Source organism: Heterodontus francisci, chromosome 10 (genome assembly GCF_036365525.1).
Source record: "Heterodontus francisci isolate sHetFra1 chromosome 10, sHetFra1.hap1, whole genome shotgun sequence".
NCBI classification, from domain to species: domain Eukaryota; kingdom Metazoa; phylum Chordata; class Chondrichthyes; order Heterodontiformes; family Heterodontidae; genus Heterodontus; species Heterodontus francisci.
In genome coordinates, this window is record NC_090380.1 from 67,199,892 (window position 1) to 67,271,980 (window position 72,089).

Here is a 72,089-nt window from a genome sequence, read left to right on the forward strand (position 1 = left end):
TCCGGGGGACCGGGAGCTGTGATGTTTTCGAGGAGGAACAGATGGAAGCAGCTGAGGACAACCCAATCCTCTCTGCCTACAAGACCCCCCCGATGTCACCCGAGCGGCACAAACCTTGCATGAAAAATCAGGAGGGGTTTCTGAGCCCAACCAACGTGAAACTGCTTGCGCATACGATGGGTATGCAGGAACATCCCGAAGGGGAAGGACTGGGACTAGCGAGGACAAATGGTATGGGAAGCAACAACTAATTTTTAGTAAAAAATGGGTGTAAGAATTGCTTCCATTAATGTGCGTAGCATTAAATCGACTACGCGATGTGTTTCAACCTTGGATTACCTTGCCAAGGTCAAAGCTGACCTACTGTTTCTGCAGGAGTGTGGAATACCACACCTCAGCACCTACAGGCAGTGGTCGCGATGGTGGTCCCACGGGCCATCGATCTGGTCGGGGGGTAATGACTGCCGTTCCTCCGGCCTGGGTATTCTGCTGCGGGGAGGTAACTTCACCATCTCCGAAGTTAAGGAGGTGGTGGGCGGCCGCCTCCTCGTAGCTGACGTGATGTACAACAACGCTCCGCTCCGGTTGATCAACGTGTACGCCCCGGTACAACGCAGCGAGCGGCTGACCGTCTTCCAGCAGCTCCCACTGCTGCTGGCGACGTCCAGGCCGGTCATCCTAGTCGGTGACTTCAACTGCATCATCAATGCGGCTGGACGATCCGGCAGTGACGACAGCAAACTGGACGCTACGTCCAGATTCCTAGTAGAAACAGTTAAGGATGCCAAACTGCACGACGTCTTCAGCAAACCTGCAGACGGAGCGCAGCGCAGATACACATGGTCAAGATCGGACGGGTCTGCCCGTTCCAGGATTGACTTCCTGTTTGTGTCCCGTGCTGTCACGGTCGGATCCACCGACGTCAAGCCGGTGTTCTTCTCCGACCACTGCCTCTTATTGGCCGACTGTCACTTACAGGACGACCAGCGGGTTGGCAGAGGGACGTGGAAGCTCAATGTGACACTGCTGACCCCAGAGAACGTTGAGGAACTCAAAAGGGATTACAATGGTTGGAGGACCGTGAAACCCCTCTTTGAGTCTCCAGTTCACTGGTGGGAAGCGATTAAGGAGAACATCAAGAGGTTCTTCATCCACAAAGGTGTTCAGAAGGCGAGAGAGAGACAGAGGGAACTGTCCCGACTCCAGAAAATTATGCAAAATCTACTCCGGTTGCAGTCAATGGGGGTCGAGGTCAAGGAGGACCTCCAAGAGGTGAAGAGCCAGCAGGCCTCGCTCTTTGCCAAGGAGGCCTCCAAGATCATCTTCCGGTCCAGAGTCCGCTCCATCGAGCAGGATGAGACGTGCTCGCGTTACTTCTTCCAAAAGGTACACAGAGAGAGCTCTGTTATCAGCAGCCTGAAGGAAGAAGATGGCTCGGTAACGTCTTCGCAGTCCGACATACTAAGGATCAGCAAATCCTTTTATGCTGGGTTGTATGACGCGAAGCCCACAGACAGCAGAGCCTCCCAGTCCTTCCTGTCATCTATCACAGAGGTCTTAGATGACAGCAGGAGGGAGGGACTGGACAAGCCGCTAACTCTGGACGAGCTGACAAAGGCCGTCGAGTCTTTCGAGGCGAGTAAAACTCCCGGGAGCGACGGCTTACCGGTCGAGTTGTACTCGGCCCTGTGGGACTGGGTCGGCCCGGACCTGCTGGAAGTATACGAGAGTATGCTCCTGGCCGGCAGCATGTCAGAATCCATGAGAAAAGGCATCATCACCCTCATTTACAAGCAGAAGGGGGAGAGGGCAGAAATCAGAAATTGGCGGCCCATCTCACTGCTTAATGTTGATTACAAGATTCTGTCCAAAGTCATAGCCAGTCGAGTCAAGTTTGCTCTGGAGTTGGTGATTCACCCCGATCAGACCTGTACTGTACCCGGCAGGAAGATCTCTGATAGTCTCGCGCTACTCAGGGATACGATCGCCTACGTACGGGACAGGAGGGTGGACACCTGCCTCATCAGTCTGGACCAGGAGAAGGCTTTTGACAGGATATCGCACACCTACATGATGGACGTGCTTTCCAAAATGGGGTTTGGGGAGGGAATCTGCAATTGGATCCAACTGCTCTACACAAACATCAGTAGCGCAGTGTCAATCAACGGGTGGGAATCTGAAAGTTTCCCGATCAAATCTGGAGTCAGACAGGGCTGTCCTCTGTCCCCGGTCTTGTTTGTTTGCTGTATTGAACCCTTTGCTGAGTCTATTAGGAAGGATGCGAGCATAAGAGGGGTGACAATCCCAGGCAGCGGAGGCACTCAGGTCAAAACCTCCCTGTACATGGATGACGTCGCCGTCTTCTGCTCGGATCCGCTGTCCGTGCGCAGACTGATGAGCATCTGCGACCAGTTCGAACTGGCCTCGGGAGCCAAAGTTAACCACGGCAAGAGCGAGGCCATGTTCTTTGGGAACTGGGCTGACCGATCCTTTGTCCCCTTCACCGTCAGGTCAGATTACCTGAAGGTGCTGGGGATATGGTTCGGAAGGGCCGGGGCGTGCACCAAAACATGGGAGGAGCGAGTAGCCAAGGTACGACAAAAGTTGGGCATGTGGGGGCAGCGATCTCTCTCCATTGTGGGTAAGAACCTGGTCATCAGGTGCGAGGCGCTCACGTTGTTGCTCTACGTGGCGCAGGTCTGGCCCATACCCCACTCCTGCGCCGTGGCAGTCACCCGAGCCATTTTCCGCTTCGTCTGGGGATCTAAAATGGACCGGGTCCGGAGGGACACGATGTTCAAATCTCTGGACATGGGCGGGAAAAATGTACCCAACGTGGCCCTCATCCTGATGACCACCTTCGTGTGCGGCTGCATCAAGCTATGTGTCGATCCCCAGTACGCAAACTCCAAGTGTCACTACGTGCTGAGGTTCTATCTGTCCCCGGTGTTGCGAAGGATGGGCCTGGTCACATTGCCGCGGAACGCTCCATGCAGTTGGGCGGTGCCGTACCACCTATCCTTCGTGGAGCAGTTTCTGCGGAATAACACCTTTGACCACCGGTCCATCAGGCAGTGGTCTGCACGGAATGTCCTCAAGGCCCTACGGGAAAAGGAAACGGATCCTGTCGGATGGTTCCCCGAGCAGACCGTCAAAGTCATTTGGCGGAATGCCTCATCACCAGAACTTTCAAACAAGCACCAAGACGTAGCTTGGCTGGTGGTGAGAAGGGCCCTCCCCGTCAGATCCTTCATGCACACCCGAAGTCTCGCCCCCTCCGCACAGTGCCCCCGCGTTGGCTGTGGTGGGGAAGAGACGGTCGCCCACCTCCTCCTGGAATGTGCCTTTGCAAAGCAGGTGTGGAAAGAGATGCAGTGGTTTTTGTCAAGGTTCATCCCAAGCAGCTCTGTAACACAGGAGTCTGTGCTCTACGGGCTGTTCCCAGGGACGCACACCGAGACAAACATCAACTGCTGCTGGAGGACTATCAATTCGGTGAAAGACGCCCTTTGGTCTGCCCGAAACTTGCTGGTCTTCCAGCGCAAAGAGTTGTCCACCACCGAATGTTGCAGACTGGCACATTCCAAGGTCCAGGACTACGTGCTGAGGGACGCACTAAAGCTTGGGGCAGCCGCAGCAAAGGCTCAATGGGGAAAGACCACAGTGTAAGGTTCCCCCACCAAGCTGGACTGAGGGGCTGGATCCATGGGAAACCCCTCGAACTGTATCGTTAATATTCTCAATTGCTGTAAATGTAAAACTGTAATTGACATGACAATTGTGAAACGGAAAGGTTGGGAAGAAACTCATGACAGTCTTGAAGGAAACTGATCTCCCTTGCAATGTTTGTATTTTTTGGTGCTGTTTGGAAACTGTTTGGCAATGTAATTTTTACAGATTTTTATGAATAAAGTATATTTTGGAAAAAAAAAAGATGAAGAAGGGTAGGAGGACACTCATATGGAGTATAAACACCGACATGGACTTGTTGGGCCAAATGTTTGTGTCTGTGCTGTAAATACTGTGTGACTTTGTAAAATCCCAAAGTAGAGAATCGTTCCACATCAGTCGGAACCAAAGTACGACTTCAAGGATTACCGCCTTGGGTTTATAAGTCATAATGTTATCTAGGCATTTCAATGTTTTATTTGTTTTCTTCACTGTCTATGAAAACTGAACCAATGTCATTTACACCTGACCGCCAAAACTCTCATATCTCTCTCCCGTTCTGTTACCTCCAGCACATTGCTTTTAATATGAAATCCACTTCCTTACTTCTTCTCCCGAATCTAATTTTCAATGTCAAAGATTCCACACATAATATTTTGTGTCAGCAATCAGTATATAGCACTCCATTCCAGTAAAACATTGTTCAATTATGTAAAGTCCAAGGGATGCAGACTTGAAAGGATATGGCAGACAACTGGTTTTGCCATCCCCCACCAGAGCTAGCTGGACTACTTATAACACTATCAGGTCCTGCTGTCATCTGCTAAAACTACTCACTATTCCAGGATCATCTTGGAATGAAAAGATATCCCTTGGCTTCTTTTCTCTGTTGCAAACCGTCTTCTTAAACCCCTTTACCCTGACCCTCCTCCCTCACCTCCAACAATAAGTGTGAGGTGCTCATGGACCTCTTTGTCACCAAGATCTAGACCATTCGATCAGCTTCCTCTGCTGCATCCCTCCCTCCCACTAGCCCACCTGGCCAGACCTCCTATTAATGCTCCCCCCTGCCCTAGTCCTGAACGCACATCTTTCTCTAGTTTCTCTCCTACCTCCCCTCATGAATTCTCTGAGCTCATCTTGTCCATGAGACCCACCTCCTGTTCCCTCAATCCTATTCCCATTAAACTGCTGATCACCCAATCTCCTGTCCTGGTACCCATGTTAGCCGATATTGTAAACAGTTCTCTCTCTTCAGGTGTTGTCCCTCTGTCCTTTAAATCGGCCATCATTACCCCTCTCCTCAAAAAAAACCCTTGATCCCACCGTCCTTACAAACTACCACTCCATCTGCGATCTCCCTTTCCTCTCCAAAGTCCTTGAATATGTTGTCACCTCCCAAATCCGTACACATCTTTCCTGGAACTCCATGTTTGAATCCCTCCAATCAGGTTTCCGCCCCTGCCACAGTACCTAAACAGCTCTTAGCAAAGTCACAAATTACATCCTATGTGACAGTGACGAAGGTAAACTTTCCCTCCTTATCCTTTGCAACCTGTCTGCAGCCTTTGACATGGTTGACCACACCATCCTCATCCAACATCTCTCCACTGTTGGCCAGCTGGCGGGGACTGCTCTCACCTGCTTCCATTCTTGTCTAATTGCAGCCAGACAATCACTTGCAATGGCTTCTCTTCCTGCTCCCATACTGTTACCTCTGGTCCTCTGGTGTCCCCAAGAATTTATCCTTGGCCCCCTCCTCCCGCTCGTCTAGATGCTGCCCCTCGGCGGCACAGTGGTGCAGTGGTTAGCACCGCAGCCTCACAGCTCCAGGGACCCGGGTTCGATTCCGGGTACTGCCTGTGTGGAGTTTGCAAGTTCTCCCTGTGTCTGCGTGGGTTTTCTCCGGGTGCTCCGGTTTCCTCCCACAAGCCAAAAGACTTGCAGGTTGATAGGTAAATTGGCCATTATAAATTGTCACTAGTATAGGTAGGTGGTAGGGAAATATAGGGACAGGTGGGGATGTTTGGTAGGAATATGGGATTAGTGTAGGATTAGTATAAATGGGTGGTTGATGTTCGGCACAGACTCGGTGGGCCGAAGGGCCTGTTTCAGTGCTGTACCTCTAATCTAATCTAATCTAATCATCCGAAAGCATAGCATTAGTTTTCACATGTATGCTGATGACACACAGCTCTACCTCACCAGCAATTCTCTTGACTCCTTCATTGTTGCTAAATTATCAGACTGCTTATCTGATATTCAGTACTGGATGAGCAGAAATTTCCTCCGATTAAATATTGGGAAGACTGAAGCCATTGTTTTCAGTCCCCGCTCCAAATTCTGTTCGCTAGCTACTGACTCCATTCCGCTCCCTGGCAACAGTCTGAGATTAATCCAGTCTGTTTGCAACCTTGCTGTCAAATTTGACCCCGAGATGAACTTCCAACCTCATATTCATGCCATCACTAAGACCGCCTATTTCCTCCTCCGTAACATTGCCCAACTTCGCCTCTGTCTCAGCTGATTTGCTGCTGAAACCCTCTTTCATCAAACTTAAAGAAAAAGCATTTAATTGCAGAGATGGGTGGCAGTTCAGAAGATTGGACAGAATATAAAGAACAGCAAAGAATGACTAAAAGATTGATAAGGAGGGAAAAATTAGAGTACGAGAGAAAGCTAGCTAGAAATATAAAAACAGGTAGTAATAGTTTCTATAGATATTTCAAAAGAAAAAAGAGTTAACAAAGTGAGCGTTAGTCCTATAGAAAGTGAGTCTGGGGAATTAATAAGGGAAAATAAGGAGATGGCAGCTGAATTGAACTGGTATTTTGCATTGATCTTCATTACAGAGGATACAAGTAACATCCCAGAAATAGCTGTAAATCAGGAAATGGAAGGGGAGGAGAGTATTACAATGACCAAGGAAGTGGTACTGAGAAAGTTGGAGCTGTGGGCTGACAAGTCCCTGGGTCCTAATGAGCTTCATCCTAGGGTCTTAAAAGAAATGGCTAGTGAGATAGTTGATGCGTTGGTTTCAATTTTCCAAAATTCCCTAGATTCAGGGAAGGTTCCATTAGATTGGAAAATAGTGAATGTAATTCCTTTATTCAAAAAGGGAGGGAAACAGCAAGCAGGAAACTACAGGCCAATTTGTCTTAGAGAAAATGTGAGAAACTATTATTAAAAATGTTATAGGAGGGCACTTGGAAAATTTAAGGGATTCAGGCAGAGACAACATGGTTTTGTGAAAACGAAATCATGTTTAACCAATTTATTGGAGTTCTTTGAAGAAGTAACATGTGCTGTTGATAAAGTGGAACCAGTGGATGTATTGTACTTAGATTTCCAGAAGGCATTTGATAAGGTGCCACATCAATGGTTATTGCGGAAAATAAAAGCTCATGGTGTAGGGGGTAACATATTGGCATGGATAGAAGATTGGCTAGCTAACAGGAAAAAGAGAGTAGGCATAAATGGGTCATTTTCTGGTCGGCAAGATATAATGAGTGGTGTGCCACAGGGATAAGTGCTGGGCCTTCAACTTTTCACAATTCATATAAATGACTTGGATGAAGGGACCGAAGGTATGGTTGCTAAATTTGCTGATGACACAAAGATAGGTAGGAAGGTAAGTTGTGAAGAGGGCATAAGGAGGCTACAAAGGGATATAGATAGGTGAAGTGGGTGGGCAAAGATCTGGTAAATGGAGTATAATGTGGGAAAATGTGAAATTGTCCATTTTGGCAGGAAGAATAAAAAAACATATTATCTAAATGGTGAGAGATTGCAGAGCTCCGAGGTGCAGAGGGATTTGGGTATCCTAGTGCATGAATCGCAAAAGGTTAGTATGCAGGTTCAGCACGTAATTAGGAAAGCTAATAGAATGTTATTGTTTATTGCTAGGGGAATTGAATACAAAAGTAAGGAGGTAATACTTCAGTTATACAGGGCATTGGTGAGACCACATCTGGAGTACTGTGTACAGTATTGGTCTCCTTATCTAAGGAAGGATGTAACTGCGTTGGAAGCAGTTCAGAGAAGGTTTACTGGACTAATACCTGGAATGCGCTGATTGTCTTATGAGGAAAGGTTGGACAGGTTGGGCTTGTATCCGCAGAGGTTTAGGAGAGTAAGAGGTGACTTGATTGAAACATATAAGATCCTGAGGCGTCTTGACAGGGTGGATGAGGAAAGGATGTTTCCTCTTGTGGGAGACTCTAGAACCAGGGGTCACTATTTAAAAATAAAAGGGTCGCCCATTTATGATAGAGATAATGAGAATTTTTTTCTCTGAGGGTCGTGAGTCTTTGGAACTCTTCCTCAAAAGGCAGTGGAAGCAGAGTCTTTAAATATTTTTAAGGCAGAGATTGATTGATTATTGATCAGCAAATTGGTGAAAGGTTATCGGGGGTAGGTGGGAATGTGGAGTCGAGGTTATAATCAGATCAGCCGTGATCTTATTGAATGGCGGAGCAGGCTCCAAGGGCCGAGTGGCCTGCTCCTACTCCTAATTCGTCTGTTCATATGTTCATTCCCTTTGTTATCTTTAGACTTGACTATTCCAATGTACTCCTGGCTGGTCGCTCACATTCTAGTCTCTGCTCAACTTGAGGTCATCCAAAACTCCGTTGTTCATGTCTTAACTCACACCAAGTCCCGTTCCCCTATCACTTGTGCTCGCTGACCTACATTGGCTCCCGGTCAAGCAACATCTTAATTTTAAAATTCTCAGCCTTGTTTTCAAATTCCTTCCTTTCTTCACCCCTCCCTATCTCTGTAATCTCCTCCAGCCCCACAAACAAAGTTATCTGCGCTCATTTAATTCTGGCCTCGTGAGCGTCCCTGATTTTAATCATTCCACTATTGGTGGCCATGCCTTCAGCTGTCTTGGCCCTAAGCTCTGTAATTCTCTCCCTACACCTCTCCGCCTCACTTTCCTCCTTTAAGACACTTCTTAAAACCTACTATTTAATCAAGCTTTTGGTCATCTGACCTAATATCTCCTTATGTGGCTCAGTGTCATACCTTGTTTTATAATGCTCCTGTAAAGCACCTTGGGACATTTTATTACATTCAAGGCGCTATATAAATATAAGTTGTTGTTGTTGAGATTCCATTTATTACCAGTGCAATAGGTCACACGATTTGCAGCGGCATTTGGGACAACATGGGTAGAAATTAGTCCGGACTCGTGACTGAACCCACATGGTGCTGCAGAGGCAGCACACACCCTAAGCAAGAGACTTGAGGATTGATAGAAATTGGTCCTCAGGTGTCACCTGAATAATTGGGGCAAATTACACAGGAAACTTGCCCAAGGGTAAACATCAATTTCAGGCCACCTGCCATGCCTGCACTGATCCTCAAATAAACTCCGGGCCGGGGATGGTGGGAATGTTGTTGCGCGCTACGGTGGGTGGGTCCATCGGGACTTCTGTGGATTTGGGGGAGCATTCTTGCTTTTCCCGGCTTTACAGGAAGTAGTTACTTTTTTAAAAATCTAAGTACTTACATTTGGCTGCAGAATCTGATGCAGGCAGACGTCTGCCTCTCTCACAGATGATTAATTTCTCAAAGGATCCTTTAATAGGTATGAGGCTCCTAATTAACATATTTAAGGGGCTTAATGCCTGCTTTAGGCATCTGCCCAAGCTGCCCAAGCTAAATAGGTATACTTTGTACCCCTTTTTACACCCAGAAAACCGGGGCAATGCTACCAGTTTCTACTCCCTTAAGTCCAGGAGTATGTTAAAACTAAATAGAACTAAAAATGGGTGAAATTGACTTAATCACCAGGTTTCACAGACACATCTGCACAACTGTCTAAAGTGCCCTTCCACCCACCAGTATGGAGGTAGGTCATGCTGGTCTAACATGATATGTAACTGATGGTGACCATGGTTTGAACAGCCAGCTTGCTTGAAAAACAATTTTAGAAAGCAATGAAATATATCTTCAGGGTGAAGATTCAAGCTTATTGTGAGTTTTTTAAAACATTGTTAATAGGAGATTAATATAACACAGAAGTCCTCGAAGCGGCCAATATCCCCAGCTTATACACACTACTGAGTCAGCGGCGCTTGAGATGGCTTGGCCATGTGAGCCGCATGGAAGATGGCAGGATCCCCAAAGACACATTGTACAGCGAGCTCGCCACTGGTATCAGACCCACCGGCCGTCCATGTCTCCGTTATAAAGACGTCTGCAAACGCGACATGAAATCGTGTGACATTGATCACAAGTCGTGGGAGTCAGTTGCCAGCATTCGCCAGAGCTGGCGGGCAGCCATAAAGACAGGGCTAAATTGTGGCGAGTCGAAGAGACTTAGTAGTTGGCAGGAAAAAAGACAGAGGCGCAAGGGGAGAGCCAACTGTGCAACAGCCCCAACAAACAAATTTCTCTGCAGCACCTGTGGAAGAGCCTGTTACTCCAGAATTGGCCTTTATAGCCACTCCAGGCGCTGCTTCACAAACCACTGACCACCTCCAGGCGCGTATCCATTGTCTCTCGAGATAAGGAGGCCCAAAAGAAAAGACTGATGTACATCTGGGATTTATGCCTAATTCAAAAACAATAGAGTTTACAATGCATTTTTGAGGAATGACACAAAATAATTCTTAATGAACACATCATTCCTATTATATTGGTTTAATTAAAAAGCCCAGATCCTAATTCAGAAACATACTCATTCAAAATGTGTCCATTTTCAGAGTTTCATTAATTAACGTTTTTCTCTCTCCTAAGGATTAAAGTAATTGAATTGTAAAGACATTTCAAACGCTGCAGGTGGAATAATATCTTACAGGGAAGCCCTGTTGTGAATAAACTGCTCTCAAACAGCAGTTTTACAATTAGACCGAAATGTAAATTCAGCTCAGGAGAATTAAAGGAAGAACACAGCAGCATGCCACCCCCACCAGCACGGAACTTACCTCCAGGCTAAAATCCAGGCTATAGTGTTTATTCTTGTACTTGCTGAAGTTAAGAAAGTCACACGAGGATACACCAAATATCCAATAAGCCAGATTGGAATGATAAGGATTTGTTTTGCAAGTGAGCTGGCTAACCATAGTTACCTTCAGTTACACATCATGCTAAACCAGTATGACCTACTTCTATTAAGTAAAATAATACTTTACTTAAGAGAAACAGATTCTATTTCTAATTTTCTAAGTGTTGGAGGACGTTATGGTTTTGTATTTTTACACTAGATACTTTCCTTGGATGCAGCATTACAATCCACTCCTGTAAGTAAGCATGTGCTCATTATGGCCCTGAATGTATCTTTACTTGCCAAAAGTTTAGGCAAATGTAGCAACAAACCCACGGGTGAAGCAGAGAATCCATGTCACTGTATTCTGGCTGACTGGATATATGATGTGTCCTTATGAGACTTCCTTAATTCAGTAGATGGAAGAATAAACACTATAGCCTGGAAGCAAGGTCAGTGTGGGTTGCTATTGTGAGGTTGGGAAACCCAGAAGAACGAGTTTCCGACTGTTTTTAACTGCAGGGCTCCTTTTAATTATTTTCTGTTGGTTTCCAGCCCGCAATTAGTTTGATTGATAGGCTGGAGGTCTGTTGGGCTGGAAGTGAGAGAAATTATGGGTGGGATCTGATTGTTGGAGGAGGGCTCTGGATCATGGGGGAGGGGGGTCTAAATCACCAGTGTTGTGTCCTGATCATTGTGGGGGGGGTGGGCATCCTGTTGGAAGGCAGATGAAGACCTAGAGAGGCTCCAGTGGTGGTTGGGAGGGGAGACGACAGTGGTCTGGGGGTGTTAATGGTGGTCAGAGAGGTCCAATGGTTGAGGAGGGGGAGCAGACAAATTGTGGGGGGTTGTTTACTGGATAGCTTGTTGGGCCTTGCGGAAACACTCCTGCTCCTCCTGGCCCACAAGCAGTGCTGTAAAGGCAATCAGTTAATGGATTTAGCTTTTCTCATCTCTTGGCAGCTACCGAGTTTCCCCAGACCAGGGAATCACAGCTAAAATGCGTTAAAAATAATAAGACTGTTAAAATAAAGGCAGACGGCCTCATTATAATATTTAAATGACCAACCCACTTCCCATAAGCAGATTGGTCGCCCGCCCCTAACGCTGCCTTAGTTGAAACAAGAAATGGGCAGGTTTAAAGCATCTTGGGTTCCTGTTTCAGATTTGTTGCATTTTAACCTCTGGCACAATCGCTACCCACACATTTTTGGGAGTTAACATTCAGTCCCACGAAACTCTTCTACAATTCTTACATATACATTGCATTATAATTGAAGCATCTCTATGAGAATGTATCCATGGCAACTAAATTTTGACTTTATCAGATTGTCGCTGTAAGGAAAACACCATTAGAAGTCGAAGTACTGATTATAACTTGGACTCTAAGTGCCTATAAGCAAAATGCATTCGATGAATCTGTAACCACTTGCTTTGAGTATTTGAACTATCAATATTGGAAATATCCTACATGTGAGATTTTTAATCGCAATCTGCATACCTGAGGTGACCACTTCTGCTAAAAACGTGGGGCAGGATTTTCCCTCCAGGGTCATGAACCCGATGTAGGGACCATTTCCATGTACCGAGCCCACACCAGGTGGGGGATGTAGTCACCACGATTTTCCCCAAGGATGACTGCTAATTGGCTGGAAAGCAGGTTTTGCAGTTAATTGGCGACAGCAGGCACGGGATGGAGGTGGACTTGTAAAGTGCAAGCCCAACTTAAAGGCATGACAGCAGCCATTACTGTGGCAAATGTCTTGAATCAGCATGCAAACTCCAACTCACCAGGAGGGGAGGAAGAGGCCTGGTGTCCAGGGCAGGGCTGCCCCATGTTTTTCTGATGCAGCCCTTGAAATTCTGCTGGAGGCAAGAGAGAGGCAGAGAGTGGCAGGAGAAGGCCACCCAGCCTAACTAAGCAGGCCTAATTGAAGGTGGCAGAACATGTCAGTAGCCAAAGTGTTGCCTGGAGGACCTGAGTGCAGTGCTGCAAGAGGTTTAATGACCTTCTTCGCTCTGGCAGAGTGAGTGCAACGGGACACTCAAATGACAGGCCTCCAGGTCTGCAGTCACCAGCAGACACACCAGCTGAGCATCCTGAGGGTGCATGGTGCCACTGAACATGGGAGAAATGTGTGCACAGGGTAATCACTGACCTGATGGCAAGTCTCAGAGCACTGGCACTGTTGAGGACCTGGCAGCACTGATACATGCAGCTTGGTGAAGGGAAGCAAAGGTCTTTGAACGGGGACACTGAGATCACTGGGCAGATGTGCACCATACATTGATGGTAAGAATGGATCAATGCAAGGTTGTGCCTTCAATGGAAGTGTTCTCACAGGCAGATCAAGATGAGTTCCAGAGCATGCAGCCCTGCTAGGCGAGTCACGCTCAGGTGAAACGTGCCTGGTGTTGACACCATTCTGGTGAGATCTTTGTCTCCTGAGCCAGCCCTGGCCACCTCTCTGTTCTGCATCATCTTCCTCCTCCTCGTCCTCCTCCTCCAATGAACTGTGTCGATCTAGCACCCCACCCTCTTCAAGGTCCATTCCTTTCCAAAAAGCCATGTTATGGAGAGTGCAACGGATCATCACAATGCACAAGACCCTTGCAGGAGTATATTACAGGGCACCACCCAACCGGTCGAGGCACTGGAACCGCATCTTCACAAGCCCGATGGCCTGCCTGCTCAATGGTTGTTCTTGTGAGCCGATGGTTTCAGTTGTAGTACCTCTTTGCCTCTGTCTCAGGGTCACATAGAGGGGTGAGTAACCATATCTTCAAGGGATATCCCTTGTCCCCTAGAATTTATCCATGAAGTTTGAATGATAGCATCAAGAGCTGCAGCACCTGGACCGCCAGAGGATGAAGGCATCATGGCAGCTGTCAGGATACTGAGAGCACATGTCCATAAAGCTCTTGTTGTGGTCGCATACTAGCTGAACGTTGAGGGAGTGGAAATCCTTCCTGTTGATGTATCTCACTGGCCTCTTACTTGGCACCTTGATGGCCAAATGGGCACAATCGGGGATGCCCTGCACCTGCGGAAATCCAGCAATGGAGGCGAATCCACTACCCTTGTGTCTGTGAGGCCCCATCGGTTTGAAATTGTGTGTACTGCCCAGCTCTCACATATAGGACATCTGCGATATGCAACGATGTGCTGCCACTTGAGAGACGCCACCAAGGTCCGCTGCTGATCCTTGGAAGCAGCCAGAAGTGACGAGGTCCAAGGCCACAGTGATTTTAGTGGCTACTGGCAGGGCATGGCAAACAATACTGAGAGATTTTGGTCAATGAGGGCAGAAATCTGAGTCACCATCTGCCTAGATAGGCACAGTCTCCTGTGCCACTGATGCTCTGCTATGTTTTGGTAGCTTCTTCGGCGGTACACTCGATGCTGAGGGTATGGCCTCCATTGCCTTCCTGCCCTTCATTCCTCTCCTCTACCCTCCTCATGCCCGGGGCTCTGCATCTGCTGCCGAGGATGTTGCTCCTCATCATTACTCGACCCCATCTCTGAGCACCTTAATTCCATGTTCAGTTGTTGCCTTGCTTGCGGTCAGCTGCACAATGCTTAGTGAACCCCACCTCTGATGGCCCTGCAATCCCTGGAGGGTCATGACCCCCTCCATTGCCCGAGTAACACACTGATCACTTGCTCCACTAATGCTGCTCGCCCTAAGGCACCTGTGTGCCAATGGCTGAGTGTCCCTCTCAGTCACGCACACCTTCATGGGCTCACCTAATTGAATGGTGCGGCCATGACTGGCACCTTGCTGTGTTGTGGCCTCCTCCCATTTGGACTGTTCCTGATCTATTGTGTAACCCATGCCCTCCCCCCCTCACAAAAATTCCAAACTGGCTCTGGACAAGCTGACAACAAGGTCGTTAACAAGATCAATTGCTATTATTCAAATCGGGCAGGTTGCCAGGTCCCACCTTCCCCCCACTCCTGAGCAAAATCACCGACGGTCAGGATGGCAACAACAAACTAGCATGACAGCTGGCGGCACTAATTTTTGCACCTGCCTGTCTCCGTACTCGCCCCGTTAGGTGGGAGGGGGGTGAAAATTCAGTCCATGGAGTCCGAAATAGCATTTCTGGCACAGTGGCTCCAGGAACATGCCAGGTTAGGTGCTGCCTCTGGGGATCAGGTGCTGACCTTATGCTATAACACAAGTTCAGCTAATCTGAATATTTTTTCATCACTAAGCACACTATGCACTGAGAGGTCAAAGACAGGTTATCCAGGTCTTTAAAGCTGTCCTCATGCAGAAAATAATTTAGGGTCTCATAATTCTTCTTTTCCCCTTCGATTGAAATAAACTTACCATGAAGACTGTACTCATGTAACTAGATGTTTCCTTGAACAAAATACCTGGTAATTTGCTTGCACTGTATGATATGGCTTTTAATACTAGCAAACAACGTATGCCAGCCAAGAGCGACGTCTCAATTCATTCCATCTTCGCTGCCTTCGGAGAATACTTGGCATCAGGTGGCAGGACTATATCTCCAACACAGAAGTCCTTGAAGCGGCCAACATCCCCAGCTTATACACACTACTGAGTCAGCGGCGCTTGAGATGGCTTGGCCATGTGAGCCGCATGGAAGATGGCAGGATCCCCAAAGACACATTGTACAGCGAGCTCGCCACTGGTATCAGACCCACCGGCCGTCCATGTCTCCGTTATAAAGACGTCTGCAAACGCGACATGAAATCGTGTGACATTGATCACAAGTCGTGGGAGTCAGTTGCCAGCATTCGCCAGAGCTGGCGGGCAGCCATAAAGACAGGGCTAAATTGTGGCGAGTCGAAGAGACTTAGTAGTTGGCAGGAAAAAAGACAGAGGCGCAAGGGGAGAGCCAACTGTGAAACAGCCCCAACAAACAAATTTCTCTGCAGCACCTGTGGAAGAGCCTGTTACTCCAGAATTGGCCTTTATAGCCACTCCAGGCGCTGCTTCACAAACCACTGACCACCTCCAGGCGCGTATCCATTGTCTCTCGAGATAAGGAGGCCCAAAAGAAAAAGACTAGCAAACACCAAAGTTGTCTTTTTGGAAGTTGTGCAGTGGCCAAAGACCCAGAGATATTCTTGCTGAAGGTTATTTCCTTCAAATAAATTTGAATATATTACTATAAAAATGAAACAAGGAATGATTTATGTCAGACAAAGATGTCTTTCTTAAGAGGTAAGAGTTCTTTTTTTTAGTATTTTTGATATGCAATCTAGATAAAATATATTGTCTGGAACCAATGTGCTTGAATTCTTGCAGCACACAGTAGAAAAAGCAAATACTCATTTATTTTAACAATTAGGTGGCTTAGGAAGTAGATTTGAGCTAAATTTAGTTTTGTGATTATGAGCAGATGAACTCTGAGTACTTAAGACTACCTAATGCCATTACACGCTTAATGTTTTATGTGTGACTGGTGAACTGGAAATAGAAGTTAAGCATTTGGAATATTTCACAGTTCAGATTCAGTCCCTGATTGGTCATGAGTCTCTTAGATTGCTACAGACTTGAATGCAGCTTCTCCACACCATCAGACTACAGTGTCATGAACACGTGTTATGTTGAATGATGATTTTTTTTAATCCATCGGTTGGAAACCTGAATTAAACTTTAAAAAGAAAACAGGAGACAAAAAGACTGATAAAAGGATCACTGCTAACAGCTAAAATGGCCACCACAATTTGCATCTAAATAGCTTACACACCAATGTATTGAGTTGGAGACGTAAGTCTGGTAAAGTCTCCAACCAGAACAATGGCTTGAGCATTTTGAATGAGCTACCTACCTTGCCTTAATGAGACATTCAAGGCCACCTTGGAACATTAACACTGCTGGAGATGAACCACTTAAAGGACAAACACAGAACCGATGGGACCTGATAGAGATTGGAATTCTTAGACCTGACCTAATTAAAGTGCAAAAGAGAGAATACATGGGGCCGTCATGTTACAGACCCTCCATCAGTGTGAAAACCCAAGTGGGGTTTGTCTGTCTCTCTCTCTCCAAGTGACCTGGCAAGTTCGAACCCGGCCTGCTGGCTGCAAAACATCCAAGTTTATCACTGCTGCAGACAGAGAACCCAGGAAGAAAACCATCTGCATCACTGTCTTCAAGAATACTTTGAACCAGTTGACCACATCATTTATTGATCCGGACTCTAATCCAACCAATCTATTCTTCTCCACTATGTAATCTATTTGTGTGTGTGTGATTCTTGTGTGTGTTTGTGTACGTAAGTTGGAGCATAGTTTATTATTTTATTTAGATCGGGTTTTGATTTTAAGTACAATAAACTAACCTCTTTCTTGTTTAAACTCTTGAAAACCTGTCTGATTGGTTCTTTTATGATCATTGCACATAAAAGGGTTAAACACTCACTGAATTGGTAAACAAATCCATTGTTTAAAGGAAATAAACCTTTTTATTACAAGAGGGGAACCTTTTGACCCGTCCTCACCTGATCATAACAATAGGGAAACTGAAAGCATGCACACCACCTCTACACTGCCAGAGATAAGAAACCCCCAAAATGTTGAACCATTCTGAAAAAACATCATGAATGCTTCAACAGGTCAGACAAAGAAGTAGTCCACCTTGATGCATTATCAGGATTTTTGAAAAACATTGACTTGCTATTTGTAATCTAAATTGAGCCCTTTTTAAAAAAAAGAAATGTCCCAATTTTGGTGTGGTCTGGATTATTTTAAATATGAAGTGGCTTTGGTCCTCACACTTAATGAGAATAGCCAAGCTCTGCAATATGTTACTCAGAATCAACTAAAGCCTGAAATAGGTTCAGATTCTGTTTATTACTCAAGCAGAAAAAAACCAGAAAAAACCTCATTAGGGGAACAAGTCTTCCCAACATTTTCAATTATAGCAGTGATAAAGTGCCTTCAAACTATTAATCTAACCCACACTGAAACAAAGAGATAAATAGCTTTAATTAAGATGTTTAATGATAAGAAGAGTTGTAGAGCTGCTTGTTTATAGTTCTTGAACATTATAAGTGTGTGTGGTTTTTGTATCGAAAAATAATGTAAACATAGAATTGTCTCAATGTCAGTTGGGAGCACAAGTTGCAATACTGAGCAAATATTGAAAAAATATAAATGCCTTTCAATAAATCGATGCTTTGATTATAACCAGAATGTCTCAGTTACCAGAAATCAATTGGTCTTCATCTACCTCACAGGCAAAGATCCTAAGTGGTGCCTATGAAACTTGCACAATGTTCTTAGGGGAATCATCTTGTCTTTGGCCATTAAGGCTATTTAAATAGATAACACAGTGTAATCGTGTGCATTTACCTCCAATGCAATAATATAAGATTGAGTGTATTTTCAATGTCTTTTTCTTTTACTGGTACTAGCTCTTTAAATCATGCAATGGCATTAAATGTAATCATGGAAATTAAACAGCTTAAGAACTGATCAATTTGAATTTTATTAATGACATTGACTTACATCAAAGCAAAATGGCTAAGGAATCCCAGCTGAGCCATGTTTCAGCAAGTACATGTTTGAAGACAGATGAAATTTTAAAATCCTGCTTAAGCTCTGTTTTGTAACTCTCCCAAATGGACAAGACAATGCATCTCTGTGTGGCACTGCAGTCTGCTAGGTGTATCTGACAACCTCAGGAACATCTGCATTATTTGTCCCTATGTAAGAGGACATCAGAGAAATTCTTGCTTCTCCCACAAATGTTCAGACTCCTGTCTTACAGATCTGGGATACCAAAGTAGGATGGTTCACCTCTTCTGGCTTTGACAGGCTTGCAGATCAGTGGGCAAGAAACATGAGGCAGGACTTATCTCAGTGTTACTCTGTGGTCTGTTACCATGACATTTAGTGGCCATGGGGAGGCAGGGCCCAGAAACAGGTAAATAACTGGAATGGGCACAGATTATAGTGTTGCCACTCATCCAGATCTTCCTATCAGCACCCTCTAATTGCACCAGCAAACACACAGCCAAAGGCCTCCTGCAATCCAGCCAACCATGCTTCCTGCAACCACCCTCTCTCATCCCCCTTTCAATGCACCCAAGTGCCAGCAGCCAGATGGCACAATGGAGCCTCGACTCCAAAGTCCTGGCACCTGAACTCCCCCGCCTCGCTGCAAATGCTCTGGCCACACTGCCCCAGCCTTCCTGTGAAGGCACACTGCCTCTCCCCACGGCTGACAAATGCAGCAATGACCTCAGCTACAACCCCATTGCTGCCCTCATATACCTGCCAGGTCTCTGACACCTTGTGGCCCCAGTGAAGTTTCCAGAAAATTGGAACAGGTCTGTGAAATACCAGTCAATTTCCATTTTAATTATCTTAACTACCTTTTAATTTTCTTTTTTCCAAAATCGCGTTCGTTCCCACTTGACTTGCTGTCCACCGCTGGTAAAATCTTGACCTAGCATGATGACATCGGAACCAACCGCCCCATGCAATTTCCACCCTGGCCATCAAGGCCATCTGCAAAGGGGCCAGAAAATCCTGACCAACGTTTCAGGTTGATGACCTCTAATCAGAATTGGAAGACAGTGGTGCAGTGGTTAGCACCGCAGTCTCACAGCTCCAGGGACCCGGGTTCGTTTCTGGGTACTGCCTGTGTGGAGTTTGCAAGTTCTCCCTGTGACCGCGTGGGTTTTCGCCGGGTGCTCCGGTTTCCTCCCACAGCCAAAGACTTGCAGGTGATAGGTAAATTGGCCGTTGTAAATTGCCCCTAGTGTAGGTAGGTGGTAGGGAATATGGGATTACTGTAGGGTTAGTATAAATGGGTGGTTCTTGGTCGGCACAGACTTGGTGGGCTGAAGGGCCTGTTTCAGTGCTGTATCTCTAAATAAAAAAAAATTAACACCTTTTAAACAAGTAGAGAGCCAGAGAGAAAAGGGGAGGTAGGAAAGAACAGTGGAGAAGGTCTGAGGTTAAGGTAGAGAGCAGAACTGATGAATTAATAAAACGGATGATGGCGCAAGGCAAAAAGGGATGATGGTGAGACAAGTAAAGAAACAAAAGATATGGATCCAGAGAAGGTGTAAATGGTTACAGCCGCATAGGTGAGGAGAGGGAAGCAGGGGAAATCTGGAAAAGAAGAGGAGACTCCTATGATCTGTGAATGTGACTAAGAAAGGTAGCTACTAAAACAGTTGGCTGGGAAGCAAGCATTGACTAGCATAATATAGTACTGATAGTTGCAAATGAGTACATTCAAATAGTAGAATCCTTTCCTATTCATGCAGATAATGGCATTGTATTACAGGCAAGTTATGGGGATCATGCTCACTGGGGACTTCTGCTGCTGACCCTGGTGAAGTTTCCAGGGTCAGAAGCAGATTCACTAGTTAGCCTCCCAATGGTGGGCACCTGCACCTGTACCACTAGGAGCTCAACTAGGACCCCCATCATATAAAATCAGCCAGAAAGTCCCTTTGGACAGGGCCCCTTTAAGAATTGAAAAATAAACGTTGATTTCCAGAATCTTTTGGGGTCCAGGCCACAAACCCACTACAGGCAATGGCTGGGGAGGTTTGCCTGGTCTGTTTCTCCAGATCCCACAAGAAATGTTTGGGCCTGTGCTGCCACAATCTGCCCCCTCCTGCTCTCAAAACGCTACTGAATGCCTCCCACCCCATCCCTGTGATTTACCTATGTATCTCCAGATGGCCTCTGGGCAACCTGACCTTCAGTTGCCAGCAGCTAGGCAGCGGGAAGCAAGGCTGTTGAAATCTGCCAAGTCGCCCATTTGTCCAGACATCATCCCACCCAGGAGTTAAAGTTCTCCATATATAACAGATTTGTGTCTTGGCATACCTTTTAGGTGGCAAAATATTAAACCCTACTCTAAATGTGCTTCATAATGTACTTTTTAACACAAAAACGTGATGCAACAATCACTGTTAGCAGTAGTTGGGTTCATCCATTAATTACTTAAAATAGTGATTTACTACTGTGCACTGATCCATTAAATCTATGATTAATTAACTTCCCACTATATGAGTTTACAGTCATTATATCAAAAGTAGGATTAATGCCAAAATAGCCATGCTGCTACAAATGAAAAATGGCTGCCCATGTTATTGCTGGCCTAATGATGCAATCCTGTTGCCAATAGAAAACAAGTGGAGATGAAATTGATAAATAAATAAATCAGTAATAATAACCCAGCAGCTTAATCTCTGCTACTTATTTTCTATTCAAAATTAACACCCATTGGGGCTGCATGTTACAATAGGTTTACCACAATGCCCTTCACCTCTGGGACCTGGGTCGATTCCAGTCTACACTGATGGGATGAAAGTCTTCTCTCTCTGCCTGATGTGAAGACCTAAATGAAATTAATTTAGTTAGTCCCAACTCAGTTCCCAGATGCCACAAATCCAGGACACAAAATTATCCATATATCAGCTCAAATTGCTACCAAATTGGCAGTTAGAATTAGAAAAGGCATAACGAAGGATAACCTGGGAACCAGAACTGTCACAATAGTGCAGAAGGAATGATCTTCTGATTTTGGCTTAAGATACATTTATGGGATGAAATGAAGGGAACTTTACTTTGCATCTGCTTATGCTGTACCTGACAGCGCTTGATGCAGAAAACATGGAAAAATGTTCCATTCCATAATATGAATATTCCCCATTTTGATGAGTAAAACTTCTGATCTTCTGCAGGAACAAGTCGTTCATTTGAAGAAGGAACAAGCTACAGAAGAAGAAACAGCACATTTTTATCCAAAGTGCAAGCTTTGACTGAGGGCATTCAGGTGTTGGGTGATGGATATGAATTCAATAGCCTCACAATTCTCTGGGTAAAGAAGTTTCTCCTGTACTCTGTTGTAAATGTCTTACATTTACTCTTGTGTCTATTGGGCATTAACATGGAGAAATCTTTACCTGTAATTGCACACTAATTGCTCATTAAGGGAATCAGATTTCTTTCAGTTGGCATAATGGCAAGGATTGACACTGGAGACTCATATGGCTATATAATTGCAGTCTACTGCTTCAAGCATCATAAAAACTGAACAATATAATGAAAAGTAATGGCCTGCTCATTCAATTGCCTTGCACCTGCATTATATACTGAACCAGATTGCCCTATCAACAGTGATTATGATTCAGAACTACTTTATTGGTCGTAAAGTTCTTTGGGACATTTTGAGGTTGTGAAAGGTGCTATATAAATGCAACTCTTTTCTTTTTTTAGATCATTAGTGACCATTATGCAAGAATGAACTAACTGACCTGGCGGAAGTTGTCTGTCGCCCCTTGAAATGAAGCTGTGGCCAAGAAAATAATGTAGTAGTGACTTTCTCAGCCACACTAAAGACTATCCTGTTTTTTAAAGGAGGTTTTCAGATTTATGTAGATGCAAAGCTCTTCCAGAGATTCTGGGGTTAACCACAGACTCCTTATTCCAGGCTGATATTCAAGTAAGATCTTCAGGGTCCATACACGCAGGTGGCCAGGTATTTGTGGGAGGATTTGGATATCCTGCAGTGCTACTTTATAAGGCTGGCCTTCTGGGTTCTCTGCTGTTCCTCCTCCTCTCCCTCCTTCAACATATATTATATATACTGCAGGCTAACGGTATAATTTAGGGAAATTTACCAGAAAATGAATTGTCTCCAAATGAGGGTAGGAGTCTCTAAAATAAAGAGTACCAATAGTTTTCACAATAGATCAATTCAAATAAAAGTCATAGCTCTCTATGTACCAGTACAATGAAGCACAGTAATTCACCTTAGATACCAGTATCAGTCTTCCTCAGAGGCTGGGCTAAGTCACCTCTCTTTTATAGCGGCATAAAGACAAGTCGGTTAGGGCAGGAAGGATAACATTTTTGTTTAAGGGTTTAGAAATTTGACGATCCCATGCCTATTTTCCAATATTCCAGTATGGAATAGAAAGCACAGGCTCATTACCAGTCGGAAGTGCGAAACTCGCCATATTTGTATGGTGTTACGACTGACTGCTCCAGTCAAAGCCCCCAATCAAAATATATGATTCTGATTGTGGTGGGAGAAACGCACTGTTAATTCAATCCCGTCCCTCCACAGATTGCCTAACATATCATTTTTAAACTTTCCAAATTAAAGATAGACTGAGCCGAGTTGTACCATCTATTAACCCCCAAATGAGGCTAACCAAACCAGGTGTCTTTAAATTAACAAATTAACTGTTTAATTAGAAAAACTAAATTATTAAACACTACAAAGTTTTAAACAACATTAAAAATAGAAAATATTAGACTTCTTGCAAATTTACACTCCTGCCGGATGTGGAACAGTCCAAGGTTACTTGAAGTCCTCACAGCCGTCCGATGGGGGAAAAAAGGTTCTTCAACAGTAGAACAGTCTGTAGTCTAATCCAGAAGTCGAAATTGTTGCTTTCCCTCTCCAGCGATGAATTTCTATCATTAACAACCTGCAAACATTTTTTAATGAATCAATTTGGCTTTGGAATTTTTGAGGGGTAAAAGATTGTCACAGTCTAACTTGTTTTCCTTCAGTTAAAATTCTCAGAGATCTCTGTTTTGGCTTGACCTTTTAGAATTTTGAAAGAGAATAATAAATAAACGGACTAAATTCTCTTCCTTCAGTTTAAATGGTCTGAAAGCTCACCTTTCAGGTGCTAACATGCACCTCTCTGTCTGTGTCCTCTGTTAGAACAGGCTGTTTGCACTATAAGCTAGTTAAAAATTAAATTGTAACAAAGGTATCTCTCGATGCTCAGTCCAAGTGGCTGTATCCAAGGGAATGGGAATGCACCCTTTGAATCGCAGTCTCCGAATAGCTGTATCCCGGGACAGCGGAAATGCATTCTTTGACTCAGCTTCTGGAGCCTGCTGCCTTAAAGCAGTACAGCTACTTTTCCCAGCCTTAAAGGCACACTACATTCTTCCAGGAAAAAAAAAACCACAGGATCATAACAATAGGCAAAACAAGGCATCCAGTCCCGGGACCATGCCTGAAACAGCATATACAAGTAAGAAGCCTAATACCTGTTTCAGACCTCGTATATATAATTGGGCTACCCTGAGTGAGGCAGCTGCATTCAGGATAGCCAGGTCGACGCATGGCCTATCCAACAGTTCTTAAAGGGACCACTGCAGGCTGCCACCAAAAGGTAAGTTTGTTAAAAAAATAAATTACCTGAATGTGAAGTCAGGAGGTGCAAGAGTGCTCCTTACAGTTACACAGGAAAACTGCGGACCACGGTTGGCCATCGCCATTGCTCTCCCGATCAACCCCCTCGCCTAGATATTCTAATTGCACCCCCTCCCTACTATCTTGATATCCCAATTGGCCCCACGTCCCAATGTCTTGATGGCCTTACCTGTCCTAAGTGATCCATCATGCCTGTCAGCTGATGACACCCCCTCCCCTTGCCAATCACTGCCCCTCCTTTAAGGCCCTTTTAAGACTTACCTGTGGACCATGTTCCTTATCAGTGAGTTGCCCAGGGACACTTGGCTGGTGCCTGCAGCTCACCGGTCTGATGCTAATGAGGCCCAACTGCTGTCATGAACAAAGTTCTAGGCCATGTCATCATCTTGGTGTAACCCCATCATTTCCATGGCTGTGTGTTAGTTAGATTGGGTACATCTTACACTCTCCCTTATATCCTGTGGAATTTAAGGCAGAAAAGGGCCCTAAAACCAGCATATTCCCGCTAAGGCCAAAATTCAGCTTCCAATAAATTTGCCAGGCCTACAGCTTACCAAACTATTGGAATTACATGGCTTCAGTGTCTATCAAATATCTGAGCTTGATCTCAAACTTTTGTTCAGTTTCCTGAAAGGAGTTATCTACTATGCCTGTTCTGCAGTTCAAAGGATTCTGCAGTTGGAGACTATGCAGTGTGCAGAATTTTTAGTCGGGTTCTTGAACCTTAGCTTCTATTAATATGAACCTGTTCGCTTTACCAATTGGTTTAAAAAAAGCTGGAAGATAAATGTCAAAAATAAATTTGCAGGAAGAATTCCACAAAATTAATCTATCTTATATATGTATAGCATACACTTTCTGCAAGGGTTAGACTTACTTCTTGCAACACTTGCTTGCATCTCTTTTTCAATTGTGTTTTTCAATTACACATTTCTGTCACATTGATTGTTTCAAAGTTAAACACCAGCAAGGCAGAACAGCAAAGAGATTGTATGAATAGAAAGCAACCAAACAGAAAGTACTGAGGATTTATCATTACAACCAATCAGATTGAGCAGTCAGGAAAACCAAAAACTCAAAGGAGACAGAAAATGATCCAATCAAATTGCTCAAAGTAAAATTCAGTCCTTTCAACTGGCATTTTTCCTCAATAACTGAAATCTATAATGTCCAAAATAGGGAATTAAGGTTTTACTCATGGAACTTTTTTGTGTGTCTTTTAATGCCTTCATTATAGTTTGTGCTTTAAAGTCTGATGCCATGAAATTGGATATGATTCAATAACGGTCGCAGGGATCATGATGTACAATTACACCACGGCTGTTGCTTCTGTTGTAGGCAGCATGCAAACTTCATGCAGCATGCAGCAACCTGCTCCTTTAATTAAAGGTTGTGTGCTGCCAGCACTAGGTGCACTGTTGAGCGGCTGCACGTCTGGGCAGGGGGTCCAAGTCTGTGTGAGGCTAGCACCACTTAAAGCTATTTAAAGCCAGCTTACACCTCTTAAAGGGGAGGAGCATTATGGCAGGAGCAAGAATAGCACAACATAGCAGAGACCAGGCTCCAAGATTTTGCAACGCTGCACTGGCGGTCTTGGTCGAGGAGATGCACAGGAGTGATATTATCTATCTGCAGGGGGATAGCAGGCGCTCCAAATAAACAGGCAATGGAACCAGATAGCTGTAGTGATGAATGCCAGATGTCAAGCCCCCAAGAACTGGATGCAGTGCCACAAAAAGTTCAATGACCTAACACGAGTGGTCAAGGTCAAGTTTCAATATTCAAATGAAAGCCTGGCTCGGGTATAAAATTAAACCCAACCTGGGTCCGACCCAACTACAGCCAAGCTGAACCTGACCCGAGCCCGAGCCCGAGCCCTTTAATTTTTTTTCGCACCTGACCCGACCCTACCTGTATCTCCTTCATCTGTTCCAGCAGCAGGCTATTTCTGCAGCGAAAGTTGTGGGAAATCATGGGTAAGCCTGACCCCGTGACTTCCCGGAAGCAGTGTCCAGCCCGACCCAACCCAAGCCCGAATGCTGGACTTGGAATTTCGACCCGACCCGACCAGAACCTGACACATGTAGTCGGGTCTAGTCGGGTAGCCAGGCTTTCTTCAAATACCATATCCTACAAGTGGGAGTGGAAATAGTGGAAGGGATCTTTAATCCATTGGCACCTTCCCCATATCTAGGAAAGATTGAGAGAGTGGCAAATGTGACACCATTATTCAAGAAAAGACGTAGGACAGTCCCAGCAACTACAGGCCAATTAGTTTAACAGCGGCCGGTAAGGTTTTAGAAACAATAATCAAGAAAAAAAATCACCAAGCACTTGGAGAGGTTTGAGCTAATTAAGGATAGCCAGCATGGATTTGTAAAAGGCAGATGATGCTTGACTAATCAAATTGAATTTTTCATTGAAGTAATAGAGAAGATTGATGAAAGGAATGCAGTGGATGTTGTCTGTATGTATTTTAAGAAAGCGTTTGATTAAGTACCACATAAAAGGTTGGTTAACAAAATTGAGGCTCATGGCATAGGAGGGTTAGTGCCAGCTTGAATAAAAAATTGGCTTAAGGACAGAAAACAGTGAGTTGTGGTAAATGGTTGTTTTTCAGACTGGAGGATGGTAGACAGTGGTGTTCCCCAAGGGACAATGCTAGGACCACTGCTTTTTTTGCTGTATATAAATGACTTGGATCTTGGAATACAGAGTAGAATTTCAAAATTTGCCAATGATACCAAACCTGGAGAAATGGTGAACAGTGAGGATGATACGAACTGCCTGCAACAGGGCGTAGATAGGCTAGCCAAATGGGCAGACATGTGGCAGATAATATTTGATACAGACAAGTGTGAGGTGATGTATTTTGGCAGAAGGGATAGGGTGAGGCAATATAGACATAATTCTAAAGAGTGTGCAAGGACAGAGGGACCTTGGGTGCTTGTGCATAGTTCTTTGAAGAAGGCAGGACATATTGAGAGGGTGGTTAGCAAAGCATATGGGATCTTGCAATTCATAAATAGAGGCATTGGGTACAAAAGCTGGGAAGTTATGCTGAACCATTATAAAGCTCTGTTTAGGCCCGAACTAGAGTATTGCATCCAGTTCTAGTCACCTTCAGGAAGGATGTGAGGGTCCTTGAGACGTGCAGGGGAGATTTACCAGAATGGTTCCAGGGATGAGGGATTTTAGTTACAAGCTTAGGTTGGAAAAGCCAAGGTTGTTCTTCTTGGAGCAAAGGAGATTGAGGGGAGATTTAATAGAGCTGTACAAGATTATGACAGGCTTAGATAGGTTAAACAAGGAAAAACTATTTCCATTAACTAATGGTGCAAGTACTAGGGGACAGAGATTGAAGGTTTTGGGCAAAAGGTGTAGGGGGAAAGTGAGGAAGAACTTTTTTACACAGCGAGTGGTAATGACTTGGAACTCTGCCTACAAGGGTGATAGAAGTGGAGACAATCAATGATTTCAAAAGGAAATTGGATGGGCACTTGAAGGAAGTAAAGTTGCAGGGCTACAGGGATCGAGCAGGGGAATGGGACTAATTGGATTGCTGCAGGAAAACCAGCATGGACTTGGTGGGCCGAATGGTCTCCATCTATGCTGTAAATGGCTCTATGGCTCTAACTGTAGGACTAAAGCCACACACTGTTCAATGCACCACACCCTCATTACTCATTAATCTCTATCAATCATGAGTCATACCTAACAAGTGATAGAAGGGGTCGTCGACAGTGCTATCAGGCAGCACTTGCTCCACAATATCCTGCTCACTGACGCTCAATTTGGGTTCCGTCAGGGCCACTCAGCTCCTGACCTCATTACAACCTTGGTCCTAACATGGACAAAAGAACTGAACTCCAGAGGTGAGGTGAGAGTGACTGCCCTTGACATCAAGGCGGCATTTGACTGAGTATGGCATCAAGAAGCCATAGCAAAACTAGTCAATGGGAATTGGGGGAAAGCCCTCCGCTGGTTGGAGTCATACCTAGCACAAAAGAAGATGGCTGTGGTTGTTGGAGGTCAATCATCTCAAGCTCCAGGACATCACTGCAGGAGTTCCTCAAGGTGGTGTCCTAGGCCCAACCATCTTCAGTTGCTTCATCAATGACCTTCCTTCAATCATAAGGTCAGAAGTGGGGATGTTCGCTGATGATTGCACAATGTTCAGCAGCATTTGTGACTCCTCAGATACAGAAGCAGCCCATGTCCATATGCAACAAGTCCTGGACAACATCCAGGCTTGGGTTGATAAGTGGCACGTAACATTCGTGCCATCAAACAAGAGAGAATCTAACCATCTCCCCTTGATGTTCAATGGCATTACCCTCTATGAATCCCCCACTATCAACATCCTGGGGGTCACCATTGACCAGAAACTGAACTGGACCAGCCACATAAATGCTGTGGCTACAAGAGCAGGTCAGAGGCTAGGAATTCTGCGGCGGGTAACTCACTTCCTGACTCCCCAAATCCTGTCCACCATCTACAAGGCACAAGTCAGGAGTGTGATGAAATACTCTCCACTTGCCTGGATGAGTGCAGCTCCAACAACACTCAAGAAGATCGACACCATCCAGGACAAAGCAGCCTGCTTGATTGGCACCCCATCCACCACCTTCAACATTCACTCCTGTGCAGTGCAGTGGCAGCAGTGTGCACCATCTACAAGATGCACTGCAGCAACGCACCAAGGCTCCTTCGACAGCACCTTCCGTGCTCCTTACTACCTAGAAGGACAAGGGAAGCAGATGCATGGGAACACCACCACCTGCAAGTTCCCCTCCAAGTCACACACCATGCTGACTTGGAACTATATCACAGTCCCTTCACAGTCGCTTGGTGAAAATCCTGGAACTCCCTTCCTAACAGCACTGTTGATGTACCAACACCCCAAGGATTGCAGTGGTTCAAGAAGGCAGCTCACCACCACCTTCTCAAGGGCAATTAGGGATGGCCAATAAATGCTGGCCTGGCCAGCGATGCCCACATCCCCTGAACGAATAAAAAAAATCATTGTTTCAACTCACTTTCACATACTTAGGACTGCTACAAGCCTCACAGCCGTGTCTCACAGCTTGCACACACTATGAGCTATTCAACCATGACTGCTACATCACACCACACTCACTGATACATTTCCCTCTCTCTTGCAGGACAAGGTGGTGTGTAACTAGAAGCAGCAGCACCTAACTGGTGGGGACAGGCATGGAAGCATGTCCTCATCTCGATGGAGGAGACAGTAGTCACCAGAATTGGAGCAGTCTTTGTTGAGGCTATGGCCAGCAGCGGGGTTAAAACAATCGAAGACGATGGTATCCTCATACCTAATTCTCCTTCTCACATCCCCTTCATCCACAATCTCTTCTGATTTACAGGCTGCAGGTGGTATAAGCAAGCACCTTTTGCTCCCCCCTCACTTCTTGTGCCTTTCAGATACCCAAGAACTGCAACATGGTCAGGTAGTCATAGAGAGATACAGCACCAAAACAGATCCTTTGGCCCAATGAGTCCACACCAACCATCAACCATCCATTCATACTAATCCTACATTAATCCCATTTTCCCTCTCACAACCCCACCTTCCCTCAATTCTCCTACCACCTACCTACACCAGGGGCAATTTTTTTTTTACAATGGCCAATTTACCTATCAACCCGCAAGTCTTTGGCATGGGGGAGGAAACCAGAGCACCTGGAGGAAACCCATACAGTCACAGGGAGAACTTGTAAACTCCGCACAGGCAGTACCCAGAACCAAACCCGGGTTGCTGGAGCTATGAGGCTGCAGTGCTAGCCACTGCGCCACTGTGCCGTAGTGTTGGAAGAACAGGAAGACAGTGGTTATGCCAAACATTGTCACTTACTTTCGGACTCACAGCCAGAAGCTTACATACTGACACAGCATGTAACTTAGGGGATAGCTTAGAGGTGGGATCTGCATATGGGGAAACATGTGGCACAAGTGGCCTGCAGCCAGGGTAGGGGACAAGGACAACATAGGTGCCAGGGATACGAGGCTGTGCAGGAGCTCTTCTGCAGAGCACTCGGATGAGCACTTCAATGGGAAGGGTTACTTAAGAATGATAATGGGTATGCACACTGAAATGCTTGTTGCATTGGCAGGCCTGTCAGAAGGCCGCTGTTCAATGTGAAGGAGAATGGAGGGGTCCAGCACCAATTTTGCACAGGGCTTTGTGCAAAGCTTGGAGCCCATTCTTTCCAGTGTGGAACTGGTAGCCAACTCCATTTGCACACTTGTGGACCCAACCATGATGCAGTCTCTGATGGCTGATGTTGTAGCTTCCATTGTAGCCTAAGCAGCAGCAACCCAATGTCTCCAGTCTGTGTTGTGTATCCACTGAGTTAGTCTAACATGATGGGGGGAGTTTATGTTGCCCCCGCAGCGGGTTTGGAGGCAGGGAGAGCATATAATTGGGCAGGATGGTGGCGGGGGGCATGTGGGATTGGAATTCCTCCCCCCCCCTCCCCCCCAACTGGACTTTAAAGCTGGACTTTGTGGAATATGGGAAATGAACTGCAACCCCCACAGACACTAGTACTGTGAATGAGAGCCAAAACTCAACACAAAGCACACAGAGGCAGGCTGCATTCTGATGAGTCCATTTTCAAATATCCCAACATCACAACAGAACTGATACTGTTAAAGGACTGGAATTTGGGACATTGTCATAACAGTGACACAGCATAACTGCCATCATGTTCAGTGATTTGGAAGGCCATTGTTACAACTAACTGGCCCCAGAGCACAGCATTCAATCCTGTCAAGACAGGAGGGAAACCTCTTTCATGGATATTAGCTTTGGAGCCTGGATTACCTCATCTTGGTGGAGTTCATTGTTCTCGGTCAGGGAAATCACATCAGCACTAAATGGATCTGTCTAGACCAGGCAGGTAACAGAGGAAAGAGATTAAAAAGGTGCTAAGTGTTGACCATCCAGCAGGATGGTTTCAGGAGATGTGTTCATGATATTTCAATAAGGATCATCATAAAAAGGACAAGATCAAAGGGTTTTGGCATTGCAGTTATGTGAAGAAGGACGGGGACCGGTCATCTCAGGTCCAGGCCTACAATTAACATTGGTAATGACTAGCTGTGTGGGTGATTGTAAGTTTTCAGTCAAATCTTGAAGGGGTTTGTACTGTGGGTGCTGCAGTCAAGAAGAAGGGTCAGGAACGGTCAACCTGGCTCGTGGACCTACAAATTCTCACCGGAAGGACCAACCGTGTGGAGGATTGTAAGTTATCAGCCAAATCCAAGGGGATTTGGGGCCAAGAGTTATAAAAGAATTTTAAGTGTAGCAACCAAATCCTGGGAGGGTTTGGGTTTTGAATTGAGTGAATCTGGGGCAGAAACGTGGGGTTTTGCCTGTGCTTTTTTCCGAAAAGGTTTATTTTATAAATCATGGGGACTTGTGTGTTTGGGTGAGTGCCAAGGTTAAATTGCGGAGGGATTTAAATCGGATTAACCAATCAAGGTGTCGTGTGGTGTCCTTTAAATTAGTTTAGAGGTCTTTGTAACAGGATGTTAGGAGGGTTTTTGTGTTTTTTTAAGTAAACAAATTTGTGGTTCAGCCTAACCCTGTGTCGTGTGCAGTTTTGTTCTTGTAATTCCCAAAGTCCAAGAACGGTAGTAAGGGGGTATGAGAACGGAACCTCTCATAGGTGGACCCCGCCAACTTCCCGCCTCCATTCAAATTAGGTCCAGGATGGGAAGGCCTGTGAATGGTCTTCCCACCCCACCACCAACTGAGGCCCTTAAATGGGTAATTAATGCCCAATTAAGGGCCTCTTCCTGCCACCACTGGAATTAGTCTAGCAGAGGGCAGGCCCGTTGCCGCAAGGGGAGCACACCACGCAAACCCGTGCAGGTTGCTTGCCGGCTTTGGGGGAGGGGAGGGGGGAGTCCCTCATTAAAAGGCACAGTGCCTAAATGAGGGACCTGGCATTGGGAAAGGGGGGTGCTCGCTGAGAGCCACCCCTCTGCCCTTGCTGCCGACCTTCCTACACCCACGCCCCCCTGTGGCCCCCACTCTGCGAAACCCCTCCTGCTGAGACTTACCTGTGGCCTGGTTCCAGGGCCTCAGGTGAGTGCTCTACCAGCAGCAGCCACTGCCTCTGCCATGGCGCTGTTCAGTTAAAGAGATGCCAGCCTCCAATTGGCCAACAGCACTCAGCAGGCAGAACTTACATCACCAGGGTCCTTGATCCCGGGGAAGGCCCACCACTGCCCCCTTAAGTGTCTAATTGACACTTGATCCAGCGGGCCTTCCCCTGAGGAGGTGACGCGGGGCTCTTATCAGCACTTTTGCCAGTGATCGAAACCCTATCACCCGGATAAAATCCCGGCAGATGTCTCACAATGCAAGCGGCCATTGTCCAACCAACTTTATTTACACCTCCCCAACAGAGAGGGCAGCAGAGAGGCAGTCTTTAAAATGCTCAGCTATTTCAATACACTACACTCCCTCCCCACTTAAAAAGACAACTTATACATTAAATGTAAAATGGCATATGTATATAATTTCCCAGAATACAATAACAATACCTGAAATTTAACAGGTTGGGTCGCATGCTTGCTGTTACTGTAATCACAACTAAAACATATTTGACCAATATTTCCAGAGTAATTTACAAGTAAAAAAAATGTTTTTCCTTAATACCAGTATGTCTTTAACAAAAATATCATCATTTAACAAGAAGTAATGAAAAGAATAACTTATTTCTTCTACCTTCCGACCTACTTTCAATTAACCTATCTGGCTTCTTTCTCTTTCTGCCTGGGTATCTTTTTCTATTTCCATTAGCTTGACGCTTGTCTCTCAACATCTCAGACTGTGTCAACCCTGAACTTTCGCATTGACTACCAACTTCACTTAATGGTTGTGGCTGTGAAATTGATTGATAAGCCTTAATCAAAGACCCTGACTCACTTTGCTCTACCAGTGGATTCTGAGGTACCGGCAAACATTCAGTTTCTTTATGATTTGCACTTTCTTTCTGACTTTCACTTGGAACTGTAGGAATTTGGACTATAGGAGATTTCTCATGTTCTGCCTTTGTCGGGTTTCCCTTTCAAGCAAATGATCTACATGACATTGACGGAGTCTCACTCCAATCTTCACTAGATATGTGAACTGTAAAAGCTTCAATAGGTATGTAAAAAGGAAATGTTCGGCTAAGACAAATGTGGGTCCATTACAGGCAGAGTCAGGAGAATTTATAATGGGGAATAGAGAAATGGTAGAGAAGCTAAATGATAACTTTGTGTCTCTCTTCACTGAGGAAGATACAAGAAATCTCCCCGAATTAGAGATCCAAGGGACTAGGGAGAATGAGGAATTGAAGAAAATTAGTATTAGTAAGAAAGTTGTATTGGAGAAATTAATGGGGCTGAAGGTTGATTAGTCCCCAGGACTTGATATTCTACATCCCAGAGTGTTGCAAGAAGTAGCTGTGGATGCATTGGTGATCATCTTCCAAAATTCTATTCTGGAACGGTTCCTGCAGATTATAAGGTAGTAAATGTCACCCCAATATTTAAGAAGTGGGGGGCGGGGAGAGAGAAAACAGGGAACTACAAACCTGTTAGCCTTACATCAGTAGTAAGGAAAATGTTAGAATCTGTTCTAAAGGATGTGATAAATGGACACTTGGATAATAATGATCTGATTGGGCATAGTCAACATGGATTTATGAATGGGAAATCATGTTTGACGAATTTGTTGGAGTTTTTCGAGGATGTTACTAACAGAATTGATAAAGGGGAGTCGGTGGACGTAGTATACTTGGATTTTCAGAAGGCTTTTTATAAAGTCCCCCACTGAAGTTGGTTAGCAAAATTAAGCACATGGGATAGGAGGTAATATTCTGGCATGGATTAAGGATTGGTTAACAGGCAGAAAGCAGTGAGTAGGAATAAACGGGTCATTCTCGTGTTGGCAGGCTGTGACTAGTGGGATACCAGGATCAATAGTGGGCCCCAGCTGTTCACAATATATATCAATGATTTGGATGTGGGGATCAAATGTAATATTTCCAAGTTAACAGATGTCACAAAACTAGATGGGAATGTGTGTTGTGAAGAAGATGCAAAGTGGCTTCAAGGGGATTTGGACAGACTTAGTGAGTGGGCAAGAATGTGGCAGATGGAATATAACGTGGAAAAATGAGAGGTTATCCATTTTGGTAGATGGAACAGATGTGCAGAGTATTTCTTACATAGTAAGAGGTTAGAAAGTGTAGACGTACAAAGGGACCTGGGTGTCCTTGTCAATAAGTCACTGAAAGCTAACATACAGGTGCAGCAAGGAATTAGGAAGGCAAATGGTATGTTAACCTTTATTGCAAAGGATTTGAGTACAGGAGTAGTGAAGTCTTGCTTCAACTATATAGAACCTTGGTTAGACCGCACTTGGAGTACTGCATGCAGTTTTGGTCCCCTTACCTTGGGAAGGATATTATTATCGTAGAGGGAATGCAACAAAGGTTCACCAGACTTGTTCCCGGGATGGTGGGACTGTCCTATGAAGAGAGATTGGGGAAACTGGGCCTGCATTCTCTAGAGTTTTGAAGAACAAGAGGTGATCTCATTGAAACCTACAAAATACTTAAAGGGATAGACAGGATAGATGCAGCTAAGATGTTTCCCCTGGTTGAGGATTTTAGAACCAAGGGACACAATCACAAAATAAGGGGGAAGCCACTTAGGACAGAGATTAGGAGAAATTTCTTTACTCAAGGGGTTGTGAATCTTTGGAATTCTCTACCCCAGAGGGCTGTGGAAGCTCGGTCATTGAGTATGTTTAAAGTAGAGATTGATGGATTTATAAATACCAATGTCATAAAGGGGTATGGGGATAGTGTGGGGAAAAGGCATTGAAGTGGATGATCATCCATGATCGTATTGAATGGCAGAGCAGGCTCGATGGGCTGAATGGCCTACTCCAGCTTCTATGTTCCTGTGAATGCACCTAGTCTTTTTACAACAACTCCAAACACATATTTCTCCTTATCATCGTGGTGGTTTTTAACCATGACCTTCTGACCACCACTGAACTCTCTAAATTTCATGCCTCGAGTATCACGCCCATCTTCACTCTGAATTGCTTTTGCTATTGATGTCGAGCTTAAGCAAACTAAACCTTGTCCTCGGAGTGTATTTAAACACTAACTTGTAAGGTAGAGCAACCTGTTGTAGACTGTGGGATTATTCTGAAAGAGAATAGAAAATTGTCCAGTCTGTCAAAGAGAAAGGTGGAAATTACTTCCTAGTTTGTCACCTAGCAATTACGTCTGCAAAGATGTCTTCACAATTTGTACACTTCTTTCTACAGCACCATTCAATGCTGGGTGATATGGTGGTATTAGAGTGTGTTTGACTCCATTATTATTTAGAAACATTTCATACTCTTCTGATGTAAACTGTGGACCATTATCTAACATCAACACTTCTTGCAACCCATAAATTGCAAACCAACTTCTCAAAACCTCAATAGTTTTGGCACTTGTGGTATTGGGCCTAGACTCAACACTTATCCACTTGCTAAAGCTATTGACCAAAACACAATAATCTTTCCCTTCTAATTCAAAGAAATCAACATGTACTTGTTCCCCTGGTTTTCTTGTGTTTGACCATGGAATGAAAGGAACCTTGGTTGGATCATTTCTCATTCTAAAACACACTTCACAACTTTTCACCAACTCGTCAACATCTATATCTTTGGATACAAAAAATAGCTTCTTGCTACTGCTTTCATACAAACTATCCCTGTGTGCTCTTGATGAAGATCCTCTAATAATCTGTCCCTAAACCTTAGTGGAATAATGACCCTGAAACCCCAAGAGGAGACAGCCTTGATCTACACTCAGTTCATTTCTACATGCGAAATACTCCTGCAATTTCTCATCACACTCTTTAGACCAGCCATTCATAACATAATTGAGTACATGACTGACCACCACATTCTTGCCTGTTTCTTCAGAAATGTCTCTGGCAGACGCTGGCATGTTATTTGTGTATGTAAAGTAATTCACAGATAACTCATTGATTAAAATTGAATCAGTTTTCACTTCCTCAATGTCAGATGCACTCTTATTGATCCCTACTGTAAATAAGAAAGTGGCAGAAAGAGATAGGTGGCAGATTGCAAAGTTCTTTTCCTGAGCTGGCAGGGGAGGTCCACCAGATTTCAGCAGCAACCAGTCCACGGCAACCACATTCACAGAATTAGAGTCAGAAATTTAGTGGCGCAGTGGTTAGCACCGCAGCCTCACAGCTCCAGGGACCCGGGTTCGGTTCTGGGTACTGCCTGTGCGGAGTTTGCAAGTTCTCCCTGTAACCGCGTGGGTTTTCGCTGGGTGCTCCGGTTTCCTCCCACAGCCAAAGACTTGCAGGTGATAGGTAAATTGGCCGTTGTAAATTGCCCCTAGTATAGGTAGGTGGTAGGGAATATGGGATTACTGTAGGGTTAGTATAAATGGGTGGTTCTTGGTCGGTACAGACTCGGTAGGCCGAAGGGCCTGTTTCAGTGCTGTATCTCTAAATAAATAAATAAATAAATATTGCCATGTTAGCCACCAACCATTTAAATGCCCCCATTTCCAGTCAAAGTGGGAAAGTCGGTCATATCCAGGCGGCATGCAGGAGTAGAGGAAACAGCAATGCTCCAGGTCACAGTAAAACTTCAGGTCGCAGCATTGCACCAGGTTGAGATTGTGGTCGACCTAGCAGCGGCCGGCCAATTAAAGGCTATGAGGTGGGCGACCCAACCAATTGCATGGTTGGAGTCAGGGTTAGAGACAGTGACTCCAGCGTCAGCTGAAGCCTTGGCAGCCATTTTTAAAGGGCTATCAGCCCTGCAGTTATTTTTGCAGTCTGTAGGCCTGGGACAGGAAGAGGTCATATAAGAAATGGAGAGATGGCTGAGAGTAGACCCCGGGCAGCCCCACGCTTCCCTGATGCCTCTCTTCAGGTGTTGCTACAGGCTGCCAGGGAGAGGAGGCACATTCTATTCCTGAAGGATGGGAGGAGGAGACCTTGCAGCCTAACCAGATGGACCAGGCTTCAGATCGCAGAGGAGATCAGCAGCTGTGGGGTGATGCCAAGGACGTGGATCCAGTACTGCAAGCGGCTCAATGACCTCATCAGGGTAGTGAAAGTGAATAGCTCTTAATGCCTTCATCCTCTTGGGCCTTGCATCTGGTGAAGCAGCTGGAGAGGGAGCACCCACCCAGACATGGGCAAAGGGTCAGGGGATGCATGCAAACTGACCGCAGCATGGTAAAAATGGCCCTGAAAGGAAGCCCCTTGTCATACCAGGCCTTTGCGAGGCCCTGGAAAGGGATTGTATGCAGGAGGCATTTGTGTGCCCCCCTTAGTGGCAGTTGGCCTGTCACCGGCCCATGTCTTGGGATCCACAGTTTCCTTCCCTCTGTATACAGGAGAAGATAACACACAATTGGAGAGAGTGGGCCAAGCCCCAATGGGCTGCCCCTGCTCCATGTCTTAACACCAATGGCGGAGGAGGCCATGGAACTGGCTAGATCTCAGGGCAGCCAGAGTGTCACAGACGGAAAGGCAGGGGTACCTTCCCAAGACAGCGAGTAAAGTCGCCATGGGCCACAAAGCTGTATCAAGTGTCTGCACCTCTCTTTCTCCTCTGCACCCTTCTCCACCATCTGGAGGCTGCTGCTGACTCTCCTGTCATTGTCGTGAGGCTGCAGATGCCTGGCCCTCCCTCCCTCTCTGCTGCACCTCCTCTACAATGGGGTCCCCAAAGCCTGGATGAATGAGGCCCATGATAGGTGGCCTCTCCATAAAAGCTAGTCCTTCACTGCCAGCAGCCTGCCCTCTTGTCCCCACTTGTGAGCTTTGCTGAGATGCCACTTGCCTGGTGCCCCACCTCGCAATGGCCCTGCCGCAGCTCACGTACCCTTGCCTTCACTCCTCAAGCAATGCATGCTGCCCTCCCTTCACCACCCTGCCTGGAAGTTGATGATTGCCGTCCCGAAGGCCTCTCCTAGCAGCCAGCCATGCTCTCCCACCTCCATGTCACCTCCTTGAAGGAGGCGAGCCTCTGAGGCCCGTGAAACACATGCACTGTTTATAAAATTCAATCCCAACCATAAAATTGCTTTCAATTGGTCTCTTAACTATCTTAATTACCTGCCCGTCGCGTTGCCATTGGAACTCTGCCCTTCATGTTTGCCGCCATCGGTAAAATCAAGATGGAACGTCACGCCATCCAACTTCCTGTCTGACATGTCCCATCCTGATTTTATGTTCTCCCCGCCTCCGTTCCCATCCCCTGGGTCTGCTTAAAATTCAGCCCACTGTGTTATCTAATTGTAAGCATTCTATTGAATTATATTTATGCTCGCCATAGAGTAAATGTACAGGCTATTGTAAAGCTGCATTTCATGCTTAAACTCAGCTTTCAGTTGAGAATCAGGCTGCCTACCTGGGAACACAATGCAAGGACACAACAACCCAAATGGTAACACGTGGGTGGAAGGCAGATGGAAAATTGTTCAGCCCACCCTCCCCCCATACTATCAGGTCATGCACCTTTGATGGTGCTAGATCCTACCCTCTATTACTTACCAATGCTCCCAGACTCATTACTGCCAGACTTCTGTCTCCACCCTGTCTCCACCACTGGTGAAGACCAACAACAGTGTGTACCATCTACAAGATGCACTGCAGCAACTAGCCAAGACTCCTTTGACAAACTCACAACCTCTACCACCTAGAAGAACAAGGGCAGCAGACGCATGGGAACACCATCACCTGCAAGTTCCCCTCCAAGTCACACCATCCTAGCTTAACTGCTGCTGGGTCAAAGTCCTGGAACTCCCTCTGTAACAGATGGACTGCAGTGTTCAAGAAGGCAGCTCACCATCGCCTTTTGAAGGGCAATTAGGATTGGGAAGCAAATGCTGGCTTTGCCAGTGACCATGAATGAATTTAAAAAATCACTGTTCCCAGAATCTGGTTTCACGAATGCTGCTAGACCCTGGGGCTACCTTTCTAATGCCCACATGAAGGAAATCCTCGTCCAATGCTTCCAGACTCTACGACTTCATTCCCTATTCCCCCAGGTGTCAAGATGCCCCTCTGAGCACTCAAAGTCCTGATGCCACTTTTCCAATAGTTACAATCCCAGGACCATTAGTCTGGACCTGAGACTTTCTCCCTAACGCTATTAGACCCTGGGACACGGCTCCATCTGTCCCTTGCACACCCCAGGAACATCCCCATTCCAGTTCTGGCACACCCTAGCAATCCACACCCCCAAAAATGTTCCCACAATCCACACTCAGCTCTGTTCTCAGTACTGCCAGCACTTCAACTGCAAACCACCACCAATTCTGATAGAACATTCCCCTCCTTGTGTACCCCAATTTTCACAGATCCTGGTATCTCCTCCTCAATTCTGTGCACACTACACTGCTCAGTACTGCTACACCCCCATCACATCTAAGAGTCATTGGCAAATCAAACCACTCTGAGGTGAGAATTGAAGATGAGGAGGTCTGAGAAGGTAGTTGGTAGGAGAGGAAAAGAGTTTGGAATTACCTTTTTCCCGCCAGGATGATCTCGGAATAGTGAATAGTTTTACCTAGAAAGAGGTAGTGATGGTATAAAATGAGGTAGTCCCTCCAGAGTCGTTGATGGACACACAGGCTAGATAAATGACAAATATGTTTGAAATTACAAATGTCTTATTTCAGGCAGTGAAAGTGTCTTTTATACCAGGGGAGCAGTGGGGGTGGGACATTGTACAGGATCTAAGAGTTATGAGGGCTTTGAAGGTGGAGGCGAGACAGTTGTGAAGGAAATGGATAGCGTTGTCAATGTCACTGCAGAGACAGGCCAATGATGAGTGAGGTTAGAATTAGAGATGAGACTAGAGAGTTAGCCCAGCGTAATTTTTTTCCCAGGGACGCAAAGTGCAAGGGAAATGTAAGGGAGTATGTAAGAGAATGGAGACAGCAGTGTTAGTGGGTCATGCATCTGCCCTTCCTGCTACAGATACCAGCTCAGGATAGAATTTCAAAGATAATGAGGGAAATTTACTTTGCAGGTAGATTATGAGTGACGGTCAGGTGCCTGCCCATGGGAGTGCAGTTCTTGTGTATATCCTGACACCTAGGTAAGGCCAGCAGTGACAGTGAGTTGTGCTGCATGCTTGTTCTTGCAGCTCAGGAGGAAACCATAGGAAAAAATAGGATTTTACAGGAGAGTTGAAATCTTCAGAAAAAAATAGAAAATTACTGGTGTGTTATTGAGATTTTATCAAAACTGGCTTGCAAAAGTGTGCAGAGGGCCAATCATTTTGCTGCCCCATTCCCATTTTCTTCTGCTCCATTTCTTCATCAACCTGTCTATATGAGATGATTAATGACTTTCAGAGCGATCTAATAAAGCACTATATAATTTTTTTATATATTTGATTACTGCAAGTGTCAAAGATTGCTTATGTTTTAGTTTTACGGTCCTAATTAATGTTTATTCCTCAAATTATTAATTTTGCCTGAATGATTTAGCTAAGTACTTGTTTATGACACAGAGAGTACCTCGATCCATTTGTGATATGTTTACATGTGTAATTTCCAATGTTCTTGTAAACCAACATCACACCCTTAACTTCAGGCAAATATAATTATTTGCACAAGATGTTCTATAATTGTTTGCCTCCCTTGTGTAGGTGTCAAGATTTCAATTGGATGAGTCACCAACACAGTAGCATATAATCATGTATTACATTTCCCTTAAAAGCAACATTCAGTAATTCACATAAAAGCTATTATTGTACCTATTTTCCTGTTTGTGCTATTTTTAATGCAACTCCCAGCTAGCTCTTTGTATACAAATTAAATAATTTATTTCCATTAACTGAGTTCAAGTATACCAGACTACTTTCTAGATTGATCCTGTTTTAATATTACCCGAGTTTGGTCCTTTTTTTAAGAACAGTGGGGTGGATATTCCCCTCAAATGTGAGGCCTGGTCCATTTCCAGGGCCTGGATTCATTGGGCTGGCAGCCTGCGGCCAGAAATATCAGGCGACCTCTGGGTAGAAGGAAGATAAAGAAGGGTGACAGGGGGCCCGATCTACAGAGTGTGGGATTGGCCCCGGCTGATCATGTGGGGCCTGGAGGAGGATTGCCAGTCTTCTCAGTCCCAGAAAAATGAAGGGAAACTTACTGTTGCGATCTCCCTCGGCGGGACCACCAGTTGATAATGGTTGATACATGCACGGCCCACGCTCCGTCCAGTTCAGACCAAGAAATGACAATTTGGGGTTGGATGCTTGTCATGGGGTTCTGCTCAGCATTTTAAATGGGCCACTGCTTGACACAGGGGGCTGCTATAGTGGTAGGCCAGGAAACATTGCAACAGAGACAGTGATGGCAGCAGTGATGTGGTCGCCATTTTCAGGGTGCTACCCACCCTGTTTCCAGAGGCCTGAAAATTCAGCCCAGTGTGCTTCTGCAAAAACAACAGACTGAATATCACAGTGCAAAAAGAATTTACTGTCGTGGCAGCTCATTAGTGTGGACTGCATGTTATGTGATTCAGTTCCTGCTTCTGATGTCATCTATGTTGTTATGGTTACAGGGGAGACATATGCTGATCCATCAGGATGAACATTTTGCAGTCAAGCAGCACTTTTAGAAAAAAGACTGCAAAGCAAAAAGCTGAGACTGAACAATTCTGGGCAAAAATAGCTACCATAGCAGACTGAGGAAAACGTATCGAAGGAGTAAACAACATTGTTAGGAGTTTCTGACGAAGCAATATTTGAAAAGTGCAGCTTTGTTCTTAATTCATCACTATCAATCTTAATTTTCATAACCAATACACCTATTTTATGCTGTAAAATTTCTGTTGTTAACACTTGGACAATATCAGTGATTGGCACTAAAGGGGCGATTTTAACCCTGCCTGCCTAGGGGAAATCAGACAGGAAGGCAGTTAAAACCACTCCTGGGGCTTTCCCGCTGAGGTCCCACTCTCTTCCCAAATGTTTTAATTTTAACTTGCTCTTCTGAGCAGGCTGGACGTACACATATTTGGAAACCTGCAGGAAACTCTCTTAAATATGCAGATCAGGCTCTGGTTACATCATTAGGGCCCAACTGCTATTTTAACCAGAGGCCTGTGCAGGGAAGCCATTGCGGTTTTCCTGACAGTCTGGTGGGAAGAAAGGCCAGAGCAGAGCCAGAAGAGGTCCAAAGCAAGAAGTGAGCTGCCTTTTTTTTTAACATTCCTTGTGGGATCAGGAGGGACAGGAGTGCTCCTCTCAGCCCTACAAAGAAAGTTTAAGTCTCCATTGCCCTGGACTCCCCCCCACCTCCCACCCCCAGGCCTTCTTCGATTACAAGAATCTTCCCGGCAACTTACCTGAGTGTCGGCACCATTTCATCGGTCCCAGTGGCAGTCTCCTGCCATCTGACATTCCACTCCCACCCACAGCCAGCTGTTGCTTCCAGCCAGTTTAGGTCTGACTAACTGAGGCTATGGAGATGAGGTCCAGAAGATACAATTTCCTGGGTGCCTCCCTGCAGAAGTCGGGACAGTTTTCTGCCTGCCTTGCCCCTGCCTGCCAGACTCACACCATGAGTTAAAATTGAGGCTTTACAAAAAGTCATCAGAAGTTACAGCACAGCAGCAGCCCATCAAAATGCAAAGTGTGTTTTTCCACTTTGGTTACCTCATCTAATCAGACTCCTGCTTGCTGCCCCTTTAATATTCCTCTTTTTCAAGAATCCAAAGTGACCAGGAGATAAGACATAAAAGTATAAGCTTTGAGAAGGTCTCTGACCTCACCATCTCTCAAAATCTCTATAGGAGATAAAGATCACAGCTTTGGTGCCTAACTCCTCCTGTTGACAAGCACTATTGCTGGTCATGATTGTATGTGTGAGCTTGAGTATTAGAGAATATATGGTACTTGGAAGGAAACTGAAAGTAGCTTTGTGCTTTGGGGGAAACAGTTGACCTGGGGGTTTCTCTAAGGTCAGGTAAGCTTATGCTGCTGTCATAGAATCATAGAGTCAAAGAGAGATACAGCACTGAAACAGGCCCTTCGGCCCACCGAGTCTGTGCCGACCAACAACAACTGTCATGAGAACAGTGTACAGAACTCCACAGAGTTCTTCAATAAAACACTTGTTAAATCTTTGTTAAAGTTGTGATTTCAAGTGTGATTCATTCAGCCTGAGATGTGACTTTGGCAACGAGGTAAATTCGGAGATATTTAAGATTGTGTCATGGTATTTGCTGGAGCTGATATGTCTGCATTCCTGGGAATTGAGCCTTTTGATCTGATGGGTGATGCCAGTTTGGACAATGTGAAATGGAAAGCGTGGTTGGAGTTGACAGTGTATGCTGACAGTTGTGGTTTGTTTTTGGACAGGCCAATGGAGATGCAGAAATCACAGCGACGGGCCTTATTGCTGTTCAATGTGAGCGGGTCAGTAAGGGAGACTTTCAAGATGTTGCCTAACACAGGTGAAAAGGCGGATTATGAATGTGCAGTGAAAGCTTTGAAGGACCATTATGTGGTGATGCAAAATGCCACATTTCAAAAGCATGTTTTCCATCAAATGAGACAGAAAGAGGGGGAAACAGTAGCCCAATTTGTGACTTGTTTGAGGCAGGCAGTTATGTTGTGACAGATTTTAATAACGAGATAATGAATCAGGTGGTCCGACATTGCAAATCGGATAAGTTGAGGCGTAGGCTGCTGGAAAGAGGAGGTGATTTAATGTCGGATGACACTTTGAAGATAGCGGCTGCATTGAAAGCAGTGGATGGACAAGTTCACAGCATGAAACTTGGTCCCATTTCCCCCATTGGCACAACAAAATCTGAGGTTAATCGAGTGACACAACAGATACAGGTACACATAAGTGTCAACAGCAAAAGTCTGAGAGAGAATGTTTCAGATGTGGCAACTTGGGGCACTATGGAAGAGATGATTGCTGCTCTGCCAAGGGAAAGATATGCAGAAATGTGGGGGCAGAGACCATTTTGCCAAAAAGTGCAGAAGCAAAGCTGAACAGAGTGGCAAGCCTGACCATGTAAAGGAAAGAGAGATGAAATGAGTGCAACTGTAAGACGAGTTGAAGAAGATGCTGTGAGTGAGGACATAAATAGCAATCGTGGATACATGTTTTCTGTCAATGGACGCAACCATGAGAAAGTTCCAGTGATTGTTGAGGGTGTTGAAGTGAGCATTATTGTAGAGTCAGGCAGTGACAGTAATGTCATCAACAGAGCACTGTGGGAGGAACTAAAGACAAATGAATGAGTGATGCCGAGGACGTCATGGATAGCACGTTTAGAGAGGTGGTTACACCGCACGTAATGGCAGCACCGGCAGAAAAGGGATGGGTGACCACCAGGCGGAGTAGTAGGTGCAGGCAGGTAGTACACGAGTCCCCTATGGCCATCCCCCTCTCAAACAGATATACCGCTTTGGATATTGTTGGGGGGGGTGGGAGATGGCTTCCCAGGGGAAAGCAGCAACAGCCAGGTCTGAGGCACCAAGGATGGCTCTGCTGCATAGCAGGGGAGAAAAAGGAGTGGAAGAGCTATAGTGATAGGGGATTCTATTGTAAGGGGTACAGATAGATATTTCTGTGGCCACAAACGTGACTCCAGGATAGTATGTTGCCTCCCTGGTGCTAGGGTCAAGGATGTCACAGAGCAGCTGCAGGACATTCTGAAGTGGGAGGGTGAGCCGCCAGAAGTTGTGGTACATATTGGTACCAACGACATAGGTAGAAAAAGGAATGAGGTCCTGCAACAAGAATTTAGGGAGTTAGGTAACCGATTAAAACGCAGGACATCTAAGGTTGTAATCTCTGGATTACTCCCGGTGCCACGTGCTAGTGAGTTTAGAAATAGGAGGATAGAGCAGATGAATGCATGGCTGAGGAGATGGTGCAGGAGGGAGGGCTTTAGTTTCCTGGATCACTGGGTCTGTTTCCGGCAAAGGTGGGAGCTGTACAAGTTGGACGGGTTGCACCTGAACCGGAATGGGGCAAGCATCCTTGCTGGGTGGTTTGCTAGTGCTGTTGGGAGATGGGATACAGAGTGGAGGTACAGTAGGGGTAATACAGAACAGAAAGTGAGTCTGTCTGGATGGCAGAGCAAATATAGACCTGGTAAGGCACAAGTGAAAAATTCAAGGTTGGATTGCATGTATTTCGATGCAAGGAGTCTTACTAGTAAGGCAGATGAAATGAGGACGTTGATTAGCACATGGGATTATGATATTATTGCTCTCACAGAGACATGGTTGTGGGAGGGAGAGGACTGGCAGCTCAATATTCCAGGGTATAGAATCTTCAGGCACGACAGGGGAGGGGATAAAAGAGGAGGTAGCATTGCACTGTTGATCAAGGAATCAATTACTGCAGTAAGGAGGGATGATATCTTAGAAGAAAAGCAAAATACTGCGGATGCTGGAAATCTGAAATAAAAACAAGAAATGCTGGAACCACTCAGCAGGTCTGGCAGCATCTGTGGAAAGAGAAGCAGAGTTAACGTTTCGGGTCAGTGACCCTTCTTCGGAACTGCTAGTATTGCACTGTTAGTATTGGCTAGATTGCAGTCAGCAGGACTTACAGTAAATGCAGACAAGCTTGCTGGGTGTAATAGAGCTAAAGTTCATGGGCCATAAACTCACGAGCAGTGGAATCAATCCTGCCAAAGACAAGATAGAAGCAATAGCAGAGGCACCTGAACCACAAAACACAAGCGAAGTGAGAAGTTTTCTGGGACTTGTGAACTATTGTGTGAGGTATATCCCAAGTTTTGCTACCCTGGCTGATCCATTGAGGAAGTTAACCAGAAAGAATGAACGGTTCAGATTTGATGAAGAACAGAAAGCAGCATTCAAAGCTTTGCAAGATAGCTTAATAAGCGCTCGAATGCTGGGATACTATGATCCAAAAGCACCAACAAACCTCATTGCAGATGTTGGTCCAGTAGGATTAGGAGCAGTGCTGGTGCAAATGCATGCTGAGGGCCCAAGAATCATTGCTTATGCGAGCAGATCTCTGACAGATGTGGAGAGGAGATATTCTCAGACAGAAAAAGAGGCCCTAGGATTGGTTTGGGCATGTGAAAGATTCCATGCATACATGTTTGGCATCGAGTTTGAATTAATGACAGATTATAAGCCACTACAGATGATTCATTCTCCCAGATCCAAACCAGGTTCCAGGATCAAAAGATGCGTTTTGAGACTCCAGCAATACAAGTACAAGGTGGTTCATATTGCTGGACATGCTGTCACAACTGCTGAGGGAGGATCAAACACACAGATCTTCACTAGAGAAGGAAGCTGAATCATTCGTGCATTTGTGGCAGTTCATGCTACACCAAGAGCAATCACAACTGGAGAGATTGAAAGAATGTCAGACAAAGATCCAGAATTGAATGACATCAGACAGAGAATCCAAGCTGGAAATTGGGAGAATTGTCCATTCAGAGCATACATAATTATACGTGATGAACTGTGCACAATTGGGAAGTGTTATGTGCAGCCTTATTTATATAAAAGAGACATGTGTAAGATAGAAGATTATGAGAGCTCTAATAAAATACCTTGGACAGCAGTCACTTTAATGCATTGTGAACATGCAGTTGCAAGGAACAGTGTGCTGGCATAATAGTCAACGTGGGCATCACTGTGATATGACAGTATGCACAGTGGAACAGAAGAAAATGACCATGCCTGTGCTATTACAAAAATCAGACATTGCCAAAGTTTACTGCATTCTCCCTCTGATGGTGTGTCAAATTTACAGTGAGGAGTAATAAAGGAAGTTAGCAAGACCAGCTTTTAAGATGTTGCATATTTTTGAACACTTAATTACGTCTACATTAAAAGTCATCTGCCAGGTGTGGGCCCATTCACTCATCACGTCTAGATCAGATTGTAATTTTTTTCACTCCTTAAAGATCAGTCCAGATCTTTGTGTCATTCGCAAACTTTTGGACGGTATCCACATCATTGATATAAATTGTGATTGATACCTGCAGGACTTCACTAGTATTAATGACAACCCTTTGCCTACCAGAGCTCAGCCAAATCTCTATCCAAACCAGGATCTTCCCTCCAATCCTACAGGACTCTACCAAATATAATTACTCTGAGGCTCCTTGTCAATAGCTTTTTGGAAGTCCAAATATACAATGCCTACTGAGCCTACCTTCATCCATCAGTCCATCAGAATTCAGCCACATTGGAAGAATATGATTTATTCCTGAAGCCATATTGCACGTCCCTAATAACCATTTCTCTTTCAAGGTGGTCATACAAAACATCTCGAATGATTCCTTCTAGCAATTGGTCCTGATTTGTTGTTCTTTTTGAATATTTGTACAGCATTAGCCTCCCTGCAGCTGTCAGCAGCCTTACACAGTCCTTTTGTACCCTCCGAAAAAACTAAGTAAGATTTTAATATTGCTACACAATCATGTACAACTTTTCCACAGGCCTTTTGACTGCTCTGAAAGCAACGTTTGTTACATTAAGTTGAGTACAATACCCATCTCTATTCTCCTGAAAAGTATTTTCTTTTAATCTGTAGATGTATTTCTGCTTAAGTCTGATTAGGCCTTGCACATGGCCAGTTAGCCACCTCAGCTTTGTTTCACCATGTCTTTTTTTGAATGGAACATATTTGGCTTCCTTTTTTATTAGAATGGTCGAAAAGAAATTCTATTTTCCATCTATGTTAGCACTAAGTCCGCCTAGTAGCTTTGTCCAATTGATCTTCTGCCAATTTTGTAAATTTAGCCCACAAAATCTGGGACACTGGTGCCTGATACCTCTGTCCGCTTGTGTTAATCAGCCCTGATCTGTATGTGTGAGGAAGAAAGAGGGTTTATTGTGTGTGTGTTTCCAGGACAGAGGGAATGTGTGTGTGGAGGAGAGGGAAACTGATTGATGAGAAAGACATGTTTCTGTATAATAGAGTGTGTGTACACATGTGTGTGTGTGTGTGTGTGACTTAGAAACTAATATTTTAGGGGGGTTTAAGCAACTTTCTCACATTTCCAAATTATTTACAGGGAAATATTTAGTAAAATGTTTTAATATCTGTAAGGGCTACATAACATACAGCTGGAAAATTTCCCTAACAGCATGAGGAACAATTGTATAATCCTATGCTCCCAGCAGGAAACCATACTCACAGTGAATGAAGATTGGAAATTTGGGACTACAATGGTGTAACTCTATCTTTGACTCTGTGTGTGGCTTCCCATAAGCATGGAATTCAGATGCAGTAATGGTAATTATATACTTTTCCTGAAATGACAATTCTCCCAGAAAATTTCCCTACACATTGTACAAACAGAATAACTTAATGGAAGTGTCATGCAGGCCCCCACCTGCCAAGAATGAGGCACATTAATTTTGCCACATGAACATTAAATTTCAAGTTGTTGCCGGGAAGAAGGGAAGGCCTGTTACAAGGAATTGCTAGGCCCTGGCCAGAAAGTTAGCAGACAGTGTTGGAACAAAGGAGCTATCCCCCGCTCCCATAAAATACACAGAAAAGACCTGGTCAAACCAGTTTGGTCACGTGACCACCCTGCTGGCCAACTTGGGGAGATTTAAATTGTAGAGACAGTGTTTGAACTGGCAGAAAGCTCTTGGCTCCTGGATTGAAAAGAGCCTCTCCTGTCTGCTCCCATCGCTTTCTCACCAGCTTCGGAATCCATTGAAGACACATGAACCCTGAGAGAGAATAGTCTCCTACAGGGAACACGATTTAAGAAGAATACTGAGACCCAACGAAAATCAAGATCTACCTACAAGCAAGGATTATGCAGTGAGCTCAAAGACCCATAACCAAACCCTCTTCAGAGATTGCCTCAAACTTTTCCACTTTATTTTTCTTCTGCTCTTTCTGTCCCTATCTACATGTGTGTATCGCATATGCATGCTAGCGTGGGCACATCGTATATCCATAGGCGTCAACTGAATTAGAGTTTAACTTTAAGTTTTAATAAAATTTCACCTTTCTTCTTTAAACCTAAGAAATCCTGTTTGTGCTTGTTTCTTTACCTTATAATTGGAAAGTGGTGAACAAGGATCCACCAAGGGCGAGCTAAAAACACAATGTGTTTAAAGATAAAACCCTGTTACATTAAGACCAGGTGAAGACTGAGAGGGACCCCTAGACACCTTTCTCACCTGGTCGTAACAGAAGCATTATTATTTCCTTAACGAACTGGCCTCCATTGCTCAATTGGGTTTCTGTCCACATTATATAGGCCTGTTCTTTGCTCCAACTAACATTGCCACTGTTTGCTAAGCCCAAAACTAGATAGGAAATAAGAAAGGGAAGGAGTAGATGTCATGATAATGACTTCAGTCCTATTCGCTTTAATGAAAATTAATTGACAATCTTAAAATTTGATGCATCCAAATAATAAGTTAAATAATTAATGGAAAAGTAATGGACTATTTCAAAAACAAACCTTTGGCATTAATTGATTGTGACATCTCATTGCATTGCCAAATCCCTGACCATTCCACCTGATTGAAGGTGAAATTCCTGAACCTTACAATGGAATTTTCCCACTGTTGCTAAACCAACGACATTACAATTATTTCTTTGATGATACATTATAAACTCTAAATCCAATTATATACTAATTACTACTAATTTTAAGTTTTAGTTTGATTATTTCTGAAGTCAATAAGGTTTGAAATTAAAGCTTGACCTAACAATAATACAGGGGAAAAAATCATTTCAATGGATGGTCTGTGGATTGCAAAACCTACCCCGTGACCATGGATAATAATCTCACTGCATAGCCTGAACATCAGTAGAGAAGTATTACAATGAGGCACATGCTTCCACAAAATTGATATTAAGTGGACCAATGTAGTCTAAAAGGGCATTTTTGCTGTCCAGACAGGTCAGGAGATCTCTGTAATATGTTCCAGATCTTGTGCCAGGTGTTGTTGTGACTTGCTGTGCCCTGCACATTTTCATCATACAAAAAGATTTGGACTTTGACATTGCTGGGGAGGTAGCCTAGCTCTTTGGAGACAGAATTTCATGGAGAAAAGTATCATAATGCACTGCACGCAGAGGACTCCTCAGTAACTGCTGCCAGGGCCATCAGAGCACATCTTATCACTAAAGTTAGGTAAAGGCATTTGAGAGACAGCTGTACCAATCAGGTGGACGCCACTGGGCTTTGGATCTATGTCCCCACTGACCAGCAGGAGGCTGGAGGGTGTAGGGAGCAAAGCCTGTGCCTGAAGGATGAGGTCCGAAACGCATCCGATAATGTGCCTTAGTTTTCATTTCCATCAAGATGGCGAGCTGCGTACAGTAACAGACAGCTGACCAGTGGAGCAGGCTACAAGATTGGGCAACTGCATTTTCAGCAGCGGCCATCAGGTAAGTGGTGAAGGGGCGGCAATGAGGAAAGGATATGATTGAGTCGGGAAGGAAGTAGTGACCAAGTGGGAGGCAGCGGTGGAAATCAGGGTGGGGGAGAAAGTAGTGACAATCAGGGGAGCAGTGAGAAGCAGCTGCTCACATTCTTTGAATACGGGGTTGAGAAGAACACACTTGATCCTCCCAATTCAGGTAAGAATATTTTAAAACCACACCATGTTGGTGGCAGTTTAATTGGCAGCCCCTTTAAATAGGTGACAACTAGCAATTCAAACGTTTGTGCCATCAGCATGGGACAGCTGAAGTAAGAGATGTAGTAGCATCAGTCTGCTAAGGTGGAATACAGGGTTTTAAGGTTCTATATGCAAGTATTTGCTATTCGGGGAGATAGGTAGCCGTATTATAAGATCCCAAATTAGTGCTCCCCTTTACTAAAGTGTGATTATTTGCACAACTGTTCCTTTTTAAAGGATCAAGAGTGCGGTGGTTACCAGGATATCCAAGGAAGAAAAGGGAGAATGGTTGGTGTGTTACCGTACCTACACTGGGCAGGTCATTGAACTTTTTGTAACACTGCTGTACAATAGGAGAGGTAAGACACTTGACACTCAGTGCCACTGCTAACTGCATCAATAAGGCACTAGTGATATTTTATTCTGCCATGGACATCCAACAGCCTATTTCATCAAAGAGTGTTTCAGGTTGGAATATATGAAATGATGGCATCTTCTCTTTTGCAGTGCCATATGCTTGTCTCCTGCTTGGCTGTCTCTGCCAGGTTATCCCGTGCTAGACATTCTGGCAAAGTGGCAGAAAAGCAGTCATGAGACATGCAGTCAAGCTAACTATCAGTCCACTAACGGAACCAAGCATCCGTTCCTTACTTATATGCTTTTCCCAAACTTTCTGCTGCATTCTTCAACCAAAAATGACTTTCTTAAGGCTGCACTTTCATTTTTATCACAGATAACTTCTATGGAGCAATGAGATGTGTAGATAATCCCCACAAGTGCAGCTAACTGGAAGTTATGGTTAGGCTCTTGGGTAAAGATATATGCAGCATTGTTCCTTAAAATTTATTCCTGGTAGGATAACTAAGAAGCAACATTTATAGAAATATCTGTGGATTAAATTGTTCAATTTTATACTGGATACAGACGATAGCAGAGACACACACGGTGCTGAATATAAGAAAAATAACTACAAAATCAAGTTTGTTTTAAGACAAAGCATATATGTATGCTCCACTTGTAGTGAAGTAATCATGGTGAACAAATGAGTTGAGTGACAGCATGAAAATAAAAGTCTTACACGAAAGAGAAAATGGAAATCCACCTGACTGGGAGAGCTATAAAAAACAACAAAGGGATATAAAGAAAGTAATAAAAGATGCAAAAAGGAATATGAAAAACAACTTGCAAGGGTTAGCAAAGCTAACAGTGAAGGGTTTTATAAATATATTAAGAGAAAGAGTGGTAAATGGGAATCTGGGCCCATTAAAGACAGATGTACCAAATGATAATTAATGAATGATATGAAAATAGCAGACTTGTTAAATGAATATTTACAGATAAAATACCAGAGCTACAAGGGAACATAGAAATAAGTCAAGAGGATGAATCTAGTGGATCTAATACAGGTAAAAAATTGTAATGGAGAAAATAATAGGCTTTAAGATAGACAAATCTCCAGGATCTAATGATTTCCTACCAGATATTAGAAGAAATGGGTGAGGAATTTCCAGATTCATTGATCATAATTTTCCAAAGCCCTTTGGATTCAGGAATTGTGCCTTTGGATTAGATAATTGCCAATGTTGCACCACTAAGAAGAGGCTGGGGATGGGGGGAATAGGAGAGAGAAACAAGGTAACCATGGACCTGTCAGTTTAACATTTATTTTTGGGAAGTTACTGGAATCTACCTTTAGAGACAGACGTTTGAAGTATCCCCACTGAAAAAGAGCGTTAGCTTGCATTTGCGAAGGGTAGGTCATGTCTGACTAATCTCAATGAATTTTTTTAGGAGATCACTAGCATGGTCAATAAGAGAGTGGCTGGATATCGTTTGTATGGACTTACAGAAGGCATTTAATAAGGTTCCACATAAGTGATTATTAGCAAAAACGAGAGCACGCAGAATTGGACGTAAAGTTTTGACATGGGCAGGTAATTGGCTGGAAACTAGAAGAGAGAGAGTGGAGATTCTCTGATTGATGGGATGTGACAAGTAGTGTTCCCCCGGGATCTTTACTGGGACCTCAGCTTTTCATCATATATTTTAATAACTTGGATGAAGGACTAGACAAAGCAGCCCGCTTGATCAGCACCTCATCCACCATCTTAAACATTCACTCCCTCCACCACCGATGCACAGTGGTAGCGGTGTGTACCAGATATAAGATGAACTGCAGCAACTCACCACATCTTCTTCAATAGCACTTTCCAAACCCATGACCTCTTCCACCTAGAGGACAAGGGCAACAGATGTGTGGAACACCACCATCTGCAAGTTGCCCTGCAAGCCACACACCATCCTGACTTGGGAATATATCACCGTTCCTTCACGGTCATGGATCAAAATCCTGGAACTCTCTCCCTAACAGCACTGTGGGTGGACCTGCACTACATGGACTGCAGTGGTTTAAGAAGGCGGCTCACCATCACCTTCTCAAGGGCAATTAGGGATGGGCAACAAATGCTGGCCTAACCAGCGACACCCACATCCCATGAAACGAATTTAAAAATAATCCAAGTTTGTACAAGGTACAAAGTTCGGGGATGCAGTCAGTTGTGTGAAAGGGAGCAGGAAGTTACAAATAGGTAGACTAAGAAAGTGGGCAAAATTATGGAAGATGGAGTACAATCTGGGGAAGTGTGTGCTCACCCACTTTAGATCACAGAAAGACAAATCAGAAGTTTCTTATTGTTGAAAGTCTAGGCGTAAAGAGATTTAGATGTCCATATACACAAATCACTAAAAGCTCATGCACAGGCACAAAAAGTAATCCAACCCAGCTGTACCGAGCCATGGTCAGACCCCATCTGGAGTATCATGCTCTGTTTTGGACACCGAGCCTTGAAGATGTATTTGCCTTGGAGGGGGTATAGAGCATATTAACCAGAATAATACCAAGGCTAAGCGGTTAAATTATGAGCACCAGTTGATTAAACTTAGGATATACGGCATAGAAACAGGCCATTCATCCCAAATAGTCCACGCCAGCGTTTATGTTCCACTTGAGCCTCCTCTTATCTTTCCTTGTCAAAATCTATCATCTATAATCCTCTATTTCCTTCTCCCTCATATATTTGTCTAGCTTTCCGTTAAGTACATCTATATCATTCGCTTCAACCACTCCCTGTGGTAGCGAGTTCCACATTCTCACCACTCTTAGGGTAAAGACGTTTCTTCAGAATTCCTTATTGAATTTCTTGGTAACGATCTGATATTTATGGTTTCTAGTTATGCTCTTCCCCACAGTGGAAACATTCTCTCTGTATCCACTTCATCAAAACCTTTCATAATTTTAAAGATTCTATTAGGTTACCACCTCCCAGCCTTCTTTATTCAAGACAAAAAGAGACCCAACCTGTTCAGCCTTTCCTAATAAGTATGCCTTTGCATTTCTGGTATCATCCTTCTAAATCTTTGCACCATCTCCAGTGCCTCTATATTCTTATTATAATATGGCAACTAGAACTACACGCACTCAAAGGGCCAAATCTTAAGTTCATCCAGAAGGTGGGTTTCGTGGTGGGGAGGGCTGGAGAATCAGAGTGCAACCGCCCACTACTGAAATCAATGTCAGGATTCCTGGTTCCCATCTACCTGGGGGCGGGATAGGCCGATGACAACCTTCCCGCCTAGAGGCCATTTGAGGCACTTAAATTGCCTATTAACGGCCAATTAAGGGCCTCTTCCCACTGCCGCTGGAATATTACCAGCAGCGGGGAGCGGGGGGGGGGGTGGGGAACCCCGATGCGTGGGGAGGGTGCCTTGTAAAACGAAGTGCCCTCCCTGTGGGCTTGGGGGGGTGGTCCCTCCATTGTGGACCATTTATGGCCCACGGAGAAGCCCCCGGGAACAACTATACCCCTGCCCCCCCGGGACACTCCTTCCCCTGAACCGAACAACTACACCCCCACCCCACATTGCCAGGGCTTTCCAGACTGGCCCCGGCGACCCTTCCTCACCTACCGGTGTCTGGAGTTCTAGTGCTGGGCCTGAGTCCGAGGCCTCTACAGGCAGTGGCTGTAGCTCCCAGTGGCGCTGCCGATTGTGCTGAGCTGCCGGCCCTGTATTTGGGCAGCAGCTGTTGGAGATGGGACCCCGTCCATACAAAGTCTTTAAAGGGACTGAAATCACACCTCATAAAGCTTTGACCTCAAAAGACCAGAGGATCACTCTGGGGGGCTGCAAAAATGCAGAGGCGGGGTTCACCCCGCCTTTTCAGTCTGGTGTCGGGAGCCCCACCCTCTTGCACACAGCCCTCAGTATGGTCTAACCAAGATTCAATACAAGTTTAGCAGAACTTCCCTACTTTTCAATTCTATCCCTCTAGAAATAAAACCTAGTGCTTGGTTTGCTTTTTTTATGGCCTTGCTAATCTGTGGTGCAACTTTTAGTGAGTGGTGTATCTGTACACTGAGATTCCTTTGTTCCTCTATCTCACCTAGACTTTCACCTTCCAAGCAATAAGTGACCTCCCTATTCTTCCAACAAAATGTACAACCTCACATTTATCTGTGTTGAACTTCATTTGCCAATTATTTTCCCATTCTGTGTTTATTAATAGACCGCATTTGTTGACAATGCGAACGGTAGGTGGCGCTGTTTTGGCACATGCGCAAATACAGCATGTGCCACGAAAACGTCACAGATTGCGACTGTAGCAGCTGCCAGGACTAAAGATGGCACTGCTCAAAGAATCACACAGAGGAAACCTAACGAACACATGGCTGTATACAATGGCCAGAGTGAGAGAGCAGCGCGGGGGCCGGGGAGAGCAGCGTTGAGGGTGTCGGGGGGGGGGAAAGGGAGGGAGGGAGAGGGGGGGAAAGAGAGGGGGGAAAAGAGAGGGGGAAAAGAGGGGGGGGAAGAGAGGGAGGGGGAAAAGAGAGGGAGGGAGGGGGGGAAAAGAGAGGGAGGGGGGAAAAGAGAGGGAGGGGGGAAAGAGAGGGAGAGGGGGAAAGAGAGGGAGGGGAAGAGAGGGAGGGAGGGGGGGAAGAGAGGGAGGGAGGGAGGGGGGGGAAAGAGAGGGAGGGAGGGGGGGGAAAAGAGAGGGAGTGGGGGGGAAGAGTGGGAATGATCCAGTTGCCTTCGTTGCTTGAATGCTGACCTTAAGTCGCAAGGATTGTTTTCTCGATGGCATGTTTTACATGAAAAGAAATAAAGCAAATCAGAGTCAGAGCTTGCCTCCGTCCATCCACTGACATTACTGTTGTGCACACCTTTTTAAGTTCTGCAGTAAAACGAAAGTGACCGTTTAGATGGTAGGTTGCAGCACATGTACTGCCTGCACACAGCAACTCACAACAGGGACTGGAGCACATGCGGTGCCCCAGACAATGGAAATGCTTTCAGAGCAGCTTACAACAGGGACTGGAGAACATGCGGTGCCCCAGATAATGGAAATGTTTTCAAAGCAACTTACAAAGGCAGAGCAACTTACCTTGGAACAATTTCCTGTGTCTAATAAAAATGAAGCAAGTCTCCAAAACGACTAAATAATTCAGATAAAATGCGAGAAAATGCCCGACGAAACCTCTCCTCCTTCCACTTTCAAAAAGTCGCGCCGAAGCTTTGACGCATGCTTGAATATCCAAAGATTGACGCATGCGCAGAGGCCAACCTGGCGCGTTGCCCGAGGAAGACAACGTAACGCGATGACGTCATCTGCGAATGCGCAAAGCGTCCGTGGCAATCCGGACCGCAGCGCATGCGCAGAGATCAGGAGACCGTGTGCGCATGTGCGTAGCGCGTCATCTGCGCATGCGCAAAATGGTCCTGGCAAGCCGGACCGCAGTGCATGCGCAGAGGGCAGGAGACCGTCTGCGCAGGTGCGCACCGCGGCGCATCCTGATGACGTCAGCGATGAGCAAGCGTTGTCATGAATCACTTTGTTATTAATATCCTCCTTTAATTTGTTGCAATCCTCCTCAGTTTTGACTATCCTGTCCTCAAATTTGGTGTCATCCACAAATTTAGAAATACTGTTTTTAATTCCAAAGTCCAAATCGTTAATGTAACTTGTGAACAGCAGTGATCCCAGCACTGATCCTTGTGGAACACCACTCTGCCACTCTGTTAATTATCCTTTACTCCCACTCTCTGCTTTGTGTTGAAGCAGCTAGCAGTCCATTCTGCCACTTGTCCCTGACTCCACATTCTCTGACCTTGTTGATCAGTTTATTATAGGGCACATTATTGAAGCTCTTTTGAAAATCCAGATAAATTATATCTCCTGCATTACCATTGTTATTGTCCCTAATACTTCCTCAAAAGATTCACTACGGTTGATCAAGCACGATTTTTCCTTTTGAAATTCATGCTGACTATTCATTATTATATTTTTCTTTTCTAGATGTTTTTCTATTCTCTCATTTAGTAGGGATTCCATTATTTTTCTTACCACCAACGTTAAGCCAACTGGTCCACAAATCCCTGGGCATGTTCTGTCCCGCTAATTAAATATAGGAATTACATTAGCAATCCGCCAGTCCTCTGGCATCACATCTTTATCTTATGAATTATTAAATATGTGTAGTAATGCCTCTGCTATCTCTTCCCTAGATTCTTTTAAAATGTGTGGATGCAATCCATCCAGACCAGGGGTTTTACCCTCTTTAAGTTTGATTAGCTAATTCAATACATCCCCTTTTTTATTTTGCATACACTTATTTCATTAATCATCTCATCATCTATTTCCCTGGTAAATACTGAAGCTAAATAATTATTTAATATTTCTGCCATCTCTCTATTGTTACCTGTCCAGTCTATCCCTTTTACTATTTTACGTTCCATAATAATTTAATTTTATAGGCCCTCTTTGCTTTCCTAATTGTTTTTTCGATTTCTCTCCTTATCTCTTCATATTCTCACACATCCAGCACTCTGCTGTCTATCTACTTAATGTATCTAGCTCCCACTACCTTGTGGGACGTCCTGCCCCATGTGCCCAAGATCTGTGGTTCGAGACTCAGCTTGTTCAATGACATGAAGCAGAAACTCATGACCCTGAGTAGACGTCATCCTCAAATCGGGGGACAGCCGATGATGACAACTTAATGTATACCTTTCCTAATCTCAATTGTTTCCTTATTTCTTTATTCATTCGTGGAATCTTATTAATGTTTAGTTTGTTCTTTACTTTTAGTGGAATATATTTTTCCTACACTCTGCTGAATACCATTTTAAATGTTTCTAATTGTTGTTCTACATCGTTGTTTGCCAATATTGTTGCCCATTTTATTTTCCCAAGTTCTTTTCTCAGCCCCTCAAAATCAGCTTTTCTCCAATCTATTAACCTGGTTTTCATCATACTTATGTCTTTCTCTATTATCCTCTTAATGCGTGGTATGTTATGGTCATTCCCCTACTTTTATTTCTCTCATCTGCTCTGGTTCATTCCTATTACTAGATCCAATAGCGAATCTTCCCATGTTGGGCTTTTTACATATTGGGCTAGAAAGGATTCCTGCACACACTGTAGGAACTTCATTCTCTTGTCCCTTTTACCTACCGCTTCTGTCCAATTAATATCTGGTATTGGCTTGTATTCCCTTAATTATAGAGAGTTGAGAGGTGATATCATTGAGGTGTTTAAAATGATAAAGGGATTCGATAGGGTAGATACAGAGAAACTATTTCCCTGGTGAAGGACTTCAGAACAAGAGATGTAATCTTAAAATTAGAGGTAGGCTATTTAAAAGTGAAATCAGGAAGAAATTTTTAATACAAAGGGTAGTGAAAATCTAAAACTCGCTCCCCCAAAATGCTGTGGATGCTAGGCCAATTGAAATTTTCAAGACTGAGATTGTTAGATTTTTGTTGGGTAAGGGTGTCAAGTGATATAGACAAAGGCAGGAAAATTGAGTTGAGGCATCGATCAGCCATGATCTAATTGAATGGTGGTTCAGACTTGAGAGCTGAATGGCCTACTCCTGTTCCTATGTCCCTGTATCGACAGGCTGGTGGAATGGGCGGACACAAAGCAGAAGAAATTCAACACAGAAAAGCGTGAGGTAATACATTTCAGTAGGATGAATGAGGAGAGGCAATAAAATCTAAATGGTACAATTTTGAAAGGGGTGCAAGAAGTCAGAGCCCTGGGCCTGTTTGTGTGCAATCGTTGAAGGTGGAAAGATAGGTTGGCAAAGCAGTTAATAAAGCATATTAGACACTGAGTTTCATAAATAGCAGCATAGAATACAACAGCCAGAAGTTAGGCTAATCCTATATAAAACACAGTTCAACCACAGCTACAGCATTGTGTTCAATTCTGGGCACTATACTTTAGGATGGACATACAGGCTTTGGAGAGGGTACAGAAGAGATTTACTAGAATGGTTCCGGGGTGAGGGATTATTTACATGGACAGACTGGGGAAGTTGGGATTGTTCTCCTTATAGCAGAGAAGGCTAAGTGGAGATTTGATATAGATGTTTAAGATCATGAAGGGTTAAGATAGAGTAAATAAAGAGAAACTATTTCCAATGGCTGGAGGGCCAATAATTAGGGGGTGCAGAATTAAGGTGATTGGCAAAAGAAGAGGTGACATGAGAAAAAACTTATGCAACGAGTGGTTAGGATTTGGAATGCACTGCCTGATTGGGTGGATATAGACTAAAGGCCGGCTTGGGTCTGCAAATGAAACCCAACCCTGGCCCGACAGAACCACATCTGACGCGACCCGGCCCGAGTCCTTTCATTTTTGCCCGCGCCGGACCCAACCCGACCCAACCATCAGTTAACCTAGCTTTCGTTTTTCACTTTGTTACTTATCTGCACAAGCTTAAAAAAACTGTAACTAAACAACCTTTCGAGTCCAAATAGTACATTAACATTAGAGCCACTCACCAGAGGTGATGATAGAGCATGTCCGACCCGGCCCAACCCAAGCCCGAATGCCGGACCCGGAAGAGCGACCGGACCCGAACCTGGCACATGTCGTCGGATCCAGTTGTGTTTGGGTTGGGTAGCCATGCTCTAATACAGATTCAATAGTCGCCTTCAAAAGGGGATTGGATAAATATTTGAAGGAGAAAAATTTGCAGGTGTATGGGGAAAACGCAGAGAAGTGGGACTAACTGGATTGCTCTTTGAAAGAGCTGGCACAAATCTGATGGGCTGAATGGCCACTTGCTGTTCTGTACTGCACTATGATTCCATGTTTATATGTTCCTATGGATTTCCCAAGCTATTTGAAATCTGAAAATACCTGTATGTCTGGGTATGTGATGCGTAAAAAATAACATTCCCTCAGTGGAAAATGCAAGTGTGAGAGAACAAATAGATCCAGTGGTTTGCTTTACTTTTTTTAATGCAGGGACTATTCATTCTTGGAACAGCCAGTGTACAATTCAAATCAAAGCCCAACTAGAAAAGATATGAAACCTTTCAAACTCTACATTCTTGCTAATTCATTACTCTGACACTGACTTGTTAGTGGTGACTATGAAGTGGGTTGTTTTGGCAACCTGAGTCTCGTGGGTCCTGAGGGAACTGAGCACATTGCACAAAACTCTCGGGAGCTTCCATAGCTCAATTCTGCTTTGAACTTGGTAACAATGTTTGAAAACACAAGTACAGTAAATTACCATCAATATTATTTGTATTGAAATAATTCAATTTAATGCAGTTTTTTTTTATTTCCAAAATATACTTTATTCATAAAAATCTGCAAAAATTACGTTGCCAAACAGTTTCAAACAGCACCAAAAAATACAAACATTGCAAGGGAGATCAGTTTCCTTCTATACTAACATGAGTTTCTTCACAACCCTTCCATTTCACAATTGTCATGCCAAAAACCGTTTTACATTTACAGCAAATGCAAATATTAACGATACAGTTCGAGGGGTTTCCCATGGATCCAGCCCCTCAGTTCAGCTTGGTGGGGGGACCTTACAATGTGGTCTTTCCGCATTGAGCCTTTGCTGCGGCTGCCCCAAGCTTTAGTGCGTCCCTCAGCACGTAGTCCTGGACCTTGGAATGTGCCAGCCTGCAACATTCGGTGATGGACAACTCTTTGCGCTGGAAGACCAACAGGTTTCGGGCAGACCAAAGGGCGGCTTTCACCGAATTGATAGTCCTCCAGCAGCAGGTGATGTTTGTCTCGGTGTGCGTCCCTGGGAACAGCCCGTAGAGCACAGACTCCTGTGTTACAGAGCTGCTTGGGATGAACCTCGACAAAAACCACTGCATCTCTTTCCACACCTGCTTTGCAAAGACACATTCCAGGAGGAGGTGGGCGACCGTCTCTTCCCCACCACAGCCACCGCGGGGGCATTGTGCGGAGGGGGCGAGACTTCGGGTGTGCATGAAGGATCTGACGGGGAGGGCCCTTCTCACCACCAGCCAAGCTATGTCTTGGTGCTTGTTTGAAAGTTCTGGTGATGAGGCATTCCATTAATTTAATGCAGTTCCACACACGTTTATTGGACCTCTACACCATTAGTAAGATAATACATCAGCTGACATGTAGGATAGGCCATACTGCAGACTCCCCTTTACAGAGATGGAGGGCTCCACTACCATAGAATGCTATAACCAGCAAGTCATCCCTGATAATCAACAAGACAACTGGAGCAGGTTGCTGAACTTAAAAGAGCAAGTAAAGCAGACTTGACTCACCAAATCTGCCCTTTCACTGTTCATGTAAATTGTACAAATGAAACCTTATCATGGTGTCCACTTCACTCATTGGCTGAAATTTGTAGTCCCGCAATGGTAGCCCACCCGCATGGGCCACACGTCCATATTAAGCGCGGCAGCTCATTTAAATAGGGAGGGAGGGGGGTGGGGGAAAGGGAGGGAGGGAGAGGGGGGACGGAAAGAGAGGGTGGGGGAAAAGAGAGGGGGGGAGGGGAAGAGGGGGCGGGGAGCGAAGAGAGGGGGGGGGGGGTGTTGGTGGTGGTGGGCTGTCCATCCCCGGCAATGGCGTCATTTAAAAATACATTGACATAAAAAAAAATTATCTTGCTCCATCTGAAGTCTAAAGGTTAGACTGGTAACTCTCAATGTGCAAAAAGAGATTTGCGACATGTTGCAACATACTAAACCGCTGACCGTGGAACATATCCTAAAGGAGTGCAACAATGTATTTACAAGTAGATGAGAGGGTAAGACCAATTCAGTATCTGCCGAGGAAAGTTCCAAATGCCCTCAAGGCCAGCCTGAAAGACAAGATAGAAGAGCTGAAAAAAAAGAGTAATCAAGAAAGTGACAATCCCTACAGAATAGATTAGCAACATAGTAGCAGTGAAACAACCTTGAAAGCTGAGAGTATGCATCGACCCACAGGATCAACACAAAGATCTGAAGAGCTCTCACTACCCCATGCCATCTATCAAAGGAATTTTTCCACAACTTGCAAAGGCAAAAATCTTCGCTACCCTAGATGCGAAGGATGGTTACTGGCAAGTGAAGCTGGATGAAAGCAGCAGCTTTCTAACCACATTCTGGACACCGGTCGGGAGAAACAGATGGTTGCGCATTTAGTTTGGCATTTCCATGGCTCCAGAGGAGTATCAATGTAGACAGCAGGGGGAGGCAATGGCATAGTGGTATTGTCACTGGACTAGTAATCAAGGAACCCAATGTATTTCTCTGGCATGTGTTCAAATCCCACCACACCAAAAAGTGGAATTTGAATTAAATTAATAAAAAAATCTGGAATTGAAAAATAGTCTAATGATGGCCATGAAGCCATTGTCAATTGTTGTAAAAGCCCATCTGGTTCACGAATGCCCTTTAGGGAAGGAAATCTGCTGGTCTGGCCTACCTGTGACTCTAAGCCCACAGCAATATGGTTGACTCTGAAATGGCCTAACAAACCACTCTGTTGTAACTAACCACTACGCAGTCAATAAAACAGAATGAAATTGGATGGACCACCCGGCATCGACCTAGGCACTGGAAATGACAATGGCAAACCCAGCTCTGTCAATCCTGCAAAGTCCTCCTTACTAACATCTGGAGGAATGTGCCAAAGTTGGGAGAGCTGTCCCACAGACTAGTCAAGCAACAGCCTGACATAGTCATACGCATGGAGTCATACATTACAGACAATGCCCCAGATATCACCATCCCTGGGTATGTCCTGTCCCACCGGCAGGGCAGAAGTGGCGGCATAGCCGTATACAGTCAGGAGGGAGTTGCCCTGGGAGTTCTCAACATTGACTCCGGACCCCATGGAGTCTCATGGCATCAGGTCAAACATGGACAAGGAAACATCCTGATGATTACTGCCCTCCCTCAGCTGATGAATCAGTACTCCTCCATGTTGATTACCACTTGGAGGAAGCACTGAGGGTGGCAAGGGGGTAAAATGTCCATCACCAAGAGTGGCTCGATAGCACCACTAGTGACCGAGTCCTAAAAGATATATCCGCTAGACTGCATCTGTGGCAGCTGGTGAGGGAACCAACAAGAGGAAAAACATACTTGGCCTCACCAGTCTGCCTGCCGAAGATGCATGTGGCCATTACAGTATTGGTAGTCCTTGTGGAGACAAAGTCCTGCCTTCACATTGAGGCTACCATCTATCGTGTTGTGTGGCACTACCACCCTGCTAAATGGGATAGATTTCGAACAGATCTAGCAATGCAAAACTGGGCATCCATGAGGTGCTGTGGGGCAGCAACAGAATTGTATTCAACCAATATCTGTAACCTCATGGCCCAGCATATCCCCCACTCTACTATCATCAAGCCAGGAGACCAATCCTGGTTCAATGAAGACTGCAGGAGGAGCACTAGGCATACCTCAAAATGAGGTATGAAGCTACAACAAGTACTACTTGTGTTCCAAACTGTGTAAGCAGCATGCGATAGATAGAGCTAAGTGATCCCATAACCAACGGATCAGATCTAAGCTCTGCAGTCCTGCCACATCTAGCCATGAATGGTGGTGGACAGTTAAACAGCTAACTGGAAGAGGTGGCTCCACAAATATCCCCACCCTCAATGATGGGGGAGCCCAACACATCAGTGCAAAAGATAAGGCTGAAGCATTTGCAACAAGCTTCAGCCAGAAGTGCCAAGTGGATGATCCATCTCGGCCTCCTCCTGAACTCCCCAGCATCACAGATGCCAGTCTTCAGCCAATTAGATTCACTCCGTGTGATATCAAGAATTGATTGAAGGCACTGGATATTGCAAAGGCTATGGGCCCTGATAATATTCCGGCAATAGTACTGAAGACCTGCGCTCCTAGCCAAGCTGTTCCAGTATAGCTACAACACTGGCATCTACCCAGAAATGTGGAAAATTGTCCAGGTATGTTCTCAACACAAAAAGCAGGACAAGTCCAACCCCATCAGTCTACTCACAATCATCAGTAAGGTGATGGAAGGTGTCATCGACAGCACTATCGAGCGGCATTTACTTAGCAATAACCTGCTCAATGACGCTTAGTTTGGGATCCGCCAGGTCCAATCAGCTCCTGACCTCATTACAGCCTTGGTTCAACATGGACAAAAGCGCTGAACTCCAGAGGTGAGGTGAGAGTGACTGCCCTCAACATCAAGGCAGCATTTGACCAAATATGACATCAAGGAGCCCTAGCAAAATTGAAGTCAATAGGAATCGGGGGAAAACTCTCTGCTGGTTGGAGTCATAACTAGCACAAAGGAAGATGGTTGTGATTGTTGGAGGTCAATCATCTCAGCTCCATGACAGCACTGCAGGAGTTCCTCAGGGTAGTGCCCTAGGCCCAACCATCTTCAGCTGCTTCATCAGTCACCTTCCTTCAATCATAAGGTCAGAAGTGGGGATGTTCGCTGATGATTGCACAATGTTCAGCACCATTCGTGACTCCTCAGATACTGAAGCAGTCTGTGTAGAAATACAGCAAGACCTGGACAATATCCAGGCTTGGGCTAGTAAGTGGCAAGTAACATTCGTGCCACACAAGTACCAGGCAATGACCATCTCCAACAAGAGAGAATCTAACCATCTCCCCTTGACATTCAATGGCATTACCATCGCTGAATCCCCACTATCAACATCCTAGGGATGACCATTGACCAGAAACTGAACTAGAGTATCCTTATAAATACCGTGGATACAAGAGCAGGTCAGAGGCTAGGAATCCTGCGGTGAGTAACTCACCTCCTGACTCCCCAAGGCCCGTCCACAATCTACAAGGCACAAGTCAGGAGTGTGATGGAATACTCTCTATTTTCCTGGAATAATGCAGCTCCAACAACACTCAAGAAGCTCGGCACCATCCAGGACAAAGCAGCCCGCTTGATTGGCACTCCATTCACAAACATTCACTCCCTCCACCACCGACACGCCATGGCAGCAGTGTGTACCATCTACAAGAAGCACTGCAGCAATGTACCAAGACTCCTTTGACAGCACCTCCCAACCCACGACCTCTACCAACTAGAAGGACAAGGGCAGAAAATACATGGGAACACCACCACCTGCAAGTTCCCCTCCAAGTCACACACCATCCTGACTTGGAACTATATTCACTGTCGCTGGTCAAAATCCTGGAACTCTCTTCCTAACAGCACTGTGGGTGTACCTACCTCACATGGACTGCAGCGGTTCAAGATGGCAGCTCACCACCACATTCTCAAGGGCAATTAGGAATGGGTAATAAATGCTGGCCTAGCCAGCGACGTCTACTTCTCATGAATGAATTTTTAAAAAGCATGATATAGTTAGTGATCTTCCCAAGGTGGAAGCTATAGTGGATGACCTACTCGTTTATGGATGTGGCGATGCAATGAAAGAGGTCATTGCTGCCCATGATCAAAATCTAGTGTGCCTGCTAGACAGAGTTCGTCAGATGAACCTGAAGTTGATCAAGAAAAAATTGCAATTAAAGATGCCTGAAGCCAAGTACATAGGTCACATACTGATAGCAAAAGGTCTTTTCCCGGATCCCGAAAAGGTGAGAGCGGTAGCAGCGTTGTGGTGGCCAACAGATGTAAAAGCAGTGCAACGATTTGTTGGTTTCGTCAACTATTTAGCAAAATTCCTGCCCAATCTGTCGTCGGAGTGTGAACCATTACGCCAACTCACTGCCAAGGATGTGCAGTGGTATTGGGGCACAGAACAAGAAGCATAGATCACTAAAATCAAGCAACTAGTGACGGCAACCCCAGTTCTGAAATCCTATGATGTAAATGATAAAGTCACCCTGCAGTGAGATGCCAACGAGACAGGACTTGGAGCAACCCTAATGCAGCAAGAACAACCAGTTGCATTTGCATCCAGGGCGTTAATGCAAATTGAACGATCCTATGCTCAGATCAAGAAAGAGTTCCTGGCCATTATCTGTGCATGTGACCATTTTCTTCAATACCTACTTGTAAGAGACAAAGTGACATTCGAGTCTGACCACAAGTCACTTCAAAGCATTTTCCTCAAGCAGCTACTATCTGCTCCAAAGCATCTGCAAAGAATGTTACTCTGGTTACAAAGATATCATCTGGATGTGACATAGAAGCAAGGGAAACAGATGTACAGCGTGACATGCTGTCGAGAGCAGCACTCCCTATGAAGAAAGTAGGGGATGTTACGACAGAGTGTGAAATCTTCCAGATCCAACGTGAAGCTGCAGCTCGGCGTGCTCTGGAATTCATCAACCCAGCACAGACATTGAACATGACTGACAAGCGCCTTGCTTAAATCAAGCGAATTACCCAACAAGATGCAACTCTCCAAGTGTTGTGAGAAGAAGTAGTGATGAAAGGATGGCCTGAAAACATCAAGGATACTCCTGTGGTCACAAGAGCTTATGGGGCTTACAGAGATGAATTGTCAGCCCAAGATGGCATTGTGTACAAAGGAAATAGATTCATTATCCTTCAGGATTTGAGAGGAGAGATGCGAAAGCACATCCATGCAAGCCACCAAGGAACTGAGTTGAGCCTGAGGAAGGCCAGGAGAGGTGTTATATTGAGCAATGGACCAAGGACCACATCAGCCAGGGCGGTGTGTGTAACGAGTACCAAGCTAACAAGCTAAAGAGCCGCTGATGACACATGAAATCCCAAACAGTCCATGGATGAAGCATGGAGTAAACCTCTTCACTCTCACAGGAACTGATTATCTTGTCACCCTAGACTACTATTCTGACTACTGGGAGATAGATCAGCTGACCTCACTGATTGTAGAATGCCTGAAAGCACGCTTCAGTCATTACGGCATTCCAGACAGTGAGATGAGCAACAATGGCTCTCAGTTCATGAGTGAAGAATTTAGCTTAGCAGGATTAGGAAATTCAACACCATACTTCATCTCAACACTATCCCTAGTCAAATGGAAAGGCTGAGGCGGCAGTGAAAATCGCCAAAGGAATCATAAAGAAAGCGAGCAAATCCAGCACAGATGTATACAAGGCAATCCTCGAGTGGAGAAACACACCTACCGAAGGCATGGAAAGTAGTCCAGTTCAAAGACTAATGTCACACCACACCCGAACCACTCTTCCAATTGCAGAAAAAACTACTGAAGCCAAAAGCAGTAACAGGCGTGAATAACAAAATCAAGATGAAATGGCAGAAAGCCAAATTTCATTTTGACAGAACTGCCAAACCATTGCCAGAATTGAGCATTGAAGAGCCAGTCAGGGTACAAACCTTCAATGCTCTCAATAAGAGTCAGCCCAAGTGGCAACTTGGGACCTGCGTAGAGCAGTTGTCACCTCAATCGTACGCAGTGGATGTGAAAGACTAGATATACTGTCTCAACCGCAGGCACATACGCACAACTGGAGAAACTGTTCCTTCACTGCAGGCGGCCGATCAGGAAGCCATGAACTCGCCATCTTCACAGATCACAGATCAACCATCAGTCCCAGAGGTCCACAGCACCCCAACAATGGAAGTGGAACAGCAACAGTTACCGGTGCAACAACACCTGACCTGGGAACGACACTCCGTGGAGAAGGAAAATCACCCAGATGAACAGCCAACGACAACGCGCACGCGCACCATTAAGAAATCGGCACAATTTAAAGACTATGGGCTGGATTTTAAGGAGCTTTTGACATCGGGCTCCATGGCAGGTGAGGCCTGAAGATGGCCGTGGATGAGGCCCACCCCGGCCCTCGACACAGCAGGGCCCGGCCTGATCCTCCCGGCGGCAGCAGGGCACCGTGGCAGCACCCCTGCCGCTGGGCAATGGGACCATCATTTGAATATTTAAATCAATTAAAATAATTCATTTAAATAAACTTACCTCGCCTCCTGATGTCCCGCTGCGATCTTCGGCCTAGCGGCCGGCACTCCCGCGCCTTTGGATTCCTGTCCAGGGAAACGAGGTGCAACACTGGTGGGGAGGGGCGAGGAGGTAAGTTTCACAGTGTGGTGGGTGTAGGGGATGGTGGGAAGGGTTATAGTTTAAAGTTTGTGCAGTTGCAGGGAATGGTCAGATGGTAAAGGTAAGTGTTTTGGGGGGAAAGAGTAAATAATTAATTTAATTGTTATTGTGGAGGTGTGAGAGAGGCAAAAGAGAAGTATTTATTTAGTTTCATTAAGTGTTTCTTTAAATATTTAAATATGATGGTAGGCTAACAGCCCTTTAAAAATGGCACCATGCCTGCACACAGGTAGCTGACACCATTGCTGCGGACGGGCAGCCTGCCCACTCCATGAAATTGGGGGTGGGCCCACTCTAGCTCTTTAAATGAGTCGTCATGCTTGGAATTGCGGCAGCTCTTTGACGTGTGGCCCGCACGGGCGGGCTGCCATGTTTTTCTGGCAGTGAATTTATAAACTTCAGCCCTATGTGTGCAATGCATGTGCAGAGACTGACGAGAATAATGAACTGCTAATGCATGACAACAGTTCTGCGCAACTTGGGCAAATCACAGTGTAAATGATAATGCTTGCAAGTTTTTTTTATGTTTTGTTTCTGTATGGAAAAGGGGATGTTTGGGAGAGAAATGCAATACTGTAATAATGTGCCTCCTGGCTTGCTGTAGTCATGTGACCTCTACCATGAAGCACTCACTGCAGGTCTTCATCAGAAGGGAGTTGAATAAAAACACAGTACAAGCAAGACAGTTGTCCTGTGAGCTCGTAACACACTACAATCCTTAAAATCTGCATCAGCCCATGAGATCCAGGTCATTGGTTTGGAATGTTGTCATAAATCTCAAGTGTTTCATGGGCAATAACAGGAGATGCAAAATGAAGCAAAACTTCAGGTTCACATGAATTGAATATGCAAGCCAATTTTTTTTTACAAAGGCTTTCTCAGTCAATACTCCTCAGTCTCAAACAAAACACTATCATTAGCTCTGTTCTTAAATTATATATATTTTTAATACAACTTTTTCTTTTTTATCTCTGCGAACCGATTGCATACAAGGTTCATCTATATATGATAGTGCTGCACATGGTATTGTATCTGAACAATGCTCAGTGCCCATGTCAAATGGGCACTGGAAGGGAGGCCCTTTCCCTCACATTAGTTCTTGGCTCTTAAAGGAACTTTCATTTTCCTCAATTGCTGCCAGTACTTGAATACATTTTAATCAAACGATAAACTGTTTCATTATTTAGCTATTTAGCTGCTTCGGGTCCAAGGAACTGTCAGGTTCTTAAAGGTACATTCCACTTGTGCCTATATCTCTATCTCTCTGGACATCCTTCTGCAGTTGCAAGTTTTGGAAGAGGAGGAGGTTCAGAGGTTCAAATATTCTAGGCAGGTGAACATTTCACCAAATCTATTTCAAATTCCAAATTAGGTATTGTTGAGCAAACATAAGTCCCACCTGTCAATAGTGCCAGGAGGAGGCGAGCCCCGAAAACTTATGTGTGGCTGAAGGCACTGCTTTAAGATTTAAAGGCATGCAGCAGCTTAAAGTTTTTTTTTGCTCTTTCATGGGTTGTGAGCATCACTGGCAAGGCCAGCATTTGTTGTGCATCCCTAATCCCTGTCAGAACAATCAAAAGGTAAGCCATGAATTTTTCAGAGACAGATAGTGAATTTTTACTTTTTGAGATGCACTAGGAGTTAAATGATGTGGGATGGGCAGCATACTATACTGAACCCCCTCTACCAGCGTCTCCATTGCCTTATCTGAAAACCTGGTGGTGCTGCTGGAACTCATCTTGCCCCAGACATCTTACTGCAGCTCTATATCATTGCTTCTGTCCTGTGGCCACAAAAAATGCCCCCCCCCCCCTGCTGGCCACCCCTTTAAGCTGTTGCAAGCCATTAAGAGCCTGCAGCAGGGTCGGACTTCCCACTTCCTATTTGGCTAACAGCCTATAGGGAGCATTGTTTAGCAGAACTTTGGTTATATTTTTCAATAGATTTCCACAAGTTTCATGATTTGTGACAGATGTTGAGATAAACTGCTTCCATGCATTTATCAATATTATTTTCATCTAACCCCTAAAGATTGATTGGACAATCCTGGTGACGATTCTCTCTTCTGAAGAGAGATCTCCGCCTCTGCTCAAAACCTCCTAGCAATTCTGTAGATTAGTAAATGAATCTGCATTTTCTCTGCCAACTACACCGTGCATTGATGCTCCATCACATTGCATTACTAGAGTATCACAAGCTCTTTATTGTTTGAATCTAAATAAGACATTTGAAAACAGTGCGGTGCTGCAAGTCATTTGGAATTGGGGGAGGGTAAATCTGGAGATTTTTGATTTAACTTATTAATTATTTGAGAGAGTAAAGTGCAATGATTTATATCAAAAGGTGTGATGCATTTTTTATTTAGTCAGTGGGCCATTATATGCATAGTTTGTTTTAGAATGAAGATGTATTCCAATTCTGTCTCCCCAGCTTGTCTTACCCAGACAACACACATACGGAAGAGGAGCTGAGATACTGTCCTACCTTAATGAGACACAGCTGTTACTGCAATTAAAGTACGGCAGGATCTCCATCACACAGTGTAGCTATTCTCAACACTAATTAAAGAATATTATGGGCTGAGCCAATCACAATCATGAACTTTCCACACTCGACAACTACTTATCTTCTCAGGAGTGTAATTTTGGCAGTTGCTCCACATATATGAATTATGAATCCCTGAAAGGAAGTACAGGTTTCCTTTAATTACTCAATAGGTTTCTACACAAAACTGTTGTCTTGTACAGAGGAAATATAACATGACTATAGTCCTCCCATCGTTTTCACTTAACAGCTCTTAAATGACACAATTGTCAAGACCGATAAATACATCTCAAAAAAAAAATTAGTTTCTATTTCGAAAAAGCTTCATCTTTTGGGAACAGTATATGTGTTTATTACATATATATATATATATATATATGTATAGGAGTGTGTATCAAATTTAACATATGAATATATTATTTATATATACACGCGCATATCTCAAATGTATATGTGTTGGTATATCTCTATTAATATTAGCATACCAGCCATGAGGGAACCTCAGAGCGGCCCCTTGCATCTCTGTGGGAGACTGCCACAGGTCAGTTTGATCCAATTTGCCAGGGAATACACAGTTCAGGGTTTGTGGTTCCCTTACTGGTGTGCCCATAGTGTAATGGCATTTGAGCGTTCTGTGTTTTCTTCTTAGTGGGCCCATATACATCCCAGTATGGCATGTACACCTACTTCTGCAGGCATACATACAGATAACTGCATTGCTGGCAAAAGTGACAGAGTTTATTAGGGAGCCCAGGACTCCTCCTTCCCCAACACCACCACCCCTCCCCAAGACATATGCCCAAGTGCTGTTGGTAAGGGGCAAGCAAAAGAAGTGTCCAGACCATGGCACCAATGGGCAAGGGACTGTACAAGAGAGAGCAGCAAAGTGTAAAAATGCAGTTGTTATGGGAGATTCCATAGCCAGGGGGTCAGACAGGCATATCTATAACCATTATTGTGAGTCCCACATGGTGTGTTGCCTCCCTGGTGTCAGGGTAAAGGACATCATGGAGAGGGTGCAGGATATTCTGCGGAGTGGGGGGGGGGGGACGGGGACGGGAGTGAGCCAGAAGTTGTGGTACATGTTGGTACCAGTAACATAGAAAGGACAGGTATACAGGTCCTACAGTCAGATTTTGAGGAGCTAGGGAGGAAGAAAAGACTAGGACCTTGAAGGTAGTAATCTCTGGATTACTCCCAGTGCCACACACTAGCGAGATTAGAAATAGGAAGATAGGGAGGATCAATGCATGGCTTGAAGCATGATGCAGGAGGGAGGGCTTCAGATTCTTGGGACATTGGGACCAGTTCTAGGGCAGAAGACACCAATTCAAAAGGGATGGACTGCATCTCAACAGGACTATAGACCTCCAAAGTGAGAGAGAATTAGAGGAGAAAATCTGCAGGGAAAACACAATGATGTGCAAGAACTATAGAGTGGTGATATTGGGGGACTTTACCCAAATATTGATTGGGATAATTTTAGAGGAAAGGGTAAGGAGGGGGAAGAATTCCTCAAATGTGTTCAGGAGAACTTCCTTGATCAGTATGTTCTCAGCCCAACTAGAAAAGAGGCATTGCTGGATCTGGTGCTGGGAAATGAGGTCGGCCAAGTGGACCAAGACTGTGGGGGAGCACTT